We start from the raw sequence: 72,089 nt of genomic DNA on the forward strand, positions 1-72,089 counted from the left end.
AATTTTATAACAATTTGAGGACCTAAGGCTCGAGGTACCACCTTGAAGACGTAAATTTGATACAGGCACTATGGACCCAGGTGGAACTGAAAAAGAAGACACTCTGGGTTTTTACATATTAAGTAATCATTCCTATGTTCCCTCATTACCCTTGCCTGTGGGCAAAAAGGTGAGAGGAGCTGTAAATGGGTTAATCCTCTATTGTGCTAACAGGCATAAGAAAACACATCCTGTTCCAAGATATCTAAATAAACTCCATTTACAATTTTCTGACTCTGCAGCCACATTTTTCAAAACTTGACACCTCTTTGAGGATAATGCCATCAAAATAGCTCATCCACCTCTCAAAAGGGGTAAATCCCTGCTGGCTTGCTGCTGATCTGAGTTTTGCATGCACCTTTGTATGATTTATTTAGTACTGGGACCTGCCCTTTCCGAGTCGCCTTCACTTCATATTTTCATCCTTTTAGTGATACTTTGTGCTTTACAGACACTTCGTACACCTTGGGATTAACTCAATGTGATATCTTCTACCCCTAAATGTACTGAAACAGCTAATTTTGATCCACAGCCTGTAGAGATTAAAGTTCCTCTTTGCAGCTGCCTTGTTTCCTTGCCCTCCCCGCTGCCAAATGCTCTTTACTATGAATTTATTCCAGCTTTGCCTTCTAAGAGGAAGCTTGACACTTCCTCCCCATGAATCATCTTCCATCATTGCACTTTTACTTTTCTTCTAAAATCCTCTGTAAACACTTCCTCCACAGGTTATTCAGGAACTGTTACACCAAGACTCCAGAACACTGCATGTTTTCTCCATAGAAATGTCATTAATTCTTGAACTGGTTGCTGAATTTTATTTTTTTTTTCCCCACAGAAAAACCATTCCATCTGATCTCTTAAAAAATTGACCATTGGTGCTTCAGAACTGCAAAGTAAGAACATGCAAAATTTGGATTTTCTCCCAGACTTGCATGCTGATTAAATTATTACACCTAGAGATCCAGTTTTTTTATTTCTTGCCAGTGAACTGAGAAGTCTCCTCTGGTTTTACTGGGGAAAAAAACAAAATTGTGGAGTGAGTTATGATAAATATTGAACTTGTACATGTAAAGACAGACTGAGGATGTCAAATATGAAATTACACCAGATGTCCACTGTGAACACAACTGGCTTATTACACAAATCCAGAGTTCTTTCACTGCAGTTTTAAGAACTTGTACTGAAGCCTAAACCTCAGCAAAATTCCTCGTGTACATGCAAACTTGTGTATAGAATCTGGTTCCAGGCAATCCCCAGTGCTGCATCCTTATTAGTCATTTGAGCTTTTCTTCAGAGGTGATGGAAAAGGAGCAGTGACTTGGATTTTGGATGCAGCCTTTCAAGATTTTCCTCTGCTTGAGCTCTCTTTTATCACTGCACTTTTAGATCTATTTTCTGTGCAAAACCTGTTGTCTTTCCTAAAGCTTATGCTGACCAGGAATGTTTAGCTGCAAGCCAATTTACCCTGTTTGGAAGGCTTAAGCTGCAGGTTTGGGTACACATTTGTCAGTGCTCACAGTCCTACAGGCTCCTGTGAGGGCTTTCATCTCCAGCTTTAATTTCATTTACAAGTCTGGGAACCTTTGTAAGGTCTCATCCATCTTCAAATGGCATCTCAGCCAGAAGAGGGGTATTCTAGGTTCTGACAACTTCAGATAATAACTTCTGATAACTTCAACTAGCCTCCTGGTTCAGATTCAAGCTCATTTCTCTGTCTCAATAAGAGTCTTTTGGCCAGAAAGATAAAAACCCTTCATCCCACACTATTTTTAAGGACACTGCTTTTGTTAATTTGTAGTTAGTTTCATCTTTCCTTAGATATTTTGGCTTCCATTGCTGACTTTACTGGAAGCAGATTCCAGCCAGCTGATTCAGAGATGGGATCATTACAGCTTTAAGGGAAGACACGTGATCCATTTCTTCTTTCTGAGAAAAGCTCTCAGTGCAATCCCTAAATTCAAAGGTGATATTGTGGTTGGATTCACAGCTCTTGGTACTCCAAATTCAGGCCTTCTTTGAAGGCAAGTTAATGTGTTGAAAAGATAATTCTGAAAACCTAACCATGAAGTTTCAGGGGAAGTGTTTTTTTTTTTAGCCACGTATTCCATGGGCTTTGTTCTGACAGATTTCCTACATTTCCTGTATGATTTATTAGGTTCTATGAATATCCCAACCTTCAGACAAATCTGTCAGCTCTGTTCCTAGAATATGAATCTCTGATTTGAGTCTCCCAAAATTATTTGAATACCATCAGTCTTGTGATTAATACTCATTCTGGCATTTTTATTTTTTATTTTTTTTTGACTCCTGCATACATCTTTTCTTAACCCAGCTCTATTTTTGTGCCTGCTGACTTGGTGCAACCTTTCTAGGGCATCTTTCACTGTTGCCTGCTGTGGTGCCATGCCTTGCCAGGAGGTATGGAGGGGAAAGAAGCATCATCCTATTGTGTGACTTGTGTTCTCCAATAAAGTCTGCTTTAGCTGTGTGCCGTGTTTGGCCTCTTACATATTTTGTGATTAACAGGAGTAAGTCTTGGCTTGAGCCTGTGCCTGTAGGGTCCCTTGCAATTATCACCAGGCACCCATGAGTCTTGCCAACTTTGCAAAAATGTATGTTACACAAATCTCAGGCCCCAAAAGAATCTCTTCCCTTTCCTTCCCTGTTTTCCCTTCCATATTTTTGGTAGCAGTTCAGTCACCATTGTCTATTTCTCCAAAGAAACCCATCCTACACTCTGCTGCTTTACAAAGTGAACATAATTAAGCGGAAGGCACAAAAAAGTCATCGAGCTGACATTGCAGAATGGTTTCTAGTCTCATTTTCTCTGTGCTCCCTTTCAAAACAATTTTTTCCAAGCACTGTATTTTCCCAAGTGCTCCTGGGCTGTTTTGCTTGCTTAGTCTCCTGCAGCAGATAAAACCTCTATTCTTCAAGATTTCTGGTACTAGAATATGTAAGCAGAATCCACTTAAATTTTTCACAATCGTTGAGAAGACAATCTGCTGTACTTGATGAATTCTGAGATGTTTTGGTGAAATTACCTATGATTTGACTTGAGCCGTAGACCTCTGAAGAGCTCCCTTTGAACATATAATAATATACAATTTTCATTCTCATTTCCTCCAGTGCAGTGTGCTGTAAAGCAGCATTTTTCACATGGTTTTAACTTTCAGACACAGTGACTTGAAACATAACTGTGCTCCTCAGCCCCAGGACTGGAGAACAAAGTTTAAAAATTTCCTGCTAAAAGGCTTAATGATGCAGAATTTAGGTGTTAAAGTACCTGATCTCTAATGTGTTACCTCCATGACAGGAATATAAATGAGTGTGTGAGGTATCCAGTCTTCCCATAAAATGTTTGGGAAGAGTAATGGGTTCACAGGGTGACCAGGACATGGTTACACTAAAGAAGGAGACAAAATCATGGGCAACAAAAAGAGCTGACCTGAACTGTGAAAACTAGGGGTCAGTCTGAGATCTTGTCATTCCCAGTCATCAGTGTTTTACACAGATTTTTTACTCAATTTTACTTGAGTTTCTCTCACGAGATCTCACCCACAACACTGAAAAATCAAGTTCAATACAGTCTATTTTCTAGCATATGTCTCCTTGCTTCCTTTCAAACTTGCGTAGCTATCAAAAAATGGAATGAAAACATTGATTAAGTTGGAAAAGACCCTTAGGATCTGTGAATCCAACCATTAACCCAGCACTGCCAAGCCCAACACTAAACCCAGGTGCCACATCCACAATTTTTAGCTCCCTTCAGGCATGGTGAATAATCGTCTTCTCTGAGCCTCTTTCAATGCCTGGCCACCCTTTAAGTGAAGAAATTGTTATTAATATCCAATCTGCATCTACTGTAGCACAACTTGAGGCCATTTCCTCTTGTCCTGTAATTTCAAGGGTAATCAGAAGCAGCCCAAAATTAAAATCTTGAGAGTAAAATAAAATAAAATACTAGCAATACGCCAACACTTGGCAAAATGGCCCTGCCATTTAAACAGAGGTGGCAATTAAATAAACTAAATGTACTTTAAAAGTCTGTGTTGCTCTGTCCATCACTCATCAGCATCGCTTTTTTGTATAATTACCATTATTCAAATAATCAAAATGTTCCATGAATTAGAACTTCTTGGAAAACCTCTGCTAGGAAATTAGATGTTTATCCCCAGTTGCACAGGGTGTATTTGTAACCTGGAATAAAAAAAGCTGTCCTGAGGAATTCAATGATTCTGTGCATCTGCTGGCATTAATTAGAGGATTTAATCTACTCTAAGCTGATTACACCCAAAAACTGAAGGAGGTTAGATAATGGCAGAAGCTAGTGGACCAAACTGTGTTGTATCCATCCTGTGCAACTCTGCTGAACTCACCTGACTGCACAAAGTATGGCAGAGGCAGAATTTATCCTGACAACCCTCAAATCCAACATAATCTTCAAAGTAAGTTTTGGAGTTTGATGCCCAGGTCAATTTGTTGGTTTTTTTTAAGTACACTTTAGCATTCGTCATTCTCTGCTCACATCTGGGACAAAGAGTTTTGGAGAAGGGTGTTCAGACATGGTCCAGGAAAGGAAAGACCTCAACATTCAGTATTTCAAAGGAAAAGAAATTAATAAATCAGTGCAAAAAGTTAATATTTACTGCTGTTGTGTAGTTTGAAAGAGGTAGATTTTTTTTAGCCCTGGCATTCTTCCAGTGCAACTTGTCAAACCAGGTTACATATGAAATGTGCCTGCAGCCAAAAATGTGAGAACTCAGTGTGAAGATGTGCAGAGGCTTGTTTGATTTGGGGTGATTTTTACTTTTCATCAAAGGAACTACATGATCCTCTTTCATGGGTAATATTTCCAAGGCTCATTATTATTCCATTGTTTGCTTTGGTTACTGGGGCTCATTGGAGGAAACATTTAATTTAGTTTCTTCATTATGAGACACTTTGTCAAGGTGCAGTGCTGTGCTTTGTTCTTCAGACTTCTGATCCATAAACCCTCCCTGGCTTTGCCATGTTTATTGACACCCAAGGGAATCTGCATTGCATAATGTGTCAGACTTGATTTGCTTTTCCTTCCCAATTGTCTCTATTTTTCTGGGGAAATATCCTTCAAATTTATTTTTTTTTTCAGACACAACGACAAAGGCTTATGTTTGAAACAGTATTGATTTCACAGTATGAAGGAATTTATTTCATGTGACAACATCAATGCAAGATATAAATAATCATTTTACTCTGCTTCTGCTTAGAGGTGGTAGCACAGATCAAGGATTGTAATTTCTTTAAACATGCTAGCTCAACAGACTGTGATTGTCAAAGCACACTTCTAATTAATTTTTAAATAGAAGAAACTATCATAGTTTTTCTGTTTGAATGAGAATTCTGTTTGCCAGCCAAAGTAGCTGCAGCAACTTAACTATTATTTTAGTGAACCTGTTGTTTTTTATGCAGTGTATTATTTTTATCTTTCACCAGTTCATGGACACAAAGCAGTACTTGCACCAGAGAGAAAAGAAATCCAGAGGTCCATGCCATAACAGGTTTTTGGAGTTTATGTGTGTGAAAAAACAGTTCTGCATAGACTGTTTTACATTTTTATTTAAGTTCTTGATTTCCAGTTAGTGGAAAGTTGTTACAACTTGTCAGATGAGAAAGTAATGAATAAATATTGAGAGTTAATTAAATAAATGTTTTGGTTTTGTAATGTGTCCTTTCCATCAGTTCTCGATTGTTCTTCATTGTATGAACACATTTTCCTTATAGCACATTACTTTTAGTCCTCCCAGTTTCAGTTTTCAGTCCTCCTAATTCACACAAGATTTATTGTTTCACCTGAAAGAATCTTCTGTCCTGCCCTGATTTCCAAAGACTATAACCAAAACCTCTTTCCTTTTTTTGTTCCTTGGAATCCCTTCTCATCTGCTATTTAAAAGTTCCTTTTTCACAGCCTTCCTTACTAAGTTTCCTTGCAGACTCTTCTCTTGAAATCACCCTTTTGCATCTTCAATCCCCCCTTCTCCCTCATTTTGTTAGTGGAATAAAAATGCAGCTAATTTCCCTTCCTTCATGTATTGCTCAACTAAGTTTCTCCTGCCTAGAATATGTTGCTTGTAGAAGTCAATTTAGCAGACAAACTATTTTCCTGGAAGTTTTGTTCTTCTCTTTGTCTGGTTAGGTGGAGGCTGCTCATGTTTTTTAAATCATTTTTTGCAAGGTGTACAGCTCCCAGTGTTTATTGCTACTTCTGTTATAAGCATTCATCAGTACAACACTTGTCACCATCCCTGTACTGAATTTAGCTGCAACTTGCAACAGCAGCGTGGAGATTAAACTAAATTTAGAGATGTCAGGCTACTTATTCTTTAGAATACGTGTGCTGTGAAAAGGTGAAAAGCCTGGAGTGTCCTAAAATTACTAGAGTTAACTGAAGGGGAAAATACAGCATTTTTTGGGAGAGAGGAAGGAGGAGAACAACCTGACAGCAGTGAAGTGGGGGAGCAGCAAACAGAACAGGTTGGTGCTGGTTGTTTTGCACCCAACAACAGCTGATTGTGCTGCGCCAATTGGCTGCAACCCTGACAGCAGGTGAAGCTCATTTCTGTCAGACTTCTTGACTCTGAGTGGTTCCAGCAATGTAGATACTGTTGATGGACCAAAGAGATAGAGAGAGAGAGATGAGATCTGCTCCATTGTTCTGCTCAGAGCAGCTTAGGCCCAATTTTTTAATTAACAAAATGTTACCTGCAGCCCAGGTATCCCTGGCTGTTTGCTGTACAGGGAGGTTATTCAAATTGCCAGGCACACTTACTCACACAGAGTAAAAGCACTGGAATTGCCCCAGGTCAATGCAGATGAAGAAGGGACACTACCAACAAGAGAACTTAGGAATCAGGAATCAGGAAGTGATTTCTGTGGGGGAAGAGGAGGGAAACAGCATATAGGGAATAGAAAATCCCTTGAAGACAGCTTAGAAACAGCACACTACTTTCAAGAGACCAGTGGTCTGAACATCCAAAGTACAAAAAATTATTTAGAGATAAATATCTCCTATGACCAAGCTAGATTTGATCTCATCTGAGAACATGGAGAGGATACATTTAAATGATAGCTTGCCTTTCATCCAGGGGCAAATTGGCTTTTGGAAGACAGTGAGATATCAGCTTTTCACAATGTTGTCCCAGACTTCAAACTGAGTGAAAACGCTCTTCAATGAAAAGATTCTGGTCTCAGTCCAAGTCCCACCCATTATCCTCTGCAGAGTGAGTCAGAGCTTCCCAAACATCCACGATGTTATGTCAACACTTTCTAGTGTGAAAGAAAATGTGTCCTCTATCCTGGAGTCTTGTAGGTAAAAATAATTTCAAATACATGTTGAGCTGGGGTTTCTAGAACACAAGAGTCCAAATAAAACTCAAAGTTAGGAATCAGGTTCCAGGTGTGATCAAGGAGAAGGCAGAGGAACAGGGCTGCTAAGAACTCCTTACTGAAAGCAAGTTCCTGGCTTTCTCACCTCTACAAAATTCTTCCTCCCTTCCTCCTCATCCCTCCAGCATCACTGAGCAACATGTTCCACTATTATTTTAATATATGACTAATGTAATTAGTTTAATGTTTCACTCCTTCCTCACATAAACCTGAAAGCAAACTCTGATTCCACTGTAAGTAAACGAACGACACGTGGGGTCTCCCTTGAAAAATGCTGGTGCAAAAGGAAATGAAGGATTTTGTGGAGGTAGCAAAAGCAGTAACAACTGTTCAGCTAAATACAATTCTTCTAGTCACCTTCATTTCCAGCAGAAATATTCAATTCCAAAGAAGAGGTGTGCTGTGGTAAGGCCAGCAGTGTCTCGTGTCTTCCCCTTACATCCTCTGATGTAGAAAAAGTAAGTATCTCAGTGGCTGGCAGACAAACAATTGGAATTTTCAAAGGCAGAAAGCACCAGCTTCTCCTGAAAACTGAGGCACATCATGATCTATTTTTCTTAGAGGATGATACAGTCAAAGTATATGTATGAGTGTATAAATATCCATATAATATATGGATATACATGCAATACATAAATAGGTTTTAAACACTATCCTTCTTTTTTTTTTTTGTGCTTTCTGTCCTATCCTTGTGGAAATGCCATTAAATTACACAGAAAATAATACAATGAAGCTTTTAAAATCTGTCCATTTAGCACTCCAGGAAATTCAGAAAGACTGAAAAAAACAATGTAATTTACAAACATTTCTTCAGCTAATGTCAGTATTTCTTTTCATGCATCTGCTTGATATAATATCTATTAAGCTTGGGAAACATGCAGGAAATATTTTTAATGTAGTTGACTGGCTGCCCACAGAGTACTACTACAGTTTTGTAATAAACACTAAGACATTTAATATGTCTTTAACATATTAAAGACATTTGCTGTCTGAAAAAGCCACACAGAATCACAGAACCACAACTTGGTTTGGGCTAGAAGAGATCTTTAAAGATCAGCCAGCTCAAACAGGGATGTCTTTCACTAGATTGTGTTGCTCAAGGCCTATCCAAACTGGCCTTGAATATTTCCAGTAATGGTGAGCCAATGACTTCTCTGGACAACGTGTTCCAGTGCCCTCACCACTCTCATTCCAAAATATTTCTGCCTTATATCCAGCCTAAATCTACCCTCTTTCACTTTAAAATCACTGCACTTTGTTCTGTAACTACATGTGCTGCAAAAATATCTTTCTCCATCTTTCTCTCTTTCCCTGTAACACACTGAAAGGCTGGAGCCTGTTCCTTCCAAACTCCTCTGGTGCCCAGGATGAGCAACACCAATTCTCTCAGCCTCTCTTCACTGGAGAAGGGTTGCAGCCTTCTGATCATTTTGGTGGCTCTTCTATGGTCCTGCTGTAATAGATCCATGAATTCCCTGTGCAAACTTCCTGAGGGTGCCCTTGATCCCGCCATCTAGAGCCTCAGTGAAGACACTGAACAGTGTTGGTCCCAGGGTGGGTTCTTTAGGAACACCACTCGATGCTGGCCCCCACTCAGACTTCGAGACATGAGCTGCCACTCTCAGGCTGTGGCCATCCAGCCAGTTCCTCATCCATCTACCCATCCATCCATCCATCCATCATCCATCCATCCATCATCCTCCATCCATCCATCATCCATCATCCCTCATCCATCCATCCATCATCCATCCATCCATCCATCCATCCATCCATCCATCCATCCATCCATCCATCCATCCATCCATCATCCATCCATCCATCCATCCATCATCCATCCATCATCCATCCATCCATCCATCCATCCATCCATCCATCCATCCATCCATCCATCATCCATCCATCCATCCATCCATCCATCCATCCATCCATCCATCCATCAAATCCGTGTCTCTCCAACGCAGAGGCAAGAATTCTGTGTCCTTTCTATGTTTTTTCAAGAATGGGTGTGATATTCCCTTTTCCCCAGCCCCTGGGAGCTTTGACTGACCTAACTTTGCAAACATGACAGTGAGTGTAGTGACAACAGTACTATGGACTTCATGTATACTCAGGTTCCCCAGGTGAACTCAAACCTGGTTTTGTCAGGATACTCTCTTCTCTAATGAGACATCCTTTTCCAAGAAAGAATGGTCCCAGTTAAACCACTGTGCTCCAACTGTTCCTTTTTAAGCATCTTAAAGGAAATAAATATATTTTTTTGATGCTATGCTTCCTCACATCCTCTCTGATAAAGATAAAAAGAGAGTATCCAAGGAAATTCCTGGATATATATCACTGCATCTTTATTTTTTTGTCACACATATCTTTATGTATTTCTTTGAACAATTTACTTGTAATGCTCTAAAGGTGGGTACAGTATAGTTATGCCTAATTTATTTACAGTTAACTGATTAATTCATCACATCCATATCAGCTTTTAAAGTTTAGGTACTTGGTACCTAAATATTATGGTATTCATAATTTTACAATTGCTGTTTCAGAGATGCAGTCAGTCAAAAAATATGATTACACTTTAGGTGTATCCATCAACCTATGTGTGGACTCATGGAACCATAAAATTATTTAGGTTGGAAAATACCCTTGGGATCAAGTCCAGCCATTAACCCAGCTCTGCCAGGGCCACCACTAATCCATGTCCCCAGGTGCCCCATCCACACATCTTTTAAATCCCTCCAGGAATAGTGACCCAACCACTTCCCTGGGCAGCCTATTCCAATGCTTGACGACCCTTTGGGTGAACAATCTTTGCCTGATGTTTAATCTAACTTTAATCTAGTGCTGAGTTTTATCTAAACCTCCCCAGTCATAGCTTGAGGTTATTTCCTCTTGTTTTATTACTTGCCACGTGGGAAAAGAGTATATAAATTGATTTAAACTCCCCAAAATTTAAACAGTATACATTGTTCACACAATCTTTTATAAAATATGAAATTTGTAACAGTAATTTTCTGGATATCTTCCCAAGTTTTAGAAGTGAATAAAACCTATGCATTTTTCTCCTTGATGTTGAAAGCAGTTCACAGTGAGAATTTCCACACAACAGACACCAGTCTGTCTAATGGCACATAATCTGTGTGTTTCCTTCCCATGACTCTTTATCCAACTAAGATAGTCTGTCCTAAAAAAGCGATTTCACTCTTTTCCAGAAGCAACAAGCCAGTGCTTCTTCTGCCACCTGCACCGTGATCTGGAGCCGTGTAACATTCCCTGAGATCACACACCCCTTCTCCTAAGGCAGCTCCACTTCCAGTAGCCACACTTGACAAACTTTGGCTCAACTTACCCAGGAGGTTGTGTCCCTGGGGAGGTGAAGGCATGAAAAATGCCATTGATAAGACGTGAGTCAGGGGTGCTTCACCCCAACGTGCGCAGAACCCGGTGAGATCACCTGGCACCTTCCCGCACAGATACATCACCATCGTGTGCTGAACAGGTCTGATTAGATAAATCCATTGCACAACGAAGATATTTGCTGGAGCTGAAAGAGGAGTGAAAGGTTGGATTGCAGATGGATTTAAAAACGGGACAAGCTGGGTTTCTGTCCTTGCTTCAAGGATGTGGTGAAACCTGGAGCTCAAAATTACCTTCAGATGAGGCCACTAGCAGAAATGTTAGCAATGTGGTGTCACATTTCTCACAGCCTCAGGATTTTGCTGGGTATTTCCAGCTTGCCATTATTCCCTGATATTCCACCATACAGTTTGAGGAATTATTTGAATTATCTTCAAAGCCCTTATAATTAGCTCAGTTTCTTTTGTCTCTGCAAATCTTGGCAAGTTACGTCTTGTAAATCAATCCCTTCATCTCCTCCAGCAAAGCATAAGGCAAAAACTGTGGAACATACAAAAATCAGGTGAGAACAAAGCACTCCCTTTTCAACACATGACATAAAAAGCTACTGTAGATATTAATTTTATTCAAGTATGCCCAAATGCTGTAGTCACTATAAATTTCATTCATCATAAACGCTAATGGCTGTTATTATCACTTGAATTAACCTTTATTTTTGCAACTCTAAACAAAATTGCAATGATCAGCGTGTTTTTTCCCCCTAGACAATGATTTTTCATTTCCCCCTCAAATTTTTTATCTCTCCTGAATTTGACCCATCAGTCTTGAATGGCAGGAAGGACCTTGCTATGGTCCATGACTCATTTCAGCTCTTCCCCAGCCACTCCCTGGGTGTGCTTTTTGGTTTGTTTTGTTTGTTTTTTAATAGGAACAGCTCTTGCAATCTGAAGCTGTACAGCTCTGTAAAACGATGTGGCATCACCTGCCTGCCAGGGGAAGGGATTACAGCTTCAAGAGGAAAATGTGACACTCTTTCACAAGGGTTCCACTGACAAGGGTTCCTGGTACAATTTTGACATCCTAAAATGCTTTTAAAAGCATCCATCCAGATGCTCTGAGAAGTGCCACTCCTACAAACTGAAGATGCCTGGCTTGTGTGTTTGGTAATTATTTGTTATTGGAAAATGCTGTCCTTTGAAGGATGTTGTGTGCACAGGAGTCACTCAGGCTGAAGTTTCTGCAGAATCAGCTCAATTTGGTCATGATGAAGCAGCCATTAGCTACAGGATATCCCTCCACATTTCTGGGGAGGGTTTTTGTTTCCCCAGCCTTTGATTTCACAGGCAGACTTCCTGAGACACAGGCTGACTCTTTCTGGTGGCATTTTGGAGCCCAGCATATATGGGCAGGCTAATTTCTTATCTGGTACCCCAAAGCCTTTTCTTTGAAAAAAACCCAACAAATAATGACATGATGCAGTATTTTTCTGGTCCCCAGGGTCAGAATTTCTTATTTATTGTAGCTGACATTTGACTTGTGGTTGAAGAAGATGGTTCTTTAAGTCCACTGATATTTCAAATGACTGCAGTGGTCCAAAATGGAACTGAAAAGTCTACACACACTTCTGGGGACTCACCTGCTTTCCTAAGAAGGAATAATGTGAAGTGAATAAAGCATGTGAGAACAGGAAAGCAAAGAAAAATGCCCAGCTCCAGAGTAGCTTGACATTTCAACATGAAATTAGAGACTTGCCTTTTCTTCACTGCATGTTCTCTGCTTCAGAGCCAGAGGAAAATGTGTAGTTAATATAAAAATTGTCAAGGGAAATATTACATTATGGTAAGAAACTGAAAAAAAACCTAATTTGTGGTAGCCCAGAAGATTCAGATGGCACTTGTAAGATATTAAGTTCTTACATTTGTCTTCCTACCTGCAGCAAAATAAGTGTTCAGTGCAGTGATGGCTACGTGGTACAGAAAGCAGCTTTTGCTACATGAAAGGCAGTGAATGGTCAGTCTCTTGACCGAAAAACAAAAAGGAAACCCAACCCTTCAGGTCAAAATACTGTTTCAATCCTAGAGATCAGGCACTTTTTTTACCACTACATAGCTATTAAACTTCAAAGTCTTCTCAGCCAATTGAAAAGTGAAGAACGAGCCAGGAGGAAGATTTTCTTTCTAAAAAGTTGCAAAACTGTAAGTTTTATATTGCCAATAATAATGGTCATTAGTAAAAATCATCTAAGTTTTATGTTCAGAGGAATGCCTAATAAAAAATCAGCTTTGGTGGAAGCATGGCAAATGTACTTCCCAAGTTTTTGATGATGGCAAACAAAACTCAGCCCATACAAAATGGCCCAAGCACCAGCACTACTTGAACATCCTCTGGGGCCACCAGTTAGGTATGGGCACAAGTTTATCCACCATATCTGTTAACAGAAATCACATCTCAGCCTTAAATGATATTTGTACAGCAACAACTCTGATGTCAACAACTCACAGACCAGCCTGGGAGATGAAAAGATTTTTAATGGATTATTTGTGTATTATCCCAACAGCACCTTCAGCATCTCAGGGCAATGAAGATACCCCAATCTCAAATTTACATCTCCTTTGATACGTCAGTTGTATCTGGCTGGGTAATTTATTCTCCACCATAGGGCCTTGACTCAGGGAGAGACGTCAGCACATGTGTAATCTTGAGCAGGTTCATTGTCCCATTGATTTCAGCAGGTGATTCATAAACCTGTGGAATTGCAGTCTGGCTCTGTTGGTGTTTGCCAGTGATCCCACACAGTTCAAATCCCATTTTATTCCCCATCAGCTCGCTGTGAGCATTCTGTGCTTTTAAAACACTGAGCAGTGGAACCTTTGGGGACCATGCATTTACAGCTTGTGGGTCTTTGGGGAAGGAGGAGAATGCTAAACTGAAAGTCAGGCTGTTCACAAAGCACTTACTACAATGGCTTTTTAATTGCTTTTGTGCCCCCTTCCTAATCCAGCCACTCTTTAATTGTAATTTTATTTTTGCTTTTGTATTTTGTGCCTGGATTTTGTTTTGTTTTTTTTTTTTTTTTAGGTGAAGATAATAATTCATTGTTGCTGATTTTCTGTTTGAAAATACAGCTGGACTGTTGCCTTTTCAGGGTAAACTTCCTTTTGGAAATTCCCTAAGTCCATGTGTTTGCAGGATCCCTTTCTGCCCTCAATCTTCTTCCCACAGGCTCTGTCAGATGACCTAAGCACAGCCTGCTCATGCATCCAGGTAGGCATTTGGCAGGACAACAGTTTAACAGCACAAACTATTTCTGCTGGGATTAGCAGGCTCTTCCCAGCTGCTTCTTGCTGCCAGAGCAGCACTGCAGCAGAAAGGACCAGGAGATGGCAGTACTGCATGAGCAATTGGACTAAAACCTGGCATTTTTCAGAATTAATTTCTAGGGAAACAGGTTTTCACTGGCACCGTCAGAGCTCATTGCAAATTCAGTCTGCCCTCAGCCTGCTTTGCAAATCTATACCCACCCCCTCCACCAGATTACGGAGAGAGATGGTTAAATGGCTCAAAATCTTCTATCAAAATACCGTTGTTTGTTTTAGCACAGTATGTACCAGCATGAAGGATGACACGATGTTTTGGGGCACCACAGAAGGCGTGTAAGCAGGAGATGTGATTTCCCCTTGTCTTCTGTCTTGAGGGTGGAAGTGTTCATTCAGAAGAAAAGCAGCCTAAAAATACCGAACTTCACAGCAGAGCAGCAGAGGAAAAAATTCTTTGCAAGTATTTTTAGAGAACTGTTCTTCCTTGGCAAGTGAATGATCTTCAGTGTGAGCACGGAAGAGTTAATTACAGAGGGGAAAATAACGTGCTAATGTAGCTAAATTGTTCTCAGTCTCCTGAGGCTGAAGAACCTGGTAATTTCTGCATAATGGTCAGTCCTGCATGGCAAAATGGGTGTAAGGCTGACTCAGAAGGCAGCAGGAATGTCTGAGCAATAAATGCTGAGCTTTAAATATCTGAGGGACTGGATTTTTCCTCTGCCCCTTCACTTTGTAGTGGCACTAAGGAAAAATGCCTTTTTGTGAATGAAGTAGTTGTAGTGAGTTGTGGAACTTCAGCGTAGGAACGCCTTGTCTTCCAAAACGTTGTGCCTGCAAACTGTTTCCTTCCTTCCTTCCTCCAGGTGAGGCAAAACAGCCTTCAACTTGGTCACTTTGAATTATGTTCCATGTTGGTGTGGCACCTAAAGCCAGCTTCCCTAATTTCTGGTGCTCAACAGCCTTCTGTTTGTGAAAGCAGAGTGAGAAATTGCTCCTTCCTTCAGATGCGAAGAAACAGTTGTGCTCAGTAACACACAAATGTGAAATGGAAATAAATGAGGAATTATCCAAATGGGCAGGACCTACCACCTATGCTGAAAGGAAACCCTGCCATTAAATCCTGGAGATTAATGCACTAAGATTCAATGTAACATGACCTAGCAAACAGGACTGAAGCACACAGTGAAGGCGCTTTTCCTTTCCTCGGTAAGAAGAGGCAGGAGGAGGGAAAAAAATAGAAGTTTTTGTCTGCTTGATATTTGATAACAGCTAACAGACACCTTTCCTCATCTTTTCTTCTCAGGAGGATGCAAAGCAACCATTCCACTGGCGATGTTTGCTCTGGAGATATTCCACCAGCGGAGGAACAGTCAGCACTAAAGCACACACAGCAGCCTCCTGTCAGATCCATCCCTTCATCCCCAGCGTGGTTAGAGGCTAATTGAGAGAAAGACATTCCTACACAATGGCTAATGAGAACAGATTCATGCATGTGTGTGTTTGTTTAGAGAAATGCATGTACATTTCATTTTGTTGTTGTATTTCGCCTGGAGAAGTACGCTGAAGTAACCAAACTTTTGCTGGGAACAGTAACACCAGCTGTTGAAGGACACAAAAATTTACACCCTGTCACATAAATGCTTTGTTTACTGTAGTTTGAGAAATGCCATGAGGGGGAAATCAAGCAAGACTGAGGACAAGTTTTATCTTTGCAGGTTGCCCTCCACTTGCACTGTAAGTCTCCAGCATTTGAAGATTTGTTTGAGCCCACCTGGATGGTGTTTTTCTGTCTTGTACTGAAGATTTAATATTAATTTTCTCTGCAAGGTCATTGGTACACAAAGGAAGAAAAAAATCCCGACATGCCTTTGAAATCCTTCCACCACCAGGGCTCTGCCCGTTTTTCATCTGAGGGAATACAAATGACAAACTGATTTAAATCTGGCAGCAATAGCCGCAGAAGTATGTTAGGACTGTAGCCCTCCTAGCACCACATGGAGGAGAGTGAGATCCAATAGCATTCTCTAACTGCCCATTTTCTGTTGATTGCCAAATCCTCTAGCTGGTGCCTTCTCCTCTTTTCTGGCCAAGATGAGTGGTTCCAGCTGTCTTTGCTTGCCCTGGTCACCAGGTGTTGGTCCTGCACCTCAGGAGATGTGTCCTCCATCAAAGTCAAGGTCCATTTCCAAGTGCAATTAAATTGTGGCTCAGAAAACGACAATGCAAAATGTAAGGGAACAACATTACCTCGGAGGAAACTGTGTATTCATCAGGTCCTCCTCACACAGCTTCCACAAAGCATAACTTCTCCAGGGCATCATGACTGGACTTGGTAACAGGTGTGACTTCCTTCCTCTGCAGGACATTGCTTTTTTGGAAATGGTTACCTTTGCCTTGTTTTGTGACCCTACATTTTCAAATATTGAATTCTTTAAACTGAAAACACATGGCTGTGTCTAATTACCATTCCTAATTCCTGCTGAGATAGCCTGAAGCTGATGTTTTAATGAGCTTCCTCATTGTGGAGAAAAGCAATCAGCAGGTAATGATAGGCTGGACATTATAATGTCCTTCTCTTGCTGTTGTCTAGGTCAGTTCCAAACTGCTGCTACCACCACAAATAATAAAAAAAAAAAAACCCAACAAAAAAACACCACAAACAAAAGGAAATATTTGCATATCTGCATTGTTGGTTGACATCAGAAAATTCAAGAACTCACACATGCCACTCATTCATCCACTATTTTCATTATGCAAAGAATGCAATTAGTCAGTAGAGAAAAAGAACAATCTTCAAGCCATTTTAAAGACAAATATATTTGTGACTGGAAATTGCTATCTGCCAAATATTGCTTCATAATTCACCATGGAAATTCTCAATATTTTCTCTTCCCTTCTGCCAGTACCTATCCCCCAACCAAAAATTCCTGCATGGGGCTATGCCTTGGCTTTCATCGGCTGTGTCAAAAGATGACACAACAGATGTATAAATCTTTGCAGTGCATTTTGCTTCTAGGAAAAGCTTTCAGGAAAACACACATGCCTACTCCATGGATACTCAAAACTCAGCAGATGTATCGTGATGAGTTGCCTTGATTTGGCTCCAGAATTAAATTATAGCCATCAGCACACACCCTGCCAGGAACAGGGAATGATACTCTGCTAAGCCCAATCAGCCTGCTTTAGCTGCAGTCATGATTTGGTGTCCTTTGCAGAAATATTTCCTTCTAAAAGCATTCAGCTAACATTTGTTAATGTAAGTATTTTAAAATTACTTACAGTAGTTGTTTTATCGACTTTCAGGGCTTTCATCTCTCTCTTTGTAGGTTATTACAGCTGATTTGAACCAAACTGATGAAAAACATTTCACTGCAAAAGGCTGATTGATGAGTCCAAAGGATCTCACTGGAAATGTTTAGTCTTGAGCAGCCTCTACCAAATCCCAGAGCTGGCTCCAAAGTGACTGAACAGGGATTCCTGATGAGCCTCATTCCAGAGCATGGAAACAGTGGTTCATACATAGTCCAGGTGATCCGTACTCTTGCTTTTTTAAAAAATTAAATTCTGAGTAATTTATTGGCAGCCCAATTGGTGCTTAAATCAAAGTTTTCTGTAAGGTGCAGGATGAAGAAACCCTGATTAGCTGAAAATGTTGGGGTTTTTTTAAATTTTTTTAATTTTTAAATTTTTTAAAATTTTTTTTATTTTTTTTTTCTTTTTATTTTTTTGTGAGTTCCATTACTCGTCAATGGAGTTAAAATCAATTACTGGAAAGAAAATTTCCTGTTAGGACCCTCTTAAGTAGAAAAGGATCTAAAAGGCATCTCAAGATTATATTCTATCCTTTTGTTTTATTTTGTTTCTATTTTACTGTTTTATTTATGGAATACAGCTAGGTCAGTTTTGAAGAGATGTCATGTTGCAGGAATATGTTCTCGTCCCAGTGTGGCCAACTCTTCTGAAAGGCACTGGTTTCATAAGATTCTCCATCTGGATTAAAATCTGAAAAAATATTTAAAGGGTAATTTAATAATAAAATATGACAATATTTATAAACTATGAATGGCAATAAAAAATATATTTTTCTGGTTTTGCTCCCTAGTTTTGCTGTCTCTATAATGATGAAGATTTTCAAACCTTTAGTTTGGTACACGTGTCCAAAAATACATGTTTTCAGTTTGGGATTTACCCATTCATATAACTGGAGTATGACAGGGACAAATCAGCATGATTTCCCTGGGAGGAATTTCACTCCCTTTCAGTCCTTCAATGCCCTTCTGCAGCTGAAAGAAGGACTCAGCAGCATCATAATTATTCCAGCTCTCAGCACAGTTCACAGACTAATGAGGAAACTGAGTAGTGGAAAGATGAAACATAAGACAATGCCACAGTTCAAAAACTGTCTGAGAGGCAGAAAATAGGGCAAGAAGCTGTAATTGGTGTCAAATCACAGACAAAAGCAGTGCCTGTCTGTAAAACTGCAGTCTTTGTCTCATGGACCTGTAATAAAGCTTTTGTCAGTATCACATTTTGCAACAAAGCGAACCCCAGACAATATAGAAGATGGGAATTGTAGAGCTGCCCCAGCCATGCTGCCTCCTGTCAGGCACACCAGCCTCAGCAGAACTTCCAGATGCTGGAGGATTTGGTGCCATCACATCACATAACAACTCCTGACAAAAAACAAAACAAATTGTTTTCTCCATATCCGATGCCCAGCATTCCATGCCGCTCAGACCTCAGAAAGGCCCTTGCCCAGGGCATTTGGTCACACAGATTTAACAAATGCATGACCAAACGTGGCTCCAAAATTCTTGGCAAGGCCCTGGCTTCAGCTGAACTCACGTTTATTTTAGTCATCCAGCATTTTATGTGTTTTCTGCCTTTCTGACCTTTCAGACTGACTGATTTTCAATGTATGTGGTGATTATTTTTCTTATGTGGAGTGCCTGGTTGCAGGCAGGTATTGGTGTAATTTTGTGGCAGATAAAAAAAAATCATTAAATGGCAGGTGACTTTCTATGAGAAAAATATATCCCCTGAAAAGGATATTTTACAGTTTTTCAATAGGCTTTTCAAGAGTAATTATTAAATATTAGTAAAGAAGGTTTTGCCTAACTTTCAATGGAAAAAGGGTGAGTCATAGGCAGGAGAGCATTTCTTTATGGGCACCATCTGTTTTATTATTAAGCAAGACCACAGGTTTGTTTGGGAATTTTGTGATTTATTTTTGAATTTTTGCTTTCAGGTTGAAAGAGAGAGATACTAGGAGAGGCAGGTGCCTGCTTGAGGTGGAAATCAGGCTACTTCCACTTAACTAATTAGAAGCACAATGCTATCTGTTTGCTGCAGCTACAATGCATTTTTCAATGAATTGTCTAGCCAACATCCCAGCAGTGAGCAAACGACAGCAGTTTCATTTTGTGTGGCAATCGAAACCATTCGGTTTCAAAGTGCGATTGAAGTTTAATAAAGCGTTTCATTGCTAACCACCAAACGGTGTCAGATTTCCACTGGCAGGTTTAGGCAAAGAAACCTCCTGCTTTTTTTTTTTTTTTTTTTTTCAGGACCAACTGAATCAGGGATGTGTCATCAAGAACCAGCCTTTTTTTTTCACTTCAGCTTTACAGTCACTCCACAAGTGTCTGGGAATGGCAGGCTGCGTGTGTTGGTGAAGTCAGTGTTTATTCAAATTCTGCATATCCTGGAAGCATCAGGCCAGGCTTCCCGGGGCATAACTGAACCATAAACTGAGCCATAAACTGAACCTTTTTTTGTGAGGGAATGTTGGAAATTAGTTGTGCATAACACCAGAAAAGCCAAAGCTGAGGAAGGTGACAACACAAGCAGGGCCAAATGCCACGTGGTGGAGTTGATCCACTGCCAGAGCTGATCCTAGGGGGAAGCACTGGCTGTGCCCCATTCACAGACAGGATTTAGGATGGTTTCAGGCTGTGAAAGCAGGGCAAACTTGGAGCCTGATCCACATTTTAAACCCCATTTTTGCTGCACCATGTGTAACTGGTAGTGCAGCATGTGCCACAGCTCCTGTGTCTGAGCTCTTTACAGCCCACAGATTTCTCTCACCAACTCACTTCAGCATTGCAAATCAGGCTTCCAGGGCTGGGAGGACAGGTCCTCAAACTTGGGCTCACATTACACAGTGAGAGCTTTATTTTATTTAAGTTTATGTGCCCCAAGTCCTCAGCAAAGGAACAAAGCTGTGTTTGGTGTATGGAGCTGTTTACAAACAATTTGAACAAAGCTTGAGCAGCTGGGCCTGCAAAGCACAAAGGCTCCAGTTCTGCATTGATGAAAAATGAAAACCAAAAAAAAAAAGCCAACAAAATCACTCTTGTCCCCACCAAAATAAATCATTGCCAGAAGCTAATTCAGAGGCTGGGAAAGCTAAAGTCCACTTCAAAGTTAATTCTGGGGTTGCCCAGTGTGTAAATCTTATGAGACATACTGGAAAAAGTCAATATATGAGTCATTCACACAAATCCATCAAGACATTGTGGGAATCCACTCCTATAACCCTTTGGGCTGAATGACTTTCCAACGAAATTCCATTGAAAGGAAGTCACAGGGGACTGCTTTGGTCCTCTATGTTTTGTTTTTCTTTTATTTATTTCCTTCTTTCCTTCCTGCATTTTCTTCATTGCTTGTGCACTTGATTTTACCTTTCTTTCTTTCCGTCTTTCTTTTCTGCTTGTTCTTTCTCACTTTTTTTCATTCTTCCTCTCTCCTCGTCTTTTTTTGTTCTCTATTCTTTCCTTCCTCCCTTCCTTGAGCCTCAGTGCAATATGAACAAAGGATGGAATCAAGGTTTGGATGTTGATCTGAGGGTCTGGTGTGACTTGGAAGGGAAGCTGATAAAATCAGTGCAGGAAACGCACAGTGAAAGGCAGTGATGGACCAGGGAGATTTCAACATGCCTTGCACCAGGCAAAGGATGGCAAAGACTGGCAGTGAAGTGACAATTTCAGCATTATTCTCTTACCATATATATTACTCAAGACAACTGACTAGGAGTTTGTTGTCACAAAATCAAGCTCTAAATGCAACTAACTATTTTCCAGGTCTCCTATCTCTACCACCAGCTCTATGACACTTTTATTTTCTACTCCTCCAGTCCTTCTGAGTTTCTTCACCCCAAAGACACACATTTTAAGGACTTCAAAGCAATGAAATCTCCTAAAAGTGCACTATGGGGTGTCTTCAGCCTTTATGAGCACTGACAGAAAAATATTGATGGAAACTGAGAGAAAAATTTAACTTTCAAATCTCATTTCTAGTCCCCAGACTGCGTGTTTACTTTCCACAGAAAACTTAGTATTTTTTTCCTGGGAATTTAATACTTTTAGAAGAAAAGACAATTCCGATGACAGCTGAATAGGAGCCATTTTATGTTACTTTTCCTCATCCAAAAAGCATAAAAACAGTGTTTTCTGGATTTTGTGGCCTGGAATTTGATCTAGACTCCATTGAAAATGCAAATGTCAAGGAAACACAAATTCTTGTGGAGGTTTCACAAAATGGACACATTTCAGAATATGATTTTTCATTCACTGGATTTTTGAGAAATCAAACAAGCAGGCAACAACAAAAAAATCCAAATCCATTTTTTCAATGACTTTGATATGCTGTTGGGAATTTTCTTTCGCAAAATGAAACATGGAGCATCAGACATCTCAATTTCTCTGGTAATCCTTATCTCTGAGATGATGAAAATCACTGATATACCTATGGGCATAATATATCTAATATCTGATTTGCAGAGCAGTGAAGGCTGGCATCTCACTGGTTCTGCTTTACACTTTGAAACCCAACAGGATGAAAAGTCAATTAGTTTTCTCCTCCTGCAAACAAACAGCCCTTGCATCACCAGCTTTGTGTACTAATTTACATTTGTGCTGCATATGGCTGGAGATTACTACGCATTAAGGCTAAGTTAATTACTAACTGTAGTTAATTTGTCTGGGGGTTGAAGTCCTCCTTCCTGGCATTGGGAGTGACTCCCCCTTCAGCTGGAATCTGTGCTGGAAGTCCCAGACCTCTTTTCACATCAGCTGCTGCACCAAGCCAGCAGCGCCTCTTCCCAAACCCTTTGTACCTCCTTGCACTCCCCTGCACCACAAAAACTCAAAATCTCTTTAGGATGTGGCTGATTTCTACTAGAAGATTTGAATAATACCACCGAGAGACATCAGGAGATTTATTTATTTTTTTTCCCCTCTGCAGAAATCAAGAACCTCCTTTGCCTTCCCGCTTCTTTCTCACCCAGCTGGCTAAGTTTTAGAGGAAGAATTTTCCAGAGGAGTTTCAGGGTAATCTATGATGATTTGTCACTTTTGGAACAGAGATTCTGTGAGGGGTTTTCTCAGACAACCTCTCTCCAGCTGCCCAGAGACTCTGGTTTGAAGGGAACCCCACTGCCAGTTTATGGTTGGTCTGCAAATACAAAGACAGGTTTTGTGGGCATGTTTCAGTCCCTTCCAAACTCTCTGGCTCTTCAAAGACAGCAGGCACCATCCTGCCAGGTTTATTTGAGACTCACACTACCAGACTTGCACTATAAATATAGTTATGTAAGCATGCAAAGCATTGTTAATGTTCAGCTCACACCAGTGCTAACAAACTGCTGTCACTTAAATGTTTTGTCACTGCAGAAGGTAATAAGAGAGGAGAAAAAGGTCTTGGGCTGATGAACAACTTTTAAAGTTACTCAGTTCAAAAAAGTCATCTATGAAATTAACACATTTTCCATTTTTTCAAGTGGAAGTTTTTAGAAATGAAATTAAGCGTACCAGTAGATGACTGGTTTAAAAACATAGACTGAAAGAGGACCAGGACCCTCTGCAGAAATTAAATCACATGCAAGCTCAACTGTTGACCCATTTACAAAAGAAATTTGTCATCCTAGGTTGACAACACTTGGAGATGAGCTTTCTGCAGTTGCAGAGCTTATTAGTGGCAGTCTGGTGTAAGGCTATCTGAATTACATTTTATCTTAACCAAGCAATAAAAAAAATATAAAAATTATATCAACTAATATTATTAGAGATTCTTGTCCCTTTTTATCATTGTTATGGAAGTTTCTTCACCACCAGAAATCTTTTAATAATTTGCATTCCTGTCCACCTGCTGGAAAGACAATGTGTCTAAAGCCTTTTTGATGTTCCAATAATTAACTGCACCCAAATTTAGGGGTATCTTTGCTGACATCAACTTTCTTTTCTAAGAGTTGTCTAACATTATTAGTATTAGGACAAAGTCATGATGTGAAAGTATACTTTCCACCCACTCAGGCCCATATTTGCGACACACAACCAATGCTAGCAATGCAATTGCAACCAATGCAAGCTCTGCCAGATTTGATTTTTCTTCAACCTCTTGGGGCTGAAAGCTTGTTTGATTTCTGATAATCTGAAGAAGGTAGGCATGATGATACAAAAGGTTTCTATGCTGCTACTTCAAATGAGAGTTACAGACAATATCTGCTCAATTGCTTCTCACTTTATATGACAGGTAGTCAAGAACTCATTATTTGCATGGTGTTCTGTGGTCACTTAAAAAGGGGGTTCATAGTTGGAGTTTATCTTTGCTATTACACCCAGCTTTGTGACAGAATAATTAATAGCTCTTCATTTGAGCTTCACCTGCTTACAAATGAACGTGAGTTTATTATGGTTAAGACAACAGTTTCGGGGTTTTTTTGTTTTTTTTCTTTTATCAGCATTACCCAGATATTCCCAGCAGGGTGGACACTAGCATCCAGAGAGAGAAATTCCAGGGAGGGACGGGAGAAACTCACAGAAGATGGCACATGGATGATTTATAAATATGGTCCCTGAGATTTGAAATCCAGCTTAGGCAGTTCCTAATCCACTGACCCTGATACACTGAAAGACCAGAGCATCCACAGGGTTTTGCAGTAGCTCTGATATTCTTTGTTCACACTGGTGGCCAGTGAAGGAGGCAGAGCTTCATTTAGGGAAATTCTCCTTTCCAACTATTCCCCCTGTGTAATTATTCTTCTGAAGACACTTTTCCTTGGGACCTGGGTTTGCCCTTCTGATTCTGGAGATTTTAAATGTGTAGTATGGGCAGGAAAAATCCCTCCAACTACAGAATTTCTTATTCCTTCTGAAGTTAAATGCCAGGAGTGAGATTCTTCCTTTTGAGTTATAGCCACTGAATCTATTTTGAGCTAGGAGTGTTACTACACAAGGTTTTGCAAGTGACCGAACAGAATGCAGCACAGTGAGCCAGGTCCTGTCTGTTCCTACAGAAAGCACAAGGAAAACATTGACAGGATTGCATCATCTTAAGTCAACATAAGACTGTGGCTAATTGTTTTGAGATATCAGTCCCGTGGTATCACGCAGTAGAAGTGAAATGATTCCCATGAACACAGCACCTTGTAACTGCTGAAAGAGCTGGAGACATGACAGGTGACACACTGTCCTTTGCTGCACTAGGTGTGGAAATCACTATTTTGCCACTCAGAGGACAAACCAGAAATTGTGCAAGAGCAATTAACTAAATCCTGCCTTCAGAAGAATCTGCAGACACGCCTTGCTCTCCGTAATGAGATCAAAGGGCTCTAGAAATACGTTTGCCAGGGCCTCTCCAGAGCATTATCCCCGGATCACCTGGAATGTGAGTGACATGGCAGAGGTGTTGTCTTTGCTGGCATTTCCAAGCCCACATCTGGGAGGTCATGCAACTCACATTTGCGTCTGTAGAGAAATGAATTAAGCAGCATTAGAAAGCAACGTGAGCAACCTGCAGTTACTCAGTGGATTCAGGACTAAGCAGAACCACAACACTTTGTGTTGTCTGAACACCCCTGCCAGTCACTTCATTATTCTCTTTACTATCTCTCAAATTTAGTTTACATTTATTGACCTGCCTTTGTCTGTTTGTTTGTTTGTTTTTGATTACAAAAACATTTACAAAATCCTTGCCTGGGCAGATATTCTTTGTGTCTCAAGACACAGTTACCTTTTCAAAGATTCCCAGATATTTGCCAAATACACAGGTCTGTATTGTGTAGTTTTTATATGTGCTCCAAATGTAAAGGAATCAGATTCTGATGTGCAGCAGTTACAAAACAAAACACAGGAAACAACAGCTCTAGTAGAAGAATGTGAATAAAATACTCCTAAGATTTTACAAGATTTTACTTAAACATGTTTTTTATTCCTCCGCAGATTTTATCAACATTACATGTCGAAAACACTAAACACATTATCAAAAGACAATGAGGATAACAGTAGGTTTTTTTAATAATTCTAAGGAAAAACAATTGTAATTGTCATTTTAGGCACTAGGTGTCTGTAATCAACCTTTTATCATACCCTGGACAGTGATGATTCTGTTGTGTTGTACCCTCTGGTTACATTTAGCAGAGAAGTCATGGAGGCCTAGTTGAGTAGGCAAAAAAAACCCCTTTGCCACAAATTCAGGGTTTAATTTTGGGGGTCAACTGCACAAAAAAATAAAACAAAACAAAATAAAACAAAACAAAACAAATTAAAATAAAACAAAATAAAATAAAATAAAATAAAATAAAATAAAATAAAATAAAATAAAATAAAATAAAATAAAATAAAATAAAATAAAATAAAATAAAATAAAATAAAATAAAATAAAATAAAATAGAAATTATTAAAAAATTAAACCAAATGTTGTCAGCACTGGGTAAGTCTGACTAAGAGTCCTTTAAACTCAGTTACAGATTCCACTCGTTTACAGCACCAGCCACAGCTCTCTCTAAATACCTCAGGCAACCCAGGGCTCTCAATTCCCAATGCATGGGTCAGAATTTCTCCCTCCTATCAGATACACACAGTTCTGTTTTCCCTTTGGCTGGCACAAATTTAAGTGTTTACAGAAAATGTCCTTTCTGCTGAAGAAAAAAAAAAAAAAGTAAAAAAAAGAGAACTGTTTAATGAAACAAAAATGAAACTGTCGCTACACCCCCAGGCTCATTTCCAAAGCAGGTCATGTTCATCTGCTAAATTCTCACTTCCTTTCCACCCAGGAATGGTTAATAGCACTCTTTTCTTACGCTTTATTTTCTTAATTTTCCTTTCCACTTGTCCACAGATGCATCCAGACTGTTCCAGTCCTGGTCTTTTCCCTCTTCCACAGGTGTGGAATAGTCTCACATTGCAAGCTGCTGGTTCCCCTTCCTAATGGGAATCGGTGGTGCTGTTGGAAATGCCAGTGGACAAAAAAAGTTTGACTGATAAAATTCTCTAAATTCTCTATCATTCTCTCTTGCTTTGGCAAAACCTTAAATGGAACATGCTATCAGGTTTTCTCTCCTATCTGTGATTGTCTCTAGGAGGGAGATCCTTACCTTCTTAAAATATTCTTGCACAAATGCCAGCAAATCAGAGATTTATCTACAATCAATCTGCAACTTCCCATTTAGTACAAAGTGGCTCACTTGCCCATGACATTCAAAGAACTAATTATTTCCGGAGTTAAGCATAGGTGTTAACCTAGATAATTGCCTTATTGAAGTGTAAATTGACCAAAGTCACTTCACAATAGTCACGATTATGGAAGCAGATCATCACATTAACATTAGAAAGGGAAAGTGACGCTGACAGAAATCGTGTGCCCTAAAAAAAAAAAAATAGAGTGACTTCTGATTGTGTGCTGATAAGAAGTGGGACTCAGGATTCTGTAGGACAGACTCCTAAAAAGAACAGGGCATGTAAAGCTACCAAATCCCTGCAAATTTTGACAGAACAAGCGCTTCTAAATACTCTTTATGATTTCAGCTTTTTGTAATTGTATAACAAAATCTTGCACTCTTATAAATTAAAACCTTCATGCTTGCTAATGTCTCATTCAGTGAAGCTTTTACCACGAGGAATTAAAGTTTTCATGAATTGCACTCACCGAGAGTATCCTAAAAGGGGAAGGATTTTTGTTGTTGTTTTAAGACGTGCGAGATATGGAACTAAGGGCAACGGTATAACGATGTCAAACATAGCTTGCAAGAGTCTCTATTAACTGAGCTTTGAGTAAAATTAAGAAGACAACTGTGATCAAACAGTTATTCTGCCACTCATCTTACCCATTCATATTCCTGCCTTCATGATATTCCATCCTTTGATGTGTGTGCAAACATTTTCCAGCAGATTAAGCAAGATTTGGCCTAAAATCAATGCAATTTAAGAGGGGTGCCAAACTGAATTAAGGTGAACCAACATGAGAAGGCTTTGATGAAGTCTAAATACGAAATAAATAGCTTGAACATTGATTAACCCCTCTTGCTTTAGAGAGAAATAATAAATAAATAGGAATAATAATAAAAAAGGCAACTAAAACCAAACAAAAAACCCCATAACCAACCAAACTAAAACATAGACTGCTCATGAAAAACAATACAAACACAATGGAAAATATAAAGAACCATCCCCGAGACCAGAGCTAATTTGGGTAATGAGATCAAATTTTAGAGCCTTTATGCACAGAAGATACTGACCTTAGCACTACCTACAGGTGCTACTTGCCCTGTATTTACTTTCATCTTCACCTTAATTAGTCCAGATCACTAGCAGGAGGTATAATTTGTTCTTTGATTTAGAAAAAATAAAAATAATAATAATAAAAAATATAATAAAATTGTTAAAGGATCCGGCATTTTTGTGAGCAAATAAGGCTCCCTCGTTTCTTTGCTCTAATTTTCCTCAAAATGAATTGGGCTTTCTCAATTCTTCCAAAGTCAGGAAACCCACACACGTGCTTACAGTGCAGCAAAGGAAACGGATGTGTTAGTGAACAGCAAATGAGATGCCAGACAACTGCAATATATCCATTAATATATTATATATATTTTATAATTGGGGACACAGGCAGGGAAGTTGCTCAAAACTGAGTAATTTGCCTTAGGTTTTCTGCTGCCACTAAGACCAGAACTTCCAAGCATTCCCATGAGCAACACGGGTTTTGCAAGGGCTCGGGACAACAATTACAGCTCTGACAGCTTCCTGTCAGGTTTCTAATTCGAATGGGATTGTAATTTTTTTTTTCATGTATATTTCTTCCAAAGACAAATAACATTTTTTACCAAAGAAGCAAAGGAGAGAAATTGCAAAAATATGCTTCACAAAAATAAAAAAATCTTATCTTAGGTTATTTCTTAAAAGAAATTGTCCAAAGCAGCTTAAAAAAAAAAAAAGTATTTAGCAATTCCAAGTGCTAAGGAATGTGCAGCAGAAGATAGGGTAGCATGGAAATAAAGTCTGAATTTGGTTCTATAGCTTAGTCCCTAAGTACCCAAGGAATTTCTGCCTCAAATATCTGCAATCTTGGTCAATGTTCAAGCGTTTAATGGATTTAATGATATTTCATCTGACTTACTGAACTTCCTCAGGAAAGGGCTTCCTTTCCTTTCTTTTTTCTGTAATATGTTTATATTTAGCTAAGGCTAAAATGTGAAACATAAAGTTCCTTGGAGATTTTTCCACCTTTGGAAGAGTAATCTGCATTCCAGAACATCTCCAGTAATAATACCAGGTTACACTGCTAAAAGTCTTAATTTCTGAAAGTCAAATTTATCTGAATCTCAAGTACATAAACGATCAATCTTCATTTGGACAGGGAAAAGTTGTGCCTATCTTTAGTTTCATAAGCAAAGAATTGCCAAAATACCAGCTCACCTAAGATTTAATACTGTTCTTGTAACATGTAGAAAGACAAAGATTTTTTTTTTTCTTTTCAGCTGCATGCAAATGCATGAATGTGTCTTCCACCATACTCACTGCATCAAAGTGTTTCATCCTTTTGTTCTCATCTCAAATATAAAAATTTTCAGTTGAACTTTATCCTGTGTTTTAGAAAGTGGTCTGTCCTTGAGGTGGAAATTCCAGGTGATGGGGATTACAGCTGGTTGAAAAAAAAATCCCTTAGAAGAAATCTCAAATGAAATATCTAAGTTCCTTTTTCTTCAGCTGAGATTGAGAACTGAAAGTCTCAAGTTATTGTATAAGAGGAAGTTTCAACCAATTTTACATACAAGAGCATGGGGATTGGGTGTTAAGTACCTAATCTTTAACTGATAATATTTTTTGCAAAAGAAGGATAATATTAGACATACCTTTAAAAAAAGTTCAAATGTGGAGAAAGGAATGAACATTTTCTAAATGTCTTTCCAAAAAGTTATCAATCACTGCAAAAAGGAAAACTCCCACTAAAGAAAACCTTGTTATCTGTAAAAAAACCAACCAAACAAAAAACCCCTCTCTGACAGACTGTTTTAGTAGCTAATTATTCTCATTTATGATTTATGTTTAAATTTAATTTTTTTATCACCAACTGCCAGACAATCATTCTCTTTGCTTCAGAGTCAATGAACCTTTTCTATCAGGCTCTGTAGGTGCTGTTTCAGATTGTAATCAAGTCATATTTAAGTTTCTTTTGTTTTAGCAACCACTGTTCTAAATCCAGTCTTTTACCAGACCAAAAAAAAAAAAAAAAAATTAAAAATGTCAATTCTTCCTTCAAAGGAGATTAAATGTGGCTTTGAGAATTGTAGTCAAGGAATCAGTGAACAATTTGCTGAGGTTCTTTTGGCACCATTTCCCTAATATCTGTTTATAATTATCTTCAGTTTTAAAGCAAGCACTTCTCTGTGTAGAGAATATAATAATGTAATTCTTAATCTGCACTTAAAATATCTGTTTACGCAGTCGCCACAGTGACGGTACCACACTTAGAAGATGAACTAAACCTTTCATTATCTTTAATAAAACAAGAATCTGTTTAAAGAAGACTTATTGTGGTGTCTCACTGCGCTTTGGAAGGAAACAAAAGAAAAAAAGATAATTTCTTAAAGTAAGTTTGACAGGAAAAACATGTTCAGCAAAGAAGTGTCTCTAATTTAAAGAGCTCAAATTCTGAACAGACTGCTACTAGTATTAGCAGATTTAATTTTCTGACGTTTCCCATTCTTCTATAAATATCAAAGGTGTCTCCTTTAAATACTATTTCAGACTGGTTATAAGAAAAACTTTGTCTCTTGTAACTCATGAGTTAGGGAAAAAAACACTTAATCAAACTGCTTCTGTTCTGCTTTTCTTTTTAACTCCTGTTTCATGCTGGGATTACAGGAGAGATAAAAAGCAGAATTTCTTCCTGCAGCATCATTTCTATGCTTTATAGAAATACAGAACTATACTTGCATAGAACTGAGATAGCAAAAAATTTTCACTTGGCTTGTGTGTGCAGCTTTGTCTTGCTTGTTAAATTGTCTTTATTTTTATCCTTTTTTCTCGATTTTACTCTTCTGATTTGCTTCTCCTTCCATCCCACTGTGGGTGGATGGAGTTGGGAGTAAGAGGAGGGCTGGTGAGTTAGTTGTTGGTTACTCATGTAGCTGATGAGAGAGCTCATGGAGACTGCTTTGCCTTCCTCTGCCTCTGCAGTTGGCCTTGCCATGCTCTGTGAGCCCACACAAGAAGTGAATCCATTAATAACTCAGATTTAACAGCCCAACCTCTCTCCCTGTGGGATGCTGAGACCTGGCCATGCCAAATTCCTGCCACTCACCCTCACCTGGGCAGTCAGAGCAAACAGCCCTGAGCATGTTTGTCTCCTGCACCATGCCTTTTGCACAAAGCTGGTCAGAACTGCAGCACCAAACAAGTGTGGACTGGTTTGATTTGTGGCAGGGTAATCACAGATCTAATTTATCTAGAATCAGAATGTGGAGGATGCTGTAGTGAACAAGAGAGTTTGGTCTGAAACAATGAACAAGAAAACATGCAAAACATTTCCTGAAATGTTTTGGAAAAACCAAAGCACATGTAAGAGAAATAGTTCGGTGCAGGGTGTAAAAATGTCCAATGGCAGTGCTAGAAGAACAGCAGTGCACACCACATACATTGCTTGTTTAAGACATTTACTGCTCCTTCATGTTACCTCACTGTCTTGTTGAAAATCAGTTTGCCCCTTGGGAGAGCTTGCCAAGGGTAAAACACTCCAAGTGCTGAGAGCAAGGCCTCTCACTGTGACAGTACCCAGAGAGGCACTAAGAATCAAAATCCCATTTCTTCCTCTTTTGCAAAGTCTGTTACATAACTTTCCCCCTCACCCCTTCTCTGGCTGCTGAAAGTGATGATGTCCCACAAACCTACTATTGCTTCGCTGAATTTGCATATTCCTGGGTTTGGCTATTGTTTTTTTTAATATTTTTAATATTTTTGGGGGGCTTTTTTGGGTTTTTTTTTAAGGTTTTGTTTTGCTTTGTTTTGGGTTTAGTTTGTTTTTGTTTTATTTTTTGGTGTTTTTTGTTTGTTTTTGTTTTTTGTTTTGGTTTTGGTTTTTTTTTCCTGTCTCATTTGATTTATAGATTTGTAACACTATTAGAAGCCTTGCAGCCTTTTTACTGGAGGACTCTGAAGACATCTCTGGTGTCCCTCCCTCAGTTCTCATAAAGGACTGTTCATGATAAGGCTGCAATGCTTTCTTCCTCTGATAGTCTCACCAGTTCTGGAAATGCCCCTGTCCTTTTGCAAGAGATGATTTACTATGGGTAATACATCAGATTCTGTCCTTTCTTAATTTATGTCTAAAAAAATTTCTTGCTCAGTTGCTGAGTGCTGTATGCTTCTATATTCCTCTGTAATTTTTTTCCTGTGACCTAAACCATTCTGATACCATTCCAATAACCTGTTCCCTGGAAGAATTAATGTGTAAAACAGTACATCATCATTTACTCAATGGAAACTCCTAACAGAGAAGGAAATAGTTAATGCCTTCTGAATTCTGGGAAAAACCAAAAATTACATAGGGATTATAGCCAAGAGGATGGAAGTAGATGGAAGTTTTGCAGGTTTTGAAGTCACTTTAGGTTTTTTCTCTTTTCTCTAGCCTTATGATTTGGTTCTAATTTTTTTTTTTTGTTGTTGTTGATTTTTTATACTTATTATTTATAATTTTTATTAAATATATACTAACTTACACATTACACTTACCTATTCATCTTTCTGAATCAAGCTTAAAAAACGTTCCTTCTTTCTTGAATATGCCCTCCCTCCCTTCAGTTTTGCAATCCCAAGTTGTTTGTGCTTGATACATGAAAAATGCTTTATACTTGATTTTATACATGTACAATAAAACACAAATTATACCAACATATATTACACCCGGGATCCAGAGCTGGCCTCTCCCTGCCCTCCTGGGAGCCAGGCAGCTGCTGCCCCGCTCCTGCTGCTTTGTTACGACTGTTGTAATATCTTCTTTTGAAAGTTATTAGTTAATGTTTAATTAAGTTAATAAATTTTCCGTAAATTACGCGGGGATTGTACAGGAATGTTGTCATGAGGGGTTTTAGCCAGTAGAGGCAGGTATGGAGAGAAGAGTTTGGGAACTTTCTGTTAATTAAATACTAAGGAAGACGTAATGGACTGATTGGAGAATCCCAGCAATGAAAAGGACTTATCGAGAAATGATTGGTGTACCACACTCTGTGATATGGATCAATAAGAGAGCCTGGATTTATCAAATCAAATCAAATCAGATGAAGAATCCCAAATGAACTGATCCAACTGATACCAAACCTATAAGAAGGGATAGGGACTAAGAGTCAGGGTCTTCGATGGAGCCAAACTCCCGAGGAACACCCAGCCATGTCAAGTCTGTAAAGGCTGTTGATTGTTTTAAGTTATCTGACTTGTCGAGTGGGCCGTGGGCTTATCTTGGGACCTCATCCTCAACTAGTGATATTTTTTAATGTTAAGTGATGTTTAATAACCGAGAAAACACTTTCCAAAAAGTGTCAATCTGCTTATAAGAGCTTTCCGGGGTTCTGGCTACTCTGTAGCCGAGCAGCCCCCGCCTGCCGATCCCTCCTGCTGGCCCAGCTCTGCTCGGTCCCCAAGTCCTGCAGGGGCACCGGCATCCGCTGCCCTGGGGTTTGTGAAGCAAAGCCTCTCTGCCATCCCTTCCCCTCAGGGCCGAGCCGCCATTACCGTGCGCCGCACGGGCCGCGGCCGAGGGGGCCTGGACCCACCCGGAGCTCCTCCCGGAGCCCAGCGGGCTCCAGCTCAGCGGGGCCGACAGCGGGGCATGGCTTAGGCTCGGCAAGGTGTGAGCAGCCGCGGTCCGGACCAGCCTCAACCGGGGTCCCGCGGCCTCCCGTCCCCACCCGGTCACTGCCGGGGCCGGCCCTGCCCCGCCGGGCCGAGCCTGTGCGATTCAGCCCTTCTGGGACACAGGGCCAGAAAGACTTCAGCCCTGAAGCAGCACGCTTTGAGTTCAAGCCCTGGGAAGCACTTGCCAAAGGCTTGATGGCAATTCATACGTTCATCAAGTCACCCCGCTGAAAGTTATGTTTCTAGAATCTCCCCGGATCTCTCCCCCAATTGGTTGCAATTTGTCGCCGTATTTTGTGTCTTTCTAACCCCAGTCTGTGTCTGGACCCATGCCCTCAGACTGCGCCCTCACACCTCCCCTAGATATTGTTGTGTCTGCCCCTAGTCCTGCTCTTTGCACTTTGCTCCTGTGCTGCACAGGCTTTATGGGTCTCATCCCTACTTGATTTTCCTATTCCAGTTGGTTTTGGGGACTCCAGCGAACCCACTCCTTTAATTTCCTCCTCAGTTACCCGGGTGTCAGGGGACCCTGAAGTTTTAAGGATTGTTGCGGCCACCGGCAGCACGACTGCAAGGGCCGCAGTGCAGTGGGGACTGGCACAACTGGCAGCCGGGTACCTCCTCAAAGGTGGAAGCAAGAGAGAGATTTCCCGGGCTTGCCCGTCTACAAAATGTCAATCTCACAGAGGTGGATCCAGGTATTTAAATGCTTTAATAGGTAGTCACTTCCCACAGCTAGCCAGCTCTTGGATTTTGCTTGGCACAGAGGCAGCTCTCGCTTAGCAGCTCCTCTCAGTAAAATCATTTCCATGGGGGGCTTCTTCCCTGCTCACCAAATAGCAATTCATGCAAAAGCAGCACAAACTGTTCTTCCTGTCCTCCTATCTTTGCCAGAGAGCACTTTTCAAAAGGATAATAATTGGGAGGGAGGGGGTTTACATTTTCCATTGCAAAGGAGGCTCCTGCCTCCCTTAGCAGACCCCTGTCTTTCAAACAAAGACACACACGGGCTCCTTTTGCACCTTCACTCGGCCCCAGCCACTCCTGATCATTTGAAGGAGCGGCTCAGAAGAAGGCGCTGCAATCCCCCAAGGCCGGGGCTGCTCCAGGCCGCTCCTGGTGCCTTGGGCTGTTGAAGGGGTGTCGGGGTGCCCTTTGTGACACAGGCATAGGGTGCCAGGGTGCCCTTTGTGACACAGGCATGGGGTGCCAGGGTGGTCTTTGTGACACAGGCATGAGGTGCTGGGGTGGCCTTTGTGACACAGGCACGATGCGTCAGGGTCCTCGGTGACACGGGACCTTGTGATGCCCCAAGTCCATTGTGACATGACAGAGCCTCACCCCGGCTGGCCAGGAGGAGAAGGCAAAGCCCAACTCCCAGCGCCCCAGGCCCTCACAGAGAGCCCAGGCCTTGAGGGAGCAGCAGGAGGAGGCTGAGAGGGCAGAGGGAGGAGAGGAGCCTTGGATGGGGACAGTCTCTTTGTGGAGTCCTGCGCTGAGGAAGAGCCAGAGCTCTGCTTGGGATGAAGGCCTTGAGCAAGAGCTGGACCAAGTATGGGGGAGCTACTGGCATTTCCAGGACTGGGATGAGGGCAGGGACCAAGAGCCCTCCCCAGCTGTCTCCGAGTGAGACGAGTGCAGGGAGCAGGAGCCATGGCAGGCGGACAGCGATCACTGTCAGGAATTCTCAGACTGGGAACAATCTCCTGAGCAGCGGCTGTCCCCAGGAGAAGGCACGAGCCGCTGGGCACTCTCTGACTGGGATGCTGGCCACAAACAAGAGCTGTCCCAGGAAGCAGCCAGGAGCGACAAAGAAGCCTCAGCCAGGCAGGAGTGCATTGGCCAGGAGGTGACTGGAGGGAAAGCAAAGAGAAAATTCTCCAGGTCCAGCTGGGATGACGACAGTGACAGAGAGCTGGCGCAGGACAGCGGGGGATGCAGCGACATCCTGAGCAGCCGGCTCCAGGCCTGGAAGTGGGAGGATGATGACTGGGATGAGGTGAGAGTCCTGGAGCTGCACGAGGAAGGAGAAGAGGCCAGGCAGCAGAGACTGGCAGATTTAGCCCGAGAGGGAATCCTGCTGCCTGTCCCTCGAGAAGCTTGGGTGGAGTGGCAGGAACTCGAGCTGTGCCCACAAGAGCGGCTCCATGCCGGGCCCGGCCCTCTGGCAGCTGAAGTAGATGAAGAAGTAGTAGTACTAAAAACATGGAAAATTAAGAATAAGACTAAGAATAGGAAAATAATTAGAATCAGGGTAGAAATAAGGAAAGAAATAAGAAAAAGCATAAGAAAAGCTGAGGAATAAGTGAAAGAAGAAGAAGATGAAGAGGAAGAAGGAGGAATGTGAATAAGGAATGAGAATGAAAATAAGAATATTAAAAAATGTCAAGAACATAGTAGAATTAAGGAAAAGTAAAAGCCGGATCAAAAGAATAAGAGCAAGCTTCAAGAGAAGGAGGAGAAGGAGAAGGAGAAGGAAGAAAAGAATGAAAAACAAGGAGTAGAAGAAAAGCGAGGGCAAGAAGAAGAAGAGCCACAAGAAGAAGAAGCAGAGGCAGTGAGGAAGAATCAAAATCCCTCCGAGAGCCCCAGAGCTCTCCCCAGGCTCACTGCTGAGGCCTTGCAGCACAGCACTGCACGGGATGCAAAGCCATGCAGCAGATGCAGAGTCTGCTGCACGAGGCTGTGTCCAAGTTCCCCCAGGCAGGGCAGGTCCCTGGTGCTGTCCCTGGCCCAGGTGTCTGTCACTGGCTGAATTCGATGTTCTCGGGGGAACCCTCAGCACTGAGGAGACCTGATGGAGAGTGTCAAAGGGACGGCATTGGCGTGCACAGAGGGGTGAAATTTTCATTGTAATCTGTCCCCTTCCCATCCCTTCCCTTTCCCCTTCCCTTTCACCTTCCCCCTTTTTCATTATTTTTTTATACAATAATTCCCAAAAACCCCAGCATACATTACAATAACTGTTAAATGCATATTTTGCGTTGAGACAGAACAAAAGTGATTAGTGTTGATGTAAACTTCAAAATACTGGTGATGATTTTTCCTGTATTTACTTACACTAACTGTAACTTGTTTCTCCCAACAGAAACTAGTGGATGGAGTAGGAATGAGCATGAGGTAAGACACAATTCCTCCCGTGTGAAAAAAGACTTTTTATCGACTTATTAAAATTCTGTCCATGCTTGTATTCCTGACAGCAGACATGAATTATTTTGTTTTTTTGCTTCTCAAGCAAAAAGTATGTCCCAAGGTAAATAATGAATGACAGTGGCTAAATGGGTTCAAAGCAAGTGAAAAAAAAAACAAAAACATTAAGGATGTGAATAAATAAAGTTTTTATGCTAGGGGAAGCTGGGGAATGGAAGAGGGATCCAGGATAAAAGCAGTTGCACTATGGTTTGAGCCTTGAGGAACTGCATGACATTTTTCAGCATCATGTTAGCTCTTCCTCTGAAATTCCTCTCTTGCTTCCAAGCCATTACAGCTGTGGCAGATTTTAAACCTTCTGAAAACAGGAAAATCCAGGAAAAAGTGATAAATGAAAGCATGCTTCACAGACTGGCACAGCCCTAATCCACTTGCTGAGCTCGAACTGGTGTCAGACAAAGTTTGGTCCAACTGAAATTTTTGCCAAGTGGATGTAGGCACACAGAACCAGGTGATGCGGAATCCGGGGGGAGCCTCATCCACAAATAACAGAATAGAAACAGGGCAGAAAATCTTAGCTGCAGGTGATAAAATGACACTGGTCCTCTTGTTGCTCGGGATTTTGTAACACACAGCTTAAAAACCACACAAATACGCCGTAAATTTCATAGGTCATGTGATGGTATTCAAGAGCTGAGCATCCTCGTGAGACCCTAACACAACCCACCCCCAAACACTGGGCTGAAAAGGTTGGCTTGCAGCCTGCAGAAATGAAATGCTAAGCACTTGACTTGAAATTGCACTCTGTGTCAGTGACAGGGTCAAGAAGAAAGCGCAGTTTATCAAATTCCAGCTGCCAAGAAAAAGAGACACAATATATAGGCAGGCTTGCACTGTAGACTGGTGTTCCCCTGAACAAACTCTGTGATGATAATGCCTGAAAAATTTCCAGCTGTTTGTTTGAAGCATGCTGCAAGCTGAAAAATCTTCATGAGAGGCCATACCAAGTACTTCACAGAGCACTCGATATTCCCCAAACCAGGCTGTTAGCAAGAACCCTGCTTGAAATTATGAGGGTTCCTAAACTACTCGACATCTGTTCACCCTGGGGAGGTTCCATTTTAGGTGTAAAGCAATACAAATATTCTCAACAATCCTCAGTAATCTTTTTGGACTTTCTAAGCCTCCTGCATTACTTTTTTCTTTGCTGTGTTAGAAAAAAAAGAAAAAGAAGAAAAAGGTTCATGCAAAAACTGGCCAAAGGATACAGCTCAGTTGATGGACATCTTTAAGCTCCTACAAGGAGCAGCATTGGCAAAATTCCTACAGCTGCAAGGGACCACTGTGTGTGTTTTAATCTGGTTCATGATAAACTGGTTTTACTTTGGTGTGATGGAGAAGTTTCACGTGCCAGCTTAGCCTGAGGGCTGTGGTGCTTGAAAGAGGGGAAGGAAGAAAAAAAATATCAGCTGCATAAAGAGGCCCACAACAGGTTTAGAGCTTGGAAAGTTTTTTGTTTTGGGGTTTGTGTTCTGCACAGAGTGACACAGGAGTTCACATTAAATCTGGGTGCATTAGAATTCACTGTGAACAATAGGCATGCTCTAAATTCTGTGCTCTGTTTTAACACTGCTAATTTATTCTGAGGCTATGAAGAACTTTATAAATAGGCATTACCATTTCCCCCAGAGTTAAAATAAAATTTAAAAAAAGGAAGAAGAAAAAGAAAGGGAGTGTTCATTTAGGTACATATATTTGTATTTATATTTAGTAGTACATATATCTACACTTGTATTTCTGAGCTTTCCTTTTCTTGACCCACTGTTTACTCTTCATTCTTCAAACCATCTTCTGGGAGGATGAAAAGAAATTTCTGGCCTCAAAAATTATAGATAGCTTAAAAATATATTTGTATCCTGAAAAAAATCCCATGCTTTCCAAGGCTTCACTGATAAACACAGAAAGTTTACACCTTGTGCTTTGAGGTTGCAGCTGCCTTGATTGAGTTTTTCACACTATATACACAGAAAGCATATACATTTTTATTCAATGAATTATTTGGCTTTAAAAGTATTCCAAAAGATATCCTTGTCATCCCACAATACACTTTGGGAGGATAATAAAGTGCCCTAGCAAAGTTTTTTTTTAAAACTATCAAGATCTGACATATCACAAAAATTGTATATTACAGTATTTCTATGCACAGAGGAGCAAGTGAATAATATTTAGCTAAGACAGTAGCAGTATTCTCAATTAAATAGATTACCATATCTGTTCCAATATATATAAATTCATATTTATATACATAAATACAAACACACACACACATAGATATATGCACATTAAAAAAAAAACAAACAACAATGCCCCCAGTGGAATTAAATACAGTCCAAAATATGCAGTTATTTTATTGTAACTATTTAGATTCACCACTGGATAGTGATGAAGGATTCACCTTCATGCTCTGGTTTTTGGTGGCGAAAAAAATGATTTAACACAGCTGTGCTGCCGAAGAGCTCCTATGTGTGCAAAAATGAATCTGAAATTTCACAGGAAAAGCCTCCCTTTGCAATGCTGCACCACTTTTATTTTGGTTACAGCTGAAAAAGCCAAGAACTGTGGCCCTGGCAAGAAAATGTCTGGCCATACCCCTGTAGAAACCACTCAGCTCAGGGCGCGCTATCACTTGAAAGGCAAAATTAAGTTGACTTTTCCTTCCTTCACATGGAATCTGCCTTGCCTGTTCTTGCCAGGGGCACGGCGAGGCTCCACTCGGCTTGGCTCCTGTTCTGCACTGTTGCACTCACCCAACAAAAAAAGGCATCACAGCCATTATACTGGCTGAATCATTCCTTGGCTGGATGTTGGCATAGACACGTCTCCTTGAGCAGGTGCTGACAGAGCTGAACTCATTCTGCTTGCCTTCCTCCTCATTCCTACCTGGGTGAAAGCCAGGTCCAGTCTAGGAACTATTTTATAGCATTGTTTTTGGTTTTGTTTTTCCTTTTTTCTTATAGATATAGGCACTGCCTGCAGCTTTTGGCAGGGAAAGTTATCATAAGATTGAAACATTCTCCAGGCAGTGAAGAAAGCCAGTTGTCACACAGATGGGACACCTTCAGAGCTTAAGCTATGACAGGATAGAGGTGCTTCCAATGCCAGAAATTCATGACAACCACTCTGGAGCTTCACAGCTCCTGCAGTTTCTCTCAGCTTTGTGTATCACACAAACCATGGTGAAAATATCATTAGGTCAGGCCTTCGTCAAAACTGTGTGACATCCAAAAGTGCCCTGAAAGCTGCTGGGGCTGTGTGGTTTCGTACTCCCATGGGACAGTGTCCTCCTTGTCAGCTCCCACTGTCACCACCTGTCACATTTCTTAGCTGTGCCTGCTGGAGATGCTTTTGGGACGGATATTTTGTTTTGCAGGAGGCACACAGGCTGTCATGAAAGCAAACCCAAATGCTTGCAGCCTCTAGGTGTAAAGAGGAACCATTAAATGGGGTGGTAATGCCTCTTAAGAGAGTCCTTGGCTGGCTCCTGGGGTGTGGTGAGGGGAGGCAAAAGCACCTACTTGTTAAGCAGTGACTGTCCTGCCTTTTGTGTTATTTAGTTGTTGTCCCTCATAATTTATTTCTTTGTTTTCTCTCTGTCCCACTGGAAAATGGTAAAAAATCCAAACCAGCTGGAAAAGAAGCTTGTGCCCTTATTTGACCACCCACAGCATGCATTCAGGTTTGAATTAAAGGAGTACTTTTTATGTCCAAGAGCAAGTGGGAAAAACAATGGAATTTTAGCAGCTTGAGATGAAGGTGGCAGACTCCAGGAATTAAGCTTTGTGAAAACACTTTAAAATATTACCCATTTTAACTGCAGTATCTGTCAGGTGATTGGGTTATGGCCCTTCTACAGCTTGTACATTGAGCAGTTTCATACATGACAGCCACACAGTGGAAATTACACATCTCCAAGAACATTTAAAATCACTGGCCTTTTGCTGTCACACAATGCCTGCTCACGCTGTGGAGGAAAAATCCCTAGAACTTGTATTTTGTGTACACTTCAAGCATTTATGTAAAGGAATATGGGTTAATTCACATGCACATGGGATGAAATTCAGATCTCTTTTGTCAACACTTCGTTGAAGGAAGTAAAGGAGGAGTGTTAGAGGCATCAAGCTTTTTCTTACCCCAAATCAGGGCAGGTGTTTCACTGGACACCACTGGATGAGGTTTTCCTCTCTGCCTTGACTATGTTTTGGTCCAGCAGCAGATTCTGCAGCACATATTTCCCAGACCCCAAGAGCAGGGGATTTTTAGAGATGGGCACATGCAGACACTCTGCCCTACAGCAGAAAAGTGTCCCAGCTAATTCACAGGGCCAAGAACTCCATGCTGAGCCAGTTCAGGTCTGTGCTGGAGCTCATAGAGCTCATGGAAATCATTGGCCTCATCTGTGCAGTTAGCACAATCTCTGAAAAACTGCTGTCTTCCCTTTTTTTTTTTTTCAGTGATACCACTGAATAATTCACTGTAATTGTTGATTTCACTGCAAGTTGTTGCTGGAAGGTCACTTACAGCATGTGTCTGGCTGCTCCTGTGAAAGACAAGATCTTTTCTAAATACAGCTGAAAATAGGGGACAGAGTCTCCTCCTGCATCCATCAGTGCCTCACGCAGAGCTTTGAAGAAGTTATTCCATGAGAAAACCAACTCAGTGAGTTGCAACAACTCCAAAACCCAAGGAATTTTGTGTGGGTCTTCCCTGTGTGGGAGGCAGAGGATGTTGGCCAATGCTGTTTTCAAAGCAGACTCCATTTGCACTCCACAGACCCCTGCTTTGCTGTACTCCAGGATCTGACTCTGACTGGCTTCTCTTTGTGTTCTGCACTCTGCAGATGCTCCTGATGTGTTTACAGAAATAGAAAAGCATCAACAGGAGAAGCAGCAGAAGTTAGGGCCTCAAGCAAACACATTATGTTGATAAACATGATTTTTTGCCTTTTTTTTTTCTGCTTTAATTCATGTATTCAAACATATTTGTACATAAATTCCCTCAGACACACACTCAAGTATGTAGTTATTTAACTCTGTGGGTCATTGTGACTAGGAAAGTGACTTTTATACGTCTCCCTTGATTAAACACAGACAATTTTAGCTTGAATACACTGAAAAAACAGAAAAATACAATGAAATGTGGAATGTTTTCAGAAAAAAGTGTACCATTTCAAAATGACAAATTTTTCATCTTGTCACATTTCTTTTCATCTAGAAAACAAAGAAAGAGTGAGGACTGTCAAAGGTTTAAATATGAAGTTTTGAAGGTACTATCACAAATTCTGCATATGAGATGCTGGACAGTTTTTCCTGCATAAATTTTCTCCAGCCTTCCATAAAAAAAATGAATCTGTGGATGTTCATGAACTTTTCTTCTCTGGAAAGCTATTTCAATACTTGTTTAAATAATGTTTAATAATTTGGTGGGTTTTTTTTCTCCTGTGTTTTCACTGCCTATTTATTCATCACTTCCGTATTTTTAACAATCTCGTATGAAGATAAATTCTCACAAATGTGTGAATTGTCAGAGACCTAAGAGGCTGTAGCTGCTTTTTTATGCTAAAGACACAGGAGAAATCACCCGGGTTGCTTAGGATGTCAGTCAGGCACATCATCCTGTTTTGAGTGTAATAGCCTATTTTCATGGAGGGGATCAGGAGGAGCTCTCTGTGCACATTGTTTGATGTGCACAACGCCCCGTGGTTTGTACATTTTGAATATTTTGATTATGAGTCCCTAGGCGTGGTGCCAAGAGGCACATGTGATTCTTGGATGGGTCTGGGCCATTCCTAATGCTCCTACATTCACCTGGGCCTATGCAGTGTCACAAAAATAAAATCTCAATGAAGCGCCGATTCCAAGATAAAGAGCAAGCTCTCTAAATGTGTAAACATTTTATTTTTATTTTTTTTTAATTGCATTAACGTCCTTCTGCAATATTCCTTAGGTTTTGGTATTGTTGCAACTCACTGAGTTAGTTTTTTTCATGGGACAACTTCTTCAAAGCTCTGTGTCAGGCAGTGCCAGGACTGGAAGGAAGCAGGAGGAGACTGTCCCCTATTTGTACCTGTATTTAGAAAAGATCTTGTCTTTCACAGGAACAGCCAGACATGCTATAAGTGAACTTCTAGCAGTGATTTAGAGTGATACAGCTAAACACTTCATTTATAATTAAACAGTCTGTGTAATAAGTCATATGTCATAAGTCTATGATTAAAAGATTAAATGATCCCATATCACGTGTTGTCACTGATTAGCGTATTTTGTTACTGTAAAATTTTTGCTGTTATTTTTGATTATTTTAAAAGATGATAACACATAAGGATAACTGCAGATCTGTGTTTTCTTCAGCGTCCTTCCAGGATCCTACCTCAGTGCCTCATTCAGTAAAAGCCTTGTGGTTCATGTTTCATCAATAATTGCATATTTTTTCTGTCTTAGGATCAGCTTTAAAGACATATCCCTAGAAATAATCTATACTAGAAGACTGGAGTGTACCTTACATCACAATAAAACAGGATTTTTATATTAAAAAAAACTCTTTTAACAACCAATACATGGGATGGGTTTTGCTTTGTGTGGAGGGAACCCCACTCTGACACAGGGAGCCGTGGCCCCAGCTTGCGCAGGTTGTTCCTCTCCAGATCAAGAATGTGTCAGAGGAACCTGACTTTCCCACCAGTGGGTGAAGCTCTTAGTCACCAACCCAAAAAAAAAGGGGAGGCAGCGCTCTGACATTTTTGAAGAGATAGCAGAGGGGTTAATCTGCAGGCTGGAGATAAATCCTTCTGCCAAGGTTTTCATTTTGTTTAGGTTCTGCGCTTTGGTTTGCTGTCGGTGCCTCGCCTTCTCTTTTGCCCACTCTTAAGGAGAGATAGTGTGTACTTTTATGCTCAGATAAATTAAACCAGCATGAGGATGAGCACTCCCCAGGATTAGCCTTGGGAAAGAGTGACTAAAGCCTGGCTTTGCTCCAAAAGCTTGAAGTGCTCTCACTGCTTTGGAGATACTGGCTCGTACCTGTTACATGCCTGCAGCACAGGCTGCCTGTCTGTTTCTGAGCTGTAAAATGCCACACAGTGGGCATTTAACCCATTGTGGATTTAATTAAGACTTTGCAGGATCTGTCAGAAATGGTAATTTTTGTATAATACAGGTAAGTATGTACACACACACACAGAAGAGAGGGGCTAGGGTGTTAAGAATGTTTCTAGCAACTCAGTTAGCCTGTGTAGAGGGGCCAAGGGTCTTCATCAGGCAGGGCTGGGGGATGTCAGAGTGGCCTGGATGGCATTTTGTGTCTAACCTCACTAATTTGCTCTGTGGCCTCTCCAAAATGAGGAAATGCCATGTGTGCACTTACTGTGACAGCACCAACACACCTGATAAGAATTCAGGACATCAACAGATACCGAGCAGCAGAATTTAAGTGAAGTCACTGATGTTTCAAGGATTCCTTCTTGTAAACCCAGTTGTATCTGTCTCTTTTTCTCCAAGCAGCTTCTAGGTCAAAGACCCACACCCATGAACTCTTTTGCCTCCTCCTCTGAAAATCACCTTCCACACAGACTTGCACTTGAGGCATGCTTGTGTTCCTCTCCATATGAAGTTTAATCCCCTTTTTGATGGTGATCAAGAGCTGTTATCAAAATGATCTCTCCTTCTTTCATGTTGGATTCAGAGTTTGGGCTCAGACAGTGATGTACCAGAGAAAACTTTGCTAAGTGAGAAATCCAGCTTGTGTGATCAGGGCTGCCAACTCAGAGAGTAGCAGCAGTCTTCATTTAGACTGTGGGAAAACTGCCTTTCCAGGTTTTTCTCCATGGTGGTAGTCTGGAGAAAGGAAAAAATCTGTAAGCCAAAGAATGGATAAATCAGGTGTTCACAGCAAGGCTTAAAAGCAATCTGAGGTCCTTCAGAGGGAGAATGAAGGTAAGCTTAAGAGGAATGTAAAATGTAAACATGAACACAAGAAGCAGCAGAGAAAAAAACTTTCTCAGCTCAGGACTCAGTATGAAAAAAAGAAAGAAAAAAAAGTGTGTCCACACAGGATGCAAAAATTTTCCAGAGAAACCATCTTTAGCTATCCTCATCTCACAAGGATATCTGAGCCCAAGAAGAGACTTGGGTTCAGAGCAGGAAAATGGGAATAACAAAATGTGTGAAAATGTTGTATCAGTTTACCTGATCTCATATTTCTACTATTGGTGAAATATGTTACTTTATTGAGAAACCTTTTAAAACTGTAATAAATTATGTGTAAATAAAAATTCGTAAAGATATATAAATAAGATGTATATGTTAAAATAATAAAAACCAAAGATGTGTATGTAAAAAGAAAGAAACCTTCCTCCCAAACCTGGCTGGGAGCTCTTCTCCGAAAGAAAAAGGATTGTAGCCAACACCCAGATAAGAAACATTAACTCGGAAAATAGGCAGGATGGGAGCCATCAAAGACAACAAAAGGACTAGCTCGGGGGAGGAACCCAACTCCGGACCTGACCAACGTCTCTGCAGATCTCGGTTGTGAAACAATCAAAGTCGACAAAGACAAGCCTCAGAAAAAGTATCCGCTGCTAGTCCTGAATCGCCCACCTGTCAGACCAGTGTTGGAGATACAATCACTGGAAACAAAGGGGGAGACTCCGCCGAGATTTCCATCGGCACCAACCCCGGATCACACCACTTCAGCCTTGATAACCCAAAATTAAAATACATACAGAGTCTCTTTACATATGAGGAGACTCTGTCCGGACACTGGTTAGGTCTATTCTTCCAAGCCAGGAAATCTATTCACCAAACAATCAAGAACACTTGGTGAATAGAGCCTGCTTGGAATTTTAGCCTGAGGACTTAAAAATCCTATAAAACCCCAAGCCTGAGAGCGCTCAGACGTGGACTTGGGAAACCTACACCTCGGGTGTAGGTCCTGTCCACCCAGCGCTGCGCTGATCATTTTTATTGTGGTTTTTTTCTCTCTGTTTTTTTCTATGTTGTTTATTAATAAATTTCTCTTTGATTTTATCCCAAAATTGCCTTACCATTTATAACAAAACCATGCATCTAGACAAACTTGTTCTGTATTGCATGGTAAACTCAGAAAGCAGAAGCTCTAGGTCTTATTACACTGCTACTGGCCTGGAGCAAGGAGATTGTACATCTCATGAAGAAGTGATTTTGAAGATGGAATTTCTTGGAAAAAGCATGCTGGAGTGCAGGAAGGAGAGAAAATGGTGTCTTAAGGTCTTTTTTTTCCCATTTTTTTTCTTTCTTTTTTCTTTTTTTTTAATTAAATTACACATTTCTGCCTTCAAGCCTGCTGTTTGATCCAGGGGAAATTGTTTCCATCATATGCCCTATGTCCATCCTGAGTGTGGAACTTGATCTGAAGAGTTCATCTGTATTTTGGAGGACATCACTCTAAAAGGGCTTCTGCTAAAAGAAAAAAATGTAAACACTGCTTTTAAACACCTCCCTTCTCCACTGTCCTGTGCATCCTACCTTATATATATAAATATCTGCTACTACATGCCTATTCTTTCCATGGAAACAATCTCACCACTTGCTCTGGGACTGGCTTTTGCCACCTGAAAAAAAATCCCAAGCTGCCACATTCCTGGTTTTAGAACTCACAACTATTTAATACATGGGAAAATAACACACATTTAAATATGGACTTTGCAAGGCAGCCTCTGTCCCAGTCAGAGGGAGTTTTTCACTTGGCTGCTTGTTCAGCACAGAAAGAATAGGATCTTCCCGTGCCTGTCTCTCAGGATTGGGGAAGTACAAGACAGGCTTTTTGTCAATCCTTACACCCTTCCCAATCCAGAGAGGAGACTTCCACAGAAACCCAAGCTGCAGCTTTACCTCATAGGCTGAAAGGTGTATTTGATGAGCTGCCACAGTTCTTGAGGTCTGTGGTCTTTTAAGCTTACTCTAATCCCATAACTCTGGAGTGTTTTAAGTCTGCTCTTCACCTCCCAGCCCACAGTTTCTTCCATTCCCGAAAAAAATGGAGAAGTACATTAATCACTTTCATAAGTACATTAATCATTTTCATGGTGAGCTGTGAAAATCAAGTTTTAGATGGAAGTTCATTGTCCATCCTCAAGCCCCTTACTTTTCATAACTTCTTGAATTTCTTAAATACATGCAGTCTTTAAAGAAAGCACACACCAGCTACATAAGTGCAAGATTTCTCTTACTTGCTTTCAACACGATGTTCTGGAGTGACAAACTCACCCTTCTGACACTTAAGGCAGCTGCAAGCCAGATTGTGCCAAGGGAAAGGGGTAAAGGAGAGGCAATAAATTGTGGCCATCTTTTAGAAGGCAAAGTCATGTCCCAGGAAGGGGAATGTCTTCATGCAATCATAGTTCCCATTAATTAGCATGTTTCCACTCTCCCTTCCCCTCTCTAACCAAACTCAGGCGCCTCAGAGTCTGAAATTGTCTCGTTTGTCACAGGTGACGAAAAAACTCATTAAATTTGGGTTGAAATCCTGACCTTATCACAGATTTTTTTTTTTTTTTCTTCTGTTATGCCCTTGGGCATGTCCTGTAATTTTCACTTCTACCATGGCCATGAGGTTTTCAGAATGCATTCATGCACAGCTTCTTTGGCCCTGATTTTAGTGTGTACACTAAAATTTAGTGTGTCACAAAAGTGACTGCTTTCTTTCCTGACTTACTAATTTTCCGCCTTTCTTTTCCTCTGAGACACACAGCATGAAGATTTGGCAGAAAACAACTATTTGTCAAACAGGAATAGCTTAGTCCAGCAGTCTGACCTGCTTCACAATAACACCAACAAAAACGGTTTGCAGTTAAGCTGGAGTTTTGTTTAAAACAAACTCTTGTAGTAAGCACCTAATTCTAAACATTAAGAAAATCGGTTCTTGGCCAGAAGAGGGCATTTGACTTCAAGACTTGGGCTCCTCATCTTGAAATAAATAGAATCAACCAACCAACCACAAACAAACCCATTCTACATTACTAAAGATTAATACCATTAATGGTTTCTATTGTGCTGTATCAAATGTTTAAACCTTCCTGTCAAACCTGAAGCCAGCAGAAGCTGAGAACATGACAATGAAATGAAGAGTTATTGATTCATCTTTCCCTGAAATACCCACTTCCTACTTTCTAGCACCAAGATAAGCAGGAGCTTTACTCAGACACCATTCAAGGAAAAGAACCACTTAAAAATTATCTTTTTTGTCCTGAGCTGCAGGGAGTTACTTGATGGTTTGAGCTGGTGCAGTTACTCCTTTTATTTCCTTTATTGTTTGTTAAAATCTTTGAGGTGGTGAGCACCCAGGGGTTTAATGTAATATTAAAGCATAAATTGGGGGATATTCACACCCTTGTGGTAGTCTCTTATGCTTCTAAATCATTACAGCAATTACCAACAAGACTGCAGCTGTGTGAATGTGGCATTCCACAGTGTTGACAGTGAGCAGAGAAAAAAACACACTCACTGAAAATTATGGACTTTTGAGGTCTTAATTTAAAGCAATGGGAGGTACTAAACAGGGGAAATACTCTCCTGTAGCTGAAGAGTTAAGAGTATGGGTAAATTGCAGATTTGGGTGAAATAACAAATCCAAAGAAATCCTGGAGCTGCCAAAACTTTATGTTTCATGATGTCACATTTACTTTCCTGTTCTGCTTCTTCCTTGAAGACACTGAAATTCTCAGCTTTGTTATACTTTTTATAAGGAAAAAAAAAAACCCCTTCCCTGGTTTTCAATGCCAAGAAGTATATCAGCATTACAAGAAACTTGAAACTTGGTTTGGGTCCTACTGATGCAAACAAAACACAAAAATATTTCTGATCCCCTCCTAAGTTGTAGCATTCTCTTTGCTCAACTTGTATGAACTGGAATTGTCCCAGATAAAATTGGTAACAGTAAAAGCAAATAAATCTGCTCCCACTTCCCTCAGCTACATATTTTCAATTTAAAGTTTTTATGAACACTTACAGCTCAATTGTCCCTGACCTCAGCAAAGCCTCCAATTTTATGCCATTCCCAGAAGAAATTCCAGCCTTGAATACGTTAGGATGTCCTGCATGGCTAAAACAGTCAGGTCAGCTGCAGCTCAGGCAGTGACAGCAAAAAGTAGATTAAGCCAAAAGCAGACCCAGGAGAGCAAAAGGGGGAATATGAAGGTGTTGGTAACATAAGAGTTTAGGATCAGGTTTCCTGAAAAAATTTGTTTTCCAAATGGGTTTAGGACAAGCTGGGTTACCTTTCCAGGTGATATCTGAAGCAAAGAATAGAATTTGTGATTTCAGCATTTTGTAATCCATATTTTTCTCTTGAGGCTGCTGTAGATACGCACATGTGCCTGTGAAAAATAGGAATTAAATGTTAGACATGTGTTAGCATGGGAGAAAACAGAACAGCAATGAATGCACCAGCCCATTAAAGAGATCAACACCTTGGTTTCAGTGTGACACAGAGAATTCTCTGACACCATGGACCAACTTTGCCAAGTGCAGCTGAGTAGGTGGAACTGGCAGCTGAAACAGCTCAGCCTGAAGCAGGACAGACAATTTTGCAAATAAGGAAACCCAAACACAAATGATTGATGATGATGATGATGATGATGATGATGATGATGATGATGATGATGATGATGATGATGATGATGATGATGATGATGATGGCAGGGCACTTTAACCCTCTGTCTTAAAATGACCATCATCTGCAACACCACGGAAGAACTAGAAAGAAAACAAAAAACAGACAGAATATGCTTTTGCTTTTATGCTTTTATGCTTTTTTCATAAAAGCAGTCATATATGACTCTTTGAAACTTTGAAAAAGGTGGTAAAGCAAAATGGATATGATAGGTATGTCCAAAATCACGAGGGATAAGGAAAGAGATGTCATCATACAGGGGTAGTATTTTTTATGTGTTTCATAAAGGTACCTGGATGTTTGACAAATCTACTGAGAAATAAGAAAATTTTTTTGTTGATTTTAATTTCTGAGCTTTTGGGCTTCAGATACACTACGTGGGTTTTGATAGTTGCTGATAGCTGCACTTGATAAACTGAAGGAGGCTGACCATGCAGAATAAATGAGCAAGGACATACCTAATTTTCCTTTCTTTAGATGCCTACATTGTAAAAAAGATAAAAGAGGCAGAAAGCTCACCTTTCTGAAGTGCAGGAAGAGTAGCCCAGGAATGCTGAAAGAAGTGCAAATAGGCTAGGAGGCAGCAGAGAAAGTGTTTTATCATTGAGTTTTTATTTTATCTTCCCAAATTTTAGCCCTTTTTCATGACTAACAAAAACGTAGGAAAAAAAATTTGTGCTTTCTACAGAGGACTTAATGTGTTTGTGTATTCTCACAGCCTCCAAAGAAGCTCCTCATGGGCTGTGTAACCACCAGTCTGAGGGCTTCCCTGCCCTCAGGTCCATGGGAGACCCTCTGCATCCTCAGAGTGAGTTGAGGGACTGAAAAAATGGATGGATCCACTAGGAATGTCCCAATCTGTTCTGTAAGATCTGCTCTTTCAGCTGCTTCCTGGTAAGTTCCAGACACCACCACTCTCCTCTCCCTGAGTTGGTGGATCCTTTTTATTTCGCGTGTGACAGGCTGGGTGTTTACAGAACACAGTGCACCAAGTCCATTTCTTTGTGTTTATAAGTGGTGTAAACAGCAATTAAAGGCCTCCCAAAAGCCACAAGTGATTCAGAGCAACGTCTTCAGTCAAGAAGGTTGCTGCCTCTCACTCTTTGAAGCAACATTTTTCAGCTGAAGGTGCCTGTCAAGCTGCCAGCAAGGCAGGGCTGAAGCATCTAGGTGGAGTTACTGTCAAAATACAAGCTTCAGTGGAGTTTAAGCTGATTCAGGGCATGTCAGCAGTTGTGCTCCATGTCTCTTCTCCCAGGAAAACTCTTAGGTGCACTACTGGGACCAGACAGCTGGATGGAAATGCAGTGAGGATTACGCAGAAAGTGTGGATGGAAATGTCACACTCTTTATTTCCAGTGTCCCCCTCAGCAGACACCAGGTGTGAAATGAGAAACTCTGGTGCACAGACACAATCCAGACCAGCCCTCAAAGAAGGAAGGAGTAAGGGAAACAAATAAATTAAAATTCCACAAATATATTGAGTGGCAGATGTACCCAGCTCAAAATACCTCCCATTGCAGTCATTCAGTTCAGAAGGAAAAAAACCCAACAAACCAAAACCAAATAAAACAACAACAACAACACCCTTTAAAGAAAAAAGACAACAACAACAACAACAACAACAACAACAACAACAACAACAACAAGGCATATCCAGGCCTATTTTACATACTTTAATTAGAGTCATGGTGTTTTTAGAGCTTGGCCATGTCTGTATGTGATGGTGCTAAACAAGCATTCAGGTACTTTAGCAAATAATTAAATAGTAAATTAAATTTACAATCTCTCTCTCTAAATGTAAAAGGTCAGGAGGTGTTTTCAAGATGTAGATAATTATTTCCAAAACACACGGCCATTTTCAGCTTTCCTTAAAGTATTTGAGTCCACTAATGGCTTCTTTTTATTTCTTCCTTCAGCATTTGGGCTTTACGTAGACAGAATACTTATGTGTGTATGTAAATGTATTAATTCTTAATATTTAACACAAATTCTAATGAGTTACTGCTTAATAAAGGCAGTGTACCTTGTAGTATAATCCATTTAACATACAGTGGTTGCATAGGTCTTTCCAAAACTGGATGCAGAGTTGTTTTAAATAGATGCATAAACTATTAATTTGGTGTTCTCCACTTTCTGCTGCAAAACCAAGACTTCTAAAACACAAGCATTCATGACTGAAAATTTTCTCTGGGCAGTAAACTGTAAATCTAATGTGTAAAAGAACTTTCTGTTGTCAAGTTGGATTGCAGAGTCATGAGGATACTCAATAACAAATAAGATAAATACCAAATATATAATGTGGCATGTCAGTTTTTGCCCAAAATTATTTTAGAGGCTGATGAAGAAAAAGATTCCAGTAGTTTTTTCAAAATTGTTTGTGAGGTGGAGAGAAACACCCTGAAAACAAAGGCTGCTATTGTTCATACATGGTCTACAAGATTCTGGGAGCTGACACAAGATTCAGTTCCTGTGTCTACAAACATATTTACACAAGTTAGGGAAAACTGAATGGGTTGACAACAGTCCTGAAAAATGTTTCTTTTCCCTTCCTCTTGCTGCAGCTGAAAATTTGTCCACCTTTGTTATCAGCTGAAATTTTGGCACACTTCTTTATCACCTAGAAACCTTATAGGAAAATCCACTTCCACTACAAAACAAACCAACCAGATTATTATTTTTACTCCTCAAATATAACAAGCCAGTAGTTTATGCTCCTCAGAGAGAACTGAGATGCAGGAAACTTGGCAAGAGTTTTTTCTATCACAAGTTTGGGAATTTGAACCTTCTTTGTATCTCCATTTATAAAATTTAGTAAAGAAATTATATGCCAAATTCTGTAACCCACACAACTCTGCCTTCCTCCCATTTATATATATATATATATATATATAAAGAATTATTATATTTATATTTATATATTTCTATACTATATTACATTAATATATAATACTAATATATTGTATAATTATATATGTTTTTATATATTAATATATTAATATATAATAAAATTTCTATATTTATGTATTTATATATTTATATATTTATATAATTCCTCCCATTTATATATATATATATATATATATAAAGAAAATCTCCCATTTTCAATCTCGGATCGTTTGTGATTTTCTAGTATACACCTCTGTAGATTTTCCAGTTTAGAAAAAAACCTGAGAGCTTTCAGATGCCTCTCAGTGTTTACTCTTATTAAAAACAACAGAATTTTCCAACCAATAGTATGTGGCTTGTTTAACTATCATTTTGGCATTAGATCTCTAAGATCCAACCCACAGAAATTTAAGACAATGATGATTTACCCCAGCTGAAGTTCTGGCTTGCTTTATCTTTTTTTGGTTCCAACCCATTTGTTGATTTTGCACACATTCACAAGGAAAGTCCAAACCCTGGCACATCCAGCATTCATGGAAAATGAAAAGATTCTTTTATTTGACAATGCTGGAATTTCAGAAAAAAACTACTAACCACTTTTCTCCTTAGAGTATCTCCAGGAAATAATATGTGCAGGGCACTTTATAAATGATGAAAGCATTTTTAGGTAACCCTGTTAAACAATTCGACTAAATATCAGAAATATTTCTGATCTCCTACAATCTCCCTTGGGCATTTGGAGCCAAAGAAATAGAAGGTTTCTTGTTTGAGGATTTTTCTTATTTTTGCCTTTCTTCCTTTCTTTCCTTTTCTCTCTTCAGTTGATGGAATTTTGCCCTTGTCCTTTTCTAAGGCACAGAGTGAGGCTTCTTTTCCACATTCCATGATCAGAAGGGAGGACTGAAGGAAGAAGTCTGAGGGAATTTTATAGAAAAGTTTCTGTCCATGTCAGAAGCATTAAGTTCTCATATCCAATAGGAATGTGCCACATGAATAAAGAAAAAAAACCCTACCCCATCAACAACTACAACAAACTCCCCCAAAAAGCCCCACAAACCAGGAGGGAAAAAATGTATTAATCAATAACAATTAATTTAGGATGAATTTAAATTCCCACCCAAAAACTTAATCTAAATTCAGATCCTGGTTTTATCAGGGCTGTTTAGACCCACGATGGAAGAAACATGCCTTGACCCACAGGACATTCTTTAGGGATTACACAGACAAATTGGTGGGATGAATCTCCAGGGATGGAAATAAAAAAACACTGACCCAAAGTCAGCAATAAATCTCAGCCCATTGTTTGGCCAAGCAATGCCAGAGAGAAGAACCACACTCAGCTTGGCAGAGCTGATGCAAACTTTAGAACCCTCATGGACACTGAAACTGCATCATCTGAAAACTTCCCAGTCTTTTGTGTCTGTCTTCAAAGGCAGGGAAGTTCTGATTTAGTCACTGGGGTAGAATTGCAACAGGAGTTGTCTAGAGGGCACAGATCTTTTCTACCAGCTGACTTTCCCTGAGTGTTTTTCAGTACTGTGTTATGTTCCTGCATTCCTTTTTAGAGGAGAGAAGACCTCCAGAGAGAGAAGCTCTTCTATGAGTTCAATCAGTACAAACAGATTTACCTGAGCAGCTTGTTCTACTACTAAAATACAAAAAACTCCACTCCACTTTGTTTTTTTTGTTGTTGTTGTTGTTGCCTGGCAGAACTTATCAGAGTTTTAAAAAAATAAATACACATATTCAGCTTTTTTTCTACTGTGTCATTTTATTCTAGAGGTTCATATTCACTTTTAATGCTTTTCAATTCTCAGCTGGTCTAGCTCTCAGAAAGAGCAGCACCACTACCTGCTAAAATTAAGCTCATGCTTAAACATTCAGATGCCACCACCACCACACATTTTTCACATTATGATTTTAGACAGTGAACATGAGGATGAATGAAGGTACAGTCAATGAAGAATTGGGGTAAAAAAGGGGGAAATGAGCACAGGGAGCAGAGCAGAATATAAAAGCATTGCCCCTGCCAGTGTACACATCTCCTTACGGTTGGGTAAGCTACATATTAATATGCAGCTTTCTACCACTAATAACTATGAGGCAGAAATAATAAATAATTTTGAATAAATATCCTACACTCTGTGCCAGACCAACAAGACCTGAATCCCCAGTCATGCAACACCAAGGAACAGATTTTGGCAGAGTTGTTCTTCTGATGCTTTGAATGTGTCCTTGAGACTACTGAGTGTGAAGTGACACGAAAAACTCCACTCAGAATAGTAAGGCCTGATTTCTGGCAAAACTAATTAACCTGATAATTAATGAATGTGATACACGCTGTCTGATCCAGAGGTTTGTCCTACTTTTTATCACTGAATGAGAAAACTTGGTGCCTTGGTCCCCATGTAAATCTGTTTTATTTGCCCGGTTCCCTGCGAAGACACCTGATGCCACATCTAATTCCTGAAAAATGGCAGGAGGGATTTCACTGCTTCTTCAGGTTTTTTGTAACTGGGAGCGTGGAATAGAAGTTTAGATGGCCAGGAAAACTGCAACTCTGAACAAATGTTATGTTCAGGGCAGGTATGGAATGTGCAGGGTGTGTGCTGATGCTCTGACAGCTGCATCTATTTTTAATGAGAGCAAGATGTAAATTATGGAGCCAGCAAGGTGCGTGTGAAACAAAAATACATCTAATTATAAATTTGTCCTTCTCTTAACCTGTTATTTAGATAAATCTGACGAGACCACACTGGGTGTTTTCCTTACTTTCTCCCATTCTAATTTAGTCTTTGAACAGGAAGGCATGCTGGTAACTCAGTTAATTGAGTTGGACATTATGTTTACTTGCTCAGTTAAAAGCACAAGAGCTTAAATTGTGCTCCTCTATTCACAAAAGAAAGATCAGTGGAGGAATTAAAGTTGACAGCCAAATGACAGGGTGAATAAGAAAAAGCCACGGAGGTTATTTAGGGTCCAGAACTTCAGTGGAAATTCTGATTTGATTTGATTTGATTTGATTTGATTTGATTTTATTGCTTTATATTTTATTTTATTTTATTTTTTATTTTATTTTATTTTTTGTTTTATTTTATTAATTTTATTTTATTTTGTTGTTTTATATTTTATTTTATATTTTCTATTTTATTTTCTTTTATATTTTATTTCATATTTATTTTATTTTATTTTATTTTACTTTATTTTATTTTATATTTTATTTTATTTTATTTTATTTTATTTTATTTTATTTTATTTTATATCTTATTTTATTTTATATTTTATTTTATTTTATATCTTATTTTACTTTATTTTATTTTATTTTTAAACTTAGATATTATAAAAATAAGTACTGGAATTCTGGGGATGCCCATATTTACAGGCTTCCAAACCCCTGCTGCAGGGAAAGACAAGTCTCTGTCTTCACCCTGGGGGTGCCTGAGGAATTCCTGAGCAGTTTCCTCTTAATCTCTTTTTGCAACCTGAGCCGGTGGTGCAGGAACCCAGCAAAAGGTTTTCATTGTAGCAAAGAAATTACGGGGTTAGTTACACATTTGGGAGCTAGGGTGACTTGACACCAGGTGGAACAGGCAATATAAGTTAGAATTACAGCAATGTAAGTTGCAGTTCGAATTGCCAAAACACAGTGGGAGGTAAATAACTTACCCTCATTCAAGAGGCAAACTCACAGAATGGAAGAAACTACACAATTATATAAAATCTCCCCAGCAAGGCAGTGCCACAGGAATGGAACACCACAAAACCTTTCTCTAGGTGCACAATTTTTTACAAAATTTTACAAAATTTTTACAAAGCTTTCACAAAAACTGTCTGTCTTTTCATGGAATGGATCAGAACCAGACCAAACAGAAAAAGCAAATTAGTTAAAATTTTACTTCTATTAGTTTGGTCAAAAGAACCATGTTCTGCCTACGTTAATTGAATTAAAATTCTTCCTTGGAAAAAATCAATACGTCCAAAATTGAATGCTTACCGTGAAACATTTGGTTTTTGGCAAAACCTTCTATCTGATTTAATGAGTGAACCTAAAAAAAATGACTGTAAAGCCAGGAGATTTGAACCAATGACTTCAAAAGATTTCACCATGAAAATGATTAGGAAAATGAAAGTAGAAACACAAGAAAGTTCTGGCTTAACATCATATTGACTTCCACCACATTTTGGCCCTCAGTTTTTTCTCTGAATCTGAAAAAAAATGACTTAAGTTTGCTGTGCATAAGGAGCTTGGTTCTCTTTTTTTTTTTTTTTCTTTTCTCAGTTTGTGTTCTAGTTGTCTGAACTTGCTATGTAGCTTAGAATTTTCTATATTATTGGTTGCTACGCATTTTAAAGTTTCTGGAAATTTATCTCAAAACAAAACAACAAAAAAAAAAAACAAAAAAAAAATTTTCTGTGTCACTCCCAAAAGATAACTGAAAAATTAAATAGAGAAAACTTTCTATGGGCCAAATGTAGAAATTGGTGTGTTTGGCTAATAAATTATTATTATCATTTCCAATGATCTGGTTCACTTAGGAGGCCTACACTGATTGCAGAGGGAATTTTGTCATGGGAAATTGAATGCTGGCTTCCCAAATGATTTCTGTAAGAAATAAGACACTTGGATACCCAGTGAATTAGAGTTTTCTCTTTGTTTCATCAAAGTCTTTTGTCTTTCCTGTCTCCCTCTGTCCCAGATGCTAAACCATGGCCAAGAGTGTGGGGACTCCTCTGCTGCAAACCAGAAAGGTGATACAGGCAGAAGTGCTTTATCAGCCCTGGGAATGAAATGAAACTAGGAAGGTGGTAAGAAATAGCAGAAAACCTGTGTTTCAGGTGTCAATCCTATTTATCTCCATAAAAACAGGTTTTTTGTCCTGATTCTTAGGCAAATCTTTCAACACTGTAAGTCTCCCACACGGACAAGCACCTATTTAAAAAGGTGAATACAGTTTGGATGGCCTGTAGCATGAAATATACTGATATTCTGGTCTGGTTCCACATTGGTATTTAAAGAAAAAAAAATCAAACCAGAAAACCAAACAACATTAAGTTAGAAAGAGCAGCCATCCCAAAAGAACTATGACAAATCAGATGACCCAGTTGTCACATCTTAAATTTTAAGTCCAACAGGGAGATCAGAACTTACATCTCACCAAAAAAAAAAGTTCCTATTTAAGCTGGCAGGTCACTTCCACATCTAAAAGCTGCGTTACATTTGAATAAGAATTTTCCCATATTTGTGGAAAAAAAGGAATAATCCACTGTTTAGCATTACAAACATCAAGTGCAATTTACTACAAGGTTTATTAGACTAATTTATAGTCCACTGCTTCACTCCCACAGGTCCCACATCACCTCTGTCTGTGAGAGATTATTTCTTCTGTGCTCCAGTGGCTTCAGCCAGGTTACTGTGTTTGCTGCCTGTTTTCTAAATAATTTATTTCACTTCACTCTTGTAGGTTACTACTCCTCTAGGAGAGCTGCCTTAATTTCACTATGCAAATTATCTGTAGATTAATTAATTTGCTGCCTATCCAATTGCAACACTGTTTTCAGCATCAACTAGTCCTTAATTTCCCTTGGGTAAGGATCAGCAGATGATGCTGTTTTGGGGTTTGAATATATATATTTTTTATATATATATTTTATATCCATTTTGCAATATATTTTATTTCCATCCCTGAATATATAGGGTGAAGTGACAGCACAGCTTTTCCAAATGTTTCATTGCAGTCTTAAATAAAAAAAAGCAAAACAAAACAAAACAAAACGAAACAAAACAAAACAAAACAACCCCCCCAAACCTTAGAGCTTCTACAAGCATATTGATTTTTATTTTTTGTGCAGTTGTTTCTCATGGAGCTGCACCCTGGCTAATATTAAATAATGAACCTGTGAAATCAGCATGACTTAATTGCCAGGGGTTTGAAGCCTTTACTATTTCCATGCTGCTTCACAACCCTCAGCAGTGGCAGGGAAATGCTGTTATTTTATAACATCAAAAGAGAGACATCAAAAACTTCAGGATCTCTGTAGTACAGAGCAATTCAAGTGGGAAGGGACTTCAGGAGGCTCCAGTCTTTGCTCTGTAGTTTTCTTTATTTCTGTTATTGATGAAACTTAGAAATAGTAGTATAATACATATATGTTAGGCTATGGCATAGTATTAAAATTGAAACTGCTCCATACCCACCCACCTCATGGCTGAAGCATTTCTTAAGATCCTCTCACTTTAGGCTGAACAAAGGCCATACAGATAATTTGTGGAATACAGAGAATTTGTGGAATAGCAGGAAATTTGATCTGCATTTATTCCATCACAAGAACTGTGCCGCACACATTTTTTTAAATTTTAATTTAAAATTGAAACAAACATTTTAATTTTGTGGTTCTGTAGGGTCAGCTCTTCAGCACTTCATGAGAAGAGGAAAAATCCAAGATTGAAAATAACAACGTAGTCATGGCAACAAGTGTGTGGGGACAAAGAGAGGTAATTCCTTAGAGTGATATAACTTCACCAACATTCAGATTTTAGGGTCTGGAAAACCCCATGGTCTGAGGTTGATTTCCATTATAATTTTATTCCTTTCTTCTACATGCTTTTGCTATGTATTTCCATGACAAAAAGTTTCCAAACTTAGAGCCACAGTAGTGACACATGTCCAGGTAAAGCAAGATTTCCATCATGCTTAATACAAAGACAGGCCTTAACCCAGCAGCTTTTGCAGTTTTTTAATCTTGTCACTTCCTCTGAATGTTGTCAAATATGGAGACAAAGTTGTTCAACCCACTGGTGTGAAAAACATGCAAGAGCACCACATGTTCAAAGAGAAAACAATCCTAGCACGTTCATTTTTACAAGCTGTAAACACAGAAAGTCTGCAAAAAAAGCAGCAAATAGCTGACATCCAAACACAAGCCTGGTTTAATATGTGATACTCCATTACTTCTAAATGGGTGGTAAAAAAAAAAAAAAAAATCATGTTTTATGCATCTGAAAATATTTCAGGAAAGTTACTCATCTTTACTACTCTGTAAAGATGTAAAAAGTATGGAACTGGCACAACCCATACATTTTATCATGACATTTGAGAATAAAACTTAAAAGAAGCCATCATATCTTAAACTGATAGGTACTGCTACTGTAAAATCAATGGTGATTCAACTCAAAAGGGTTGACTAAAAAGGACTAAAAAATATATTTTTTATAGTGCCCGAAATAAGAATTTCCCCATTCTCAGTGAGGACAGAACCCGTCCAATTTCTTTTAAAAAGTTCAAGACTTTTAAATTCAATACAAATATTGCACTAGCAATAGTTTGGTTTAATCATTTGCAAGTATGACAACAGTTAGAAAAAATATTAAAAAATATTAAAATTATAAGAAAATATTAAAAAATCTTAGAAAAAAATATCTTCTTCAGAAGATCTAGTCCCATTTGTTTTTTCCAAGTGAAACAAATTGGAAACAGTTTCCTACAGATAGGTGCATCCCAGAAAAATAATCATGACCTCTAGTTTCCAGTCTGATGTATCTGAATCTTGTGCCATTATGCTTTGTAAAGCTGGTGTAGCCTTTTTTTCCCCCCAGTTCTAGTCAGCCTCAATTCTGAAGAGAAGAAGAGGAACGTAATTTGGAACAGTCCAGATAAATTAAAGACAAAGCAAAATTAGATTTGGTGATTTGGAGGCCATTTTAAGCTAGAGCAAAGCTCAGTATCAGTAGATTAATGCAGGATTATTCCTGCTGAAACAGGATGAGGTACTGCTTCAAGGAAAGTTAAAAAAAAATAAATACCAGTGGATGTTTTGATGTAATATTATTTAGCATAAGTTGCTCAGCATGGTGTTTTTCTGTCACCAGCAGCAACATTTCCTATAATAAAAGGGAATTGTAGAACAGGATGTGGACAGAAATGTGTTTTCTAGCACAAAAACTCTGTATTCTCAGGGCCATTTCCCCACAAACTGAAACACAAGGTCTGTGTGCAACTTGCTTCAGAACTCAATTCTCTCCTCAAAATGAGTCAGGCTCTTCACCACAAATGGTTATATGTGTAAAAAAAAATCTTTATCACAGCACCTGAAAGACACATTTATGGATCAGAATGGAGAGAATTCCATGGAGAAAAAATGGCCTTTCTTTTTTTTTTTTTTTTTCTGTTTCCTTGGCCAGCAGGATTACTCCCAGAAGATGGAGGGAAGCTTCTCCTCTGCCTCAGGTGACACCTCCTGTTTTCAGCCAGATTTACCACCCCTCTCCTGCACAGCTTGCCTCACCTGGGCAGAATCAGAGCATGGGAACACCAATAAAGCAGAGTTGTCCCAGTGACCAGCTCCTGAGGTCAGCCATCACCTTCCAACGTCATTTTTCTGACAGAACTGAGGACAGGATTTCCTGGGGAACAAGGTTTGGAGCAGGATATGGATATGAAGAGAGAAAGAAGTGCATTCAACCTGGAACTTTGGCACTGCTTTCCCTTCCCCCATTCATCTCAATTTATATATTCAATTTATATATTCAATTTATATATTCAATTTATATATTCAATTTATATATTCTCTGGTGCACCAAAACAAAGCAACTAAATAGTGTTGGGCAGTGCCTGACCATGCATGAATTTGCTTTGTTTCTGTCCCCATGATCTTGCTGTGCAGGCATTTACACCTTTCTGCTGCATCTGTATTTCCCTTTGCTCTCTGTTTCACTGCTATCCATTTGAAAGTGACTAGAATATCAACTAGCAATATTAAAACATAAAAGATACAGGGAGCCACCAGGGATGTATCAGCTGGTGGAAATCAGCCTAATTACACCTGATTGAATTGAAATGCTACCAAATTCACCTCTGTGAAGCATCTGGCCACACGAATTTGGGCTAACAACGTTCAGCTACCGACTGACCCTGACACTGATTGTGAAATACTGACTGTCCACAGAGAACAGCTTTGGCTTGAGCTTTCACAAATCACCCCATCTGGGTCCCACTTAGCTCTTCACACTAACAATTCGCCTGGCTTTTTACCAAAATCAGTGTTTATTTGCAGCAATCTAAGATAACGTTAATTGCTTACTCATTGAAACCTGGCTGGCATTTTCCCCACTGTGGGGATTTGGCAGGTTCCATCCTCAGTGTTCCCCGTGCCAGCTGCTGTCCTGTCAGCCAATTCCCACCCACCCCACATTCCTGCTTTTCCTTTGCTCTCTCCCCCTCTCTCTCCTGTTTTAATTTAGGCAGAATTGTGTGGTTGAGTAAGCTCAGAGGGCGATGTGTTGCCACATCCAAAGACGCGGCAACAAGGGTGGTAGATTTTCATTTATTGCCTGCTCCAGAAGCAGCACACTGCACAAAATAGCATTTCGTTGTGGGGGAAGGAAAGGGAGAGCTTTGAGACAAAATCTTCGCCATTTCAAGTGAGAGATCTTGCCAAAAATCCTAGTGGGACTGTGTAGGCCCCCACAGCTGGAGGGGTGATGAAGGATCCTGATTTATCAAGAGCTGCCTTAATTACAGCAGAACAAATCTTGCAGGAGGTGTGCCAGCAAGCATTGCAAAACTTTAATTTGTTTGTGAGCACTTTGATTTCTTTGGATGAAAGGCAGTGCATAGGGTTCCTGCTATTAAGCAGAGTTTGCTGATTTCTGGCAGAAGTGTGGAGTCCACAATTGGGATAAAGCCCAATAAAATTTGGTGAACAGCCAAAAAAATCGGTAAAATTTGGTGAACAGTCACATGCTCCTAAAGGTGTCCCCAGCACACACGACAGTGAGTGGCCAGTGGCAACCAAACAAATAATCTGATTTGCCCCAGGTGCTCTGTCTAGGCACTGAAAAGATCAGCAAGAATCTTTGTCCTAAATAGTCCTCAGCCTCTCTGCAACCCCTCAGCAACTGGAGGTCAGACAGAAAGGTTTTTTGCTCTGCCCTTGAGGGATTTTTTAACTTCCTAGAAATGAGAAACCTCTCTTTTGATTAAGAGAAGACAATCTAAAAATACAAAATACCAACCCCCAAAGAACTGGCCCATTGTTTTATGAAACAGAAAAACCAGAAGTGGGGTGAGATGAAAATCTCAGGAAGAAGGTCCATGGAATTAATAAGTGCATGTCAGATTTTAAAATATAATGCCAGTTTTGAGGCTTTAGACATGGTAGAATTTCCCCTCCTGGAACCCAGCACTTGATTTTCAAGAATCAGGCCTTTATCCTGTCAAAAAATCCCTCCCTGCTTCTGAAGATGTCCTCTGTGGATTGTGATGTATTCAGGTACCACCAAGGGATGTTTCTCACTTAGCTTTGAATGAGGCAATATTTCCTGCAAGTGTGACTCTATATAAAGCTTACAAGAGGAAATTTTGAACAAAAGACAGTAAAAACCAGAAGAAAAACACCTTGTGCTCATCCCCCTTTAGTCTGAACACTGAAAGTTTGACACTTTAAACACTGAGTTGGACTCGATGATCCTGATGGGTCCCCTCAAACTCAGAATATTTTGTGATTCTGTGGTTCTGTATGAAAAGTCCTTGTAACTTTTGGGCATCAGTGCTTTTAGAGAAAGCCCATTTTTCAAATAAAGTGACTTATAACTCATTAATGTAGTATTTTTCCACCACTTTACCTGCTGTACTGCAGCTTAGCTATTAGTTTATAGTAGTTTATCTTTGTTCTCAGAAAGAAACAATTCTCTTGAAAGTGTTGTTCTTGCCTGTAGCACATGATGACAAGAAAACAGTGCATGTAATAACCCTCTGGTAACCATCTCTCTCATGATAATTCCAAGATATTTTTTGAACAAAAGAGAAGATAAATTGCCATTAGTGTTGCACCTTCAGACATCTGAACTAATTAAATTCACAATGCTTTTGATTTTGAGTGTTAATTTTAATCAGAGAGAGGCTTGGAGGACCAAATGTTTCCCAGGCTTCTGAATTCCCAACATCAGCCCATCACTTACAGTCTCATCATGTCAGAGCTCTCTTTCTCTGTTGGTGTGATACGAGGGGACAGTGCAAAAAATGTCCCACAACAGGCTAGCCTGGAGGAGAATCTAAGCCTATATCCTGCAATGGAATGGCTTGGACTGGAGCTTCAAAGAGAAAATGCTTCCCCTGGAGGGATAAAGCAAAATTGGAGTTGGGTGAGCCTCAAAGGAATTGCAAGCTCAGAAGCCATTGCTTATGTTTGGGTTTGGAACAGAAGTCGAGCCTGGTGGCTCAGATCCTCACCACAGACTGTGAATGGTACCAGCTTCAGAGAGAAGAGGCTTGAGGGAAGAAGACTGAAATGGGGAGCACAATTTTTGCAGAAATTAATGTGCATGATAATATGATTGTAAACCTATTTGCATTTTATTTGTTATTTGTTTTTCTAATGTAACAGAATCTCCCTCCTACCCTTTTATGTGTCCTCTTGAATTATTCATTGTGGCAGCTGCTTTCCCCTTGTCATTCTCACACAACTTTTCCTTTTTTTTTTTTTTTTTTTAATTTTTCCTCTTAAATTTCACTTTAAACTATTTCCTACTTGGGAGGTCCTACAACTCTGAAGGAAGCAAAGCCTGCCCCAAGTCTTGAGTATTTTTTCCCTGCTTCCAGTGACAGGCTAGTGAGAACAAAAGCTGAAAAACTTGTTTTCCATCATTGTTACACATTCCCCCAAGGACATTACCCGAGCAGTGCAAGGCAGAAACAACAGGGGACAAGTCTGCTGGCAAGAAAATCTGTCTCACTAGTTTGACCCAATCTGGAAAACTTTTGTGGGTGGTGGTGCTCAGTGGAAGCTCCAGGCATGAAAATCTGGTGATCTTTGGCTCTCTGCACCTGCCTGGGATGCTTTTCTGAAACAGTTATTCATCACTACACTACACACAAACATAAACTCTGCTGTGATGCTCTTGAAAGAGTTCTCCCCCCACCCCAGCACCAGTTTCTCCAAGTGTTTTCTAAATGGTCTGTTGACTTTATGAATTTTGGAAAACCAGCTCTTCCTCTGCTGACAGGGTGGTAGCAGGGACACTAATTCTGTTACCAAGCAGAATTCTCTCCTAGAGGTCGAGTTGCACCTCATAAAAAAATCTCTAAGAAAACTGGCAGTACAAAAAGACCTAAATGGCAGAGCATGTCTATCTGCCATGACCCTTGCAAGATCAGTTTGAATAAAATTGATTGGGTTTTTTTGTAATTTTTTTTTCCCAAAATTCAGTCACCCTTTGGAACAAACACTGAAGTCACAGCAGTGCAAGCGACAACAGTATATTTGAAGAGAAAAACAGCGTAAGTGGGGCCCAAGTAGTGAGCACATTCAGAGCATGAGAGTGCCAGCATCAAGGAGACATTTGGACTGGACATAGAAGTTTTAAGTTCTTTACAAGAAGTAAAAGATATGTAATAAAAAGCAGAAAAAAATTAGGTTAAATTATTAAATCATTTGAAGTAAGGAGGCATGAGCAGGGAGACCTCATGGTCATGAATCCAAGAAACAACCTGCAACCAAACATTGCCTCTGTATGGGAAACTTATTTCCAAGCCAAAAATGCACAAATTTCGATAGCCAGCCTTGTAGCACATTTCACTTGCAGGACCCTCATGATAGCATAAAATGCATATTGATAAATGGGGGTAAAAAATTAAAAATTAATTTCAAAATTAATTCAAATTAATCTCTTATTTTGAACAGGTGAAAACACTGTGTAATCCCAAGGCAACACAGTGGGCAGGAGAGTTGTGACCTCTAGATCCCAGGGGATTGATTCTCACAGCACTGCAAGCCCTTCCAAAGCCTGAAGGGTGGAGTCACCTCCATCTTGGGGTCTGTCAGCAATTTTATTTTTCCTGTCTCTATTTGTGTTGTTACACTCTGTCTTGTGCTTTGTGAAGGCAGCACTGCCAGCAGAGAATCTGGTTCTTATTTTGTGTGTACATTTCCACCTGAAGAAAAGGTGAAAATTCTCCTGGACTCTCATGCATCTTCCTTTCTAGACAAGGCAACGTAATTACAGCTTTCTCTTACTTTGCATTTTGTAACAAACAGCTTTTTAATCTTGCTTCTCATCAAGCACATTCTCCTTGAAATTTACTTACATTAACTCTGGCTCTGTAACACACTTTGGGTTTCCACATGTCCTCGTGGATTCCATATTTTCCACCACCACATCTTCCCAGTTGCCCCTGCCCTCATGTGCACTCACATAACGTTACCAAGATTATTTTGGGCTAAAAGGACTTTGTTTATGCTATGAAGAGCAAAGAGGAGAGTAGACAGCCCCTTGGTAAGCATCATCTCAGATCAGGTGCCTGTGATCAGGGTTCTGGAGCTGAAAAGCTTCTGCAGGATGAACAAGCACAGTAACACCACCTGATTTCTGTGTGTCATTTGCACCAGAGAAGCATCTTGCAGCAGCCTCTGTAAAGCCAGTGCAGTGTCAGGAAAAGCTGAAGTGGAAGAGTTTAGTACATCCTTTAAGAGAGTTGTTAAATTATTTGTGCTGGGTTGAAACAAGAGCCTGCTTGCTGCAGAACCACTGACAGTCAGCATGGCCAAGAACAGAATTCTGAGGAGTGTAAGAGGGTACATGAACAGGGGATAAGTCTGGGATATTTCCTGTGCTGGGGACACTGCCTGTATTTAAAAGGTACACCTGTCACTTAGACAGCTGTCTGAACATTTTGTAGCATGCCTAGGTCATGGTAATTAATTTTGAACTTCTTATGGGAAAAGAAAACTGATAAACAAAACCAGGCATCCGATGGATGTGTCATTATTCACACCTTACTACAAAGGCCCCATTCCAGTACCCCCTAAATTTATTCAGATAACAAAAAACCCTAAAACAAAACAAAATAAAAAACCCAAACAAACAAAACAAACCCCAAACAAAAAGAATAACAAAAACAACAAAATGAAACAAAAACCCAAAAAAACAAGGAAAAAAAACCAAAGAAATCCACACAAACAAAAAACCCCAAAGTTTCATTTTCCTTATGAAAAGAAAGTCAAGACTGCCACACACTTTCAGAGATGAAGCTCATCAGCTCTCAGCTTGCAGGGTTTTCCACTAGTGGCAAGGGAATTGGGGCAAAAAAGTGCAATGTGGAACACTCCTTCCCCACATTCTTATTGTAACTTTTTTTAAATTATTTTTTTGTTTCTTTTTTCTCTTTCTGATTCTGCTGCACTCCTTCTGTACTTTTTTCCACTCCTGGATTTCTCAGTCTCCTCCAAGCTGAGCTCCTTTGGGATACTCCTTGATGGGGAGTCCTGCTTATCTCAGTCCTCTAGGTCAGGACAAAAACTCCAAAGCCTGTTAGGATCTTATTTCTTGTGTTTATTAGGATGTTATCACAAATCCTGGCAGGTCTCTCCAGACTTTCTGCACAAGTTCAGTTCACTGCAGTCTGGTTCATTTCTCTGATGGTACAGAATGGCCTTGTGGCTCACTTTGTGGCTCACTTTGGCCTTTGAAGACGCAAAATGGTCCCAAACCAAGCAGTTCTTTTATCTTTATACCTATTTTCACCCTATTAACAATAGACACGTATATTATTTTCCTTAATGACCCAATGACCCATCACCTGTGTGCTGCACTGCAGCATTTTCTATCCAATCACTCACTATTACCCAAAAACCTCTAGGAGAAGAACATGAAGAAGAAAGAAGAAGGAAAAGAAACAACATTCTAAATCTTTTATCTTGTCTTCTGCTTTCTAAACTATTTTAAACTCTAAACTTTAACTTTTTCACCCAGTGACTTAAGAAACTCTCTAATCTACACACTCACACTTTTAGCTTTTCTATCAAACTTTAACATTTGTTTTCATGTTTCACCATGAAAACATGCTCATGAATTTCATATTGTACGAAATTCAGAGTTCTTCTGGATCTCAGAGCGAAGCATCAGAAACAAGGGCACACTCTGTGTCTCAGACTCCAGCACTTATTCTGTTACCAGCATGACGAGACAGGAACCACACTTTCAAGCAAAACTGGGAGCAAATCTGCAAGTCATATAAACATTTATTAAATTTTGAGGAGCACCTATTTTCAGGTTTAAGCTCACTACTGAAGCTCAGCTAGCATACCAGCTTTGGCTAATTAAGGATTTTCTGTTAATTTAACTTGGGTAAAATTTAAGGTTTAAAGAATAAAGGGAATGCACAATACAGACTAACCATAATTAAATGCTTCCATGGCTTCAGATGGGATTAATCTTTAATTCGAGCTAGAAGTGCTGAATTAATAGGAGGCTTGTGAACATGCTCTAAACTTCAGTGCTGTGCTCCTCCTGTTGAACCTCCCTCTGCTTCCAAATGCCTCTCCAAACCCACATGAATTCAAACCTGTCCTAAGTCAGGGGGTGAAAATCAGCCCAAGACATGTGCTGTGTCCTCTTCTCCAGTAAGGTCTTAATGAACCAGAAAATAAGACATCTGTGTTTGGAAATTGGTGTTAACATCCAGTCACTGCATGGCTGGAACATTCCAGCTCAGAGGGAACACTAAGGGAACTGGAATAAGAAACTCAAAAACTGGGCCATGAGCAACCTGGGGAGGAAGAGTTTCTTTGTGTGTTTTTTTCCTGTGGTATTTTATTGTAAGGTGACTCCACTGTGATTTCACACACAGTGAGCTCTGCCTGTATTTCTCAAATTTTTCTAATCTTCAAAACAAAATTACTGAAAGCAGAGTCAATAGAGGCAAGTAAATAATTTCAAAGCTGTAGTGATGTTTGAACTAGCCTAGGTCTTTTATTTACAACACTTTTTTCCCTTCACGGGTAAAAACTGCAAGTTTCAAACTCTTTGTCCCCAATATCTCAGAAGCCTCCTTTTGCCTAATCTAGTTAAGAGGAAATAACAAGGAAAACCTTGGCTTTGTCGGAATAAAACCGGATTCTGCCAAAAAATTCCAAGCTGAGGTCTGATGAGCCATGAACTTAGCAGTAACTCCCTGCTAGGGGGATCTCCTTCTGTCCTAGATCGATTACCAACACTGCCAAAAAACAATGAGTTGGGCCAAACATCTTCCATCAAGTTATTTTACCTTTATTTCACAGCATATTTTGCAGCATTTCTGTACTGCCATGGTTCTGTTTTCACATTGGTACAGCTGAATGAACTTGCAGCATTCCAGTTTACCCCAATTTGTCAGCCTAAAGGCAAGAACATAAATGGATAACTTTCCCAGTGTCTTGGGAAAAAAATCACCTGTGTCTTAATTCCATCTGTGCAGAGAACCTGGCTTCTACAGCAGCAGTTTCAGCTCCTGTGTTTTTATCACATGTCTCTGTGGGTTTGTTTATTCTCCCTCAGGCCTCAGCTGCCAGCTCTAAACAGGAAAATCCCCACTTCCATTCTGGTGTCATTAATGCCTGCTGCTCCGTTTTTTCCTTTATTATGGATTCCTACGAGTCTTCTGTGTGGGACTTCTCAGGCCTGTCAAGAAATGCTGAAAATGAAATTTTGGAGTCAGAGGTTTGAGAGCTGTGACCTTGGGCTATATGATTTAACACTATTAATTTTTGAAAGGCAGAGACGTCTATTTCTTTATTTCTTCACAATGGATTACTCCTTCAGCTCTTATCCATCAGTTTGCTAAGCTGGAAAGTAAGCACTGAAAACCCAAAGAAAATAAAAATGTTACATCATCACAGCATTAAGTTCCATTAAGTTCTTAATTACGTCATTATTCTTAAGTTCTTAATTACATCAAATAATTAAAGTTCTCCTGCTTTTCTCCTGTACTTTTCCTCAGTAAATCTCAAAGTACTTTATAAAGGAGATCAGATCTTTATAGCATAGAAGTGGCATGTAGAAAAAGTTGGTTCAAATTCCATTTTGTCCACTGCATTCTGGTTAATCTCCCTGAAAAATATTTTTCTATATTTTAGAATTATTTCCCCTGTTGGGAAATTGGGCCTGAGCTGATCTTAATTTCTGTAAAAAAAAACTTTATAGGTTCCCTCAAAAATGAATGCTAGGATATGCTTCTTGAAGCTTTTTTCATTTGAAAATTTAACAATATCTATTTATAGCTCTGAAGATTTGAGGAAAACAAAGCTGTAAACATTAAATGTCTGTAATGAGCCAACAAGTGGTTGCTGTGTCCTGCTTGTACTTTTGCTTTGCAAATCCTTGCAAAAAAGATATGTCTGCACCCAGGATTACTGCTGGAGCTGAAATCTCTGTATGAAAGGTCACATCTCCTTCTCTGACAAAGCCGTAATATGTATCTTTATTGGGGGAAATGCAAAGCCTGAGGTAGAATGAAGGAGAGCACTCCAGTGGTGCCAATTCCCAGCTGTTCAGGGGAAATGTCAGAGGCTACATGTGGCTTTTCCTACATTTTTTTTATCCTGGTTGTACCCACTAGGAAGCAGCAGGATTTGTTTGCTTTCTCTTCCTTAGCCCTTCTCACATGGCACTTGTAGAGAGCCTTGAGCCTGCAGTTCTCCCCAGCAGCAGCTGCTGCTCACAACAGGCAAAGGAAAAACCAATTTTTATTCAAAATTCAGCCTTGCTTTTACCCAAACACAGGGAAGTTCACAATGCCATGGACAAAGCTATATCAGGACTTCCTGATAGAGCTAAAAATATTCATTCTTCAGCCTTAAACGTAAATAAATGCTGGACAATCAAAAATGGGCTTTTCCCTTGCTGGAAAGTAAATACACAAATTTTTCTAAGGTTCTGTCTGAGCATGAGATTCCTCTCTGAACCTCATGAAAAAATCACACTCCACTGAAAAAATACAGTGGAGAACCTGCAGCAGATGTAACTGCAAAGTCCCAGAGCATAGCATTTTTATTTGCAAATTGCAAAGATGCAGCACAAAGGGAAACTGAAAGATGCTGTTGTCCAAGAGAGAAAGAAACTTTTGATACAGGAACATGTGAAACTGATAATAATTTTGACAAGATGCTGCAATTCTGCAGGAAAACCATTCTTTAGAACTGAATCTTTCTTTGAAAAGTTTTTTATTGTTTGAAAGACATGGAAAATGTAAATTTTTCTTTAGAGGACCATACAATCAAATATTGAATAGTGGTTTTGATTCGAAAAAGAAAGATTTTTGATCTAATTGCTGTTTCTATTTGAAGCAATATTTCAATCAGAGTTTGGATTTCCATCTCAAGAAAAGTGAAAGCTATAAGCAAATACATGATTCTTTTTGACCTATAAAAATAAGAATGTATTATAAATAAACAATAACAGTAAAGACCAACTCAAAGTTAAGCCCTGTCGATTTTCAGTAACACTCAATTTTATTATTCTTGTTTAATGCATTTGCCTGGTTTATGAAGATATTTTGGGCAGAGGGAGTAAATAATGAACTAACCCTATCTCATAATTTTTGAATATTTTTTCCTGCAATGTAATTATTGATTTTAGCATTCATATGTGTCCTGCTGTTTTCATAACTGAATGCGATACATATCCAGATTATACTTTACACGGTCAATCATGAATCATAAATCACAGACACTATTCCAAAATTCTCTTCAAATTACTCTATTTTTAAAAGTCATATAGTAAGTCATTCTTTTTTCCTAGAAAGTCAGATAGCCATGGCTAGGAAGTCAAGAACATACTTTAAGAACATATGCTGGAACCCAGATAACAAGTTAAGAATATATGTTAAAAATACATGTTTAAGAATATGTGTAATAAATACATACATTAGGAATATATGTAAAATTAACATATTATTAATACCTCTATATGTGCATACAGAATACTCTTTTTACTCTGAGAGATCTGCAGCTTGCATGGACACATTTTTTTTAACCATTTTGTGAGAATCTTCTTACATTAGCAGGGTTTTTTCAAAAGAGTTGTTGGCCAAAGGGGACATAATTCATCTGTGAATTACATATCTCCTGCTCATGGTGTTTTTCTGCACGCCAAAATGCATAGAAATGGGCTCTCTAGTTGACTTCTTTTTCTATTCATCATTACACTTCAATGAAATCCCAGATACAATGAAAAAAAAAAAAAAAAGAGATGAAAATACACAAGTGATGCAAAGGAAGCAACCATGGTCTGAAAATCTACAGAAATCTTCAGAAAGCATTTGTGGTTGACCAAACACTAATTCACAGAAGAAAAAATGAGAATGCTTAAATACAGGACATTATTTCTGTGTGTCCATATGGCATATGGATAATAATGATTTGGCCATAGTGGTGTCCATATTTCAGTTGCTCAGTATCAGAAACAGCAAAATGTTGCCAGTGCCATGTGATGCTGATGAAACACAAATATTCTTACATGTTTTTAAAGTACAGATAAACCTCCTCCTGATTTATCTTTTTTTTTTTTTTTCATTGTGTATATTGGCAGTTAAAACAGTAAAGACCTGAAAAGTGGCACTAGTGATAAATTTGTTCCTGCCACCCCGTAATTGAAAGGCACACTAAAATAATTTGGGGATTTAAACAGAAAAAGCACACTGAAAATCAGTATGAAAAATCCACCCCCACACCATGTGGTGTTACAGCTGGAGTATTGTCTATATATATAAATACATATATATAAGTATATTGCTAAAATGAATGTTACAGAATTTCTGAATATATGTGCAAAAAAGAAGATCTTGCATAGTGAGCAGGATTTTGTATTAAAAGAACCCAAAAAAACAAGTTCTTAAACAGCTTTAGAAGACCAAGCTTTAATTCAAGATATGTGCTGTGATGTAAGGGAAATGTTAAGTAAACCAGCCCTGGGGTCAGTTAATTGCTTCCCTCAGTATTTTTATTACTGAGTATCAAGATTCCTATTCTGGGATTTTAAAGTGTGTGTTGCTCACAGATTTTTTTTTTAGAAAAGAAGCAACTGAACTCCCCCCCAAAAACCCCAAAACTATATTCTGAAAGAAATTTCCAGGTACAAATGTTTAGGATCAAGTATTTGATTAAAAACTCCCACAAAAACCCAACAGAAAACACCAACAAAAAGAAACAAACTACAACCACCCATGAAAATCCTGGAGCATCATATTTTACTCTCTGCTATTCTACCACAAAAAACAGTCAAATGTAATGGGAGTGAAAAATGCTGAATTTTATGTCTCCAAAAGTATTTATGCAAATAATT

The sequence above is a fragment of the Poecile atricapillus genome, chromosome Z (genome assembly GCF_030490865.1).
Source record: "Poecile atricapillus isolate bPoeAtr1 chromosome Z, bPoeAtr1.hap1, whole genome shotgun sequence".
In the NCBI taxonomy this organism is placed as follows: Eukaryota; Metazoa; Chordata; class Aves; order Passeriformes; family Paridae; genus Poecile; species Poecile atricapillus.